General features: G+C 45.9%; 2 protein-coding genes across 3 annotated transcripts; both read right to left on the bottom strand.

The window, feature by feature from the left end:
- Positions 1-22,617: 22,617 nt before the first annotated feature.
- LOC141161249 (uncharacterized) lies at positions 22,618-25,108 on the bottom strand. The gene is made up of 2 exons (XM_073646033.1): positions 24,941-25,108; positions 22,618-24,181 (listed from the first exon to the last, which is right to left on the bottom strand). Exon 2 carries the CDS (start codon positions 24,135-24,137, stop codon positions 23,208-23,210), a length of 930 nt encoding a protein of 309 aa, XP_073502134.1. The 5' UTR covers positions 24,138-24,181; positions 24,941-25,108; the 3' UTR covers positions 22,618-23,207.
- A 9,909-nt stretch (positions 25,109-35,017) lies between these two features.
- LOC141162571 (serine/threonine-protein kinase NLK2) lies at positions 35,018-70,114 on the bottom strand. Of its 2 annotated transcripts, none has more exons than XR_012250788.1 (11): positions 69,725-70,114; positions 55,111-55,240; positions 54,638-54,693; positions 48,550-48,656; positions 48,383-48,468; positions 47,837-48,046; positions 39,067-39,168; positions 38,847-38,933; positions 38,538-38,736; positions 38,287-38,464; positions 35,018-36,310 (listed from the first exon to the last, which is right to left on the bottom strand). XR_012250788.1 is itself a non-coding variant. In XM_073648803.1 (11 exons), the coding sequence occupies exons 1-11, from the start codon at positions 69,946-69,948 to the stop codon at positions 36,262-36,264; spliced, it is 1,344 nt and encodes a 447-aa protein (XP_073504904.1). In that variant the 5' UTR covers positions 69,949-70,114; the 3' UTR covers positions 35,020-36,261. The 2 variants fall into 2 exon arrangements, 1 of the variants encoding a protein (XP_073504904.1); XM_073648803.1 differs by having other exon boundaries at positions 35,020-36,310; positions 38,371-38,464.
- Positions 70,115-72,089: the final 1,975 nt, after the last annotated feature.

The following is a 72,089-nucleotide window of genomic DNA, read 5'->3' as shown; positions in this document are numbered from 1 at the left end:
TTTCATGACTATGAAAATTGTACATTCACACTGAAGGCATCAAAACTATGAATTAACACATGTGGAATTATATACTTAACAAAAAAGTGTGAAACAACTGAATATATGTCTTATATTCTAGGTTCTTCACAGTAGCCACCTTTTGCTTTGATGACTGCTTTGCACACTCTTGGCATTCTCTTGATATAACGCTCCATACAGAATACTGACCCCCATATAACGCTCCATACAGAATACTGACCCCCATATAACGCTCCATACAGAATACTGACCCCCATATAACGCTCCATACAGAATATTGGCCCCCATGTAACTCTCCATGCAGGCTGTTCCCCCCCTTATAATGCCCCATGCAGGATGACACCTCTCCCCCCCATATAATTCCCCTTGCAGGATGTCACTTCCCCCCTTTTCAATGCCCCATGTAGTATGTCAGACCACCCCCTCCCTTATAATGCCCCATGCAGGAGGTCACACACCCCCCCTCCTTATAATGCCCCATGCAGTATGTCAATTCCCCCCTCCCCCTCTTATAATGCCCCATGCAGGATGTCACACCCCCTCCCTTATAATGCCCCATGCAGGATGTCACACCCCCTCCCTTATAATGCCCCATGCAGGATGTCACACCCCCTCCCTTATAATGCCCCATGCAGGATGTCAGACCCCCCCTCCCTTATAATGCCCCATGCAGGATGTCACTTCCCCCCTTCCCTTCTTATGATGCCCCATGCAGGATGTAATTTCCCCCCTTTCCCTCTTAAAATGCAGGATGTCACACACACACCCCCACCCCCATATAATGCCCCCATGCAGGATGTCAATTCCCCCCTCCCCCTCCCCCATATAATGCCCCATGCAGTATGTCACCCCCCCCATATAATGCCCCATGCAGGATGTTACACCCCCCTCCCTTATAATGCCCCATGCAGGATTTCACCTCTCCCCCTATATAATGCCCCATGCAGGATGTCACCTCGCCCCCCATATAATGCCCCATGCAGGATGTCACCCCCCCATATAATGCCCCATGCAGGATGTCACCCACCCCATATAATGCCCCATGCAGGATGTCACACCCCCCCCCACCATATAATGCCCCATGCAGGATGTCACCCCCCCCCCACACCATATAATGCCCCATGCAGGATGTCACCCCCCCATATAATGCCCCATGCAGGATGTCACACCCCCCCACCATATAATGCCCCATGCAGGATGTCACACCTCCCCACCATATAATGCCCCATGCAGGATGTCACACACACCCCCACCATATAATGCCCCATGCCCCCATACATGAAAAAAATAAAAAAATCCAATACTCACCTCACTTCTAACCTGCTGCTGGCACTGCTCTGGACTCCTCAGTGTCGCTGGCGTCTTCCCGCTCCGCACTGTGACAGGTCAGGAGAGAGCGCGCGCGGTGTAAACATATCACCGCGCCCTCTGACCTGAGACGCTGCGGAGGCATGGGGAGGGGTAAGTATTGTGCCGGCGCAGTCACATGACTGGAGATGTCCTTGCGCTCAGCATAGGGCCAGGGACCCATGCTGAGCGCAGGGACATCTCCGGTCATGTGACGGCGGGGGGTCCTGCGGGGGGGCCCCATGAGGAGACGCACAAGAGGGGGGCCCCGAGGGGGCCCCGACCGGCCGGGTCCATGCTGGAGTCAGGGCAGTCATGCCCTGATGGCGGCCCTGCTGGAGGGTCCCCCTCTCCCTCGGGAGCCCCCGTTCAATGAACCGGCTGCACGGGCGGTAGGCCGCCCCTGTATATTCTTGCACATAGGGGCAGTATTATAGTAGTTATATTCTTGTACATAGGGAGCAGTATTATAGTAGTTATATTCTTATACATAGGAGCAGTATTATAGTAGTTATATTCTTGTACATAGGGGCAGTATTATAGTAGTTATATTCTTGTACATAGGGGACAGTATTATAGTAGTTATATTCTTGTACATAGGGGGCAGTATTATAGTAGCTATATTCTTGTACATAGGGAGCAGTATTATAGTAGTTATATTCTTGTACATAGGGGGCAGTATTATAGTAGCTATATTCTTGTACATAGGGAGCAGTATTATAGTAGTTATATTCTTGTACATAGGGGGCAGTATTATAGTAGTTATATTCTTGTACATAGGGGGCAGTATTATAGTATTTATATTCTTGTACATAGGGAGCAGTATTATAGTAGTTATATTCTTAAACATTGGGGCAGTATTATAGTAGTTATATTCTTGTACATAGGAGCAGTATTATAGTAGTTATATTCTTGTACATAGGGGGCAGTATTATAGTAGTTATATTCTTGTACATAGGGGCAGTATTATAGTAGTTATATTCTTGTACATAGGGAGCAGTATTATAGTAGTTATATTCTTGTACATAGGGGCAGTATTATAGTAGTTATATTCTTGTACATAGGGGCAGTATTATAGTAGTTATATTCTTGTACATAGGGGCAGTATTATAGTAGTTATATTCTTGTACATAGGGAGCAGTATTATAGTAGTTATATTCTTGTACATAGGGGCAGTATTATAGTAGTTATATTCTTGTACATAGGGGGCAGTATTATAGTAGTTATATTCTTGTACATACGAGCAGTATTATAGTAGTTATATTCTTGTACATAGGGGCAGTATTATAGTAGTTATATTCTTGTACATAGGGAGCAGTATTATAGTAGTTATATTCTTGTACATAGGGGCAATATTATAGTAGTTATATTCTTGTACATAGGGGGTAGTATTATAGTAGTTATATTCTTGTACATAGGGGGCAGTATTATAGTAGTTATATTCTTGTACATAGGGGGCAGTATTATAGTAGTTATATTCTTGTACATAGGGGCAGTATTATAGTAGTTATATTCTTGTACATAGGGAGCAGTATTATAGTAGTTATATTCTTGTACATAGGGGCAGTATTATAGTAGTTATATTCTTGTACATAGGGGGTAGTATTATAGTAGTTATATTCTTGTACATAGGGGCAGTATTATAGTAGTTATATTCTTGTACATAGGGAGCAGTATTATAGTAGTTATATTCTTATACATAGGAGCAGTATTATAGTAGTTATATTCTTGTACATAGGGGCAGTATTATAGTAGTTATATTCTTGTACATAGGGGGCAGTATTATAGTAGCTATATTCTTGTACATAGGGAGCAGTATTATAGTAGTTATATTCTTGTACATAGGGGGCAGTATTATAGTAGCTATATTCTTGTACATAGGGAGCAGTATTATAGTAGTTATATTCTTGTACATAGGGGGCAGTATTATAGTAGTTATATTCTTGTACATAGGGGGCAGTATTATAGTATTTATATTCTTGTACATAGGGAGCAGTATTATAGTAGTTATATTCTTAAACATTGGGGCAGTATTATAGTAGTTATATTCTTGTACATAGGAGCAGTATTATAGTAGTTATATTCTTGTACATAGGAGCAGTATTATAGTAGTTATATTCTTGTACATAGGGGGCAGTATTATAGTAGTTATATTCTTGTACATAGGGGCAGTATTATAGTAGTTATATTCTTGTACATAGGGAGCAGTATTATAGTAGTTATATTCTTGTACATAGGGGCAGTATTATAGTAGTTATATTCTTGTACATAGGGGCAGTATTATAGTAGTTATATTCTTGTACATAGGGGCAGTATTATAGTAGTTATATTCTTGTACATAGGGAGCAGTATTATAGTAGTTATATTCTTGTACATAGGGGCAGTATTATAGTAGTTATATTCTTGTACATAGGGGGCAGTATTATAGTAGTTATATTCTTGTACATAGGAGCAGTATTATAGTAGTTATATTCTTGTACATAGGGGCAGTATTATAGTAGTTATATTCTTGTACATAGGGAGCAGTATTATAGTAGTTATATTCTTGTACATAGGGGCAGTATTATAGTAGTTATATTCTTGTACATAGGGGGTAGTATTATAGTAGTTATATTCTTGTACATAGGGGGCAGTATTATAGTAGTTATATTCTTGTACATAGGGGGCAGTATTATAGTAGTTATATTCTTGTACATAGGGGCAGTATTATAGTAGTTATATTCTTGTACATAGGGAGCAGTATTATAGTAGTTATATTCTTGTACATAGGGGCAGTATTATAGTAGTTATATTCTTGTACATAGGGGGTAGTATTATAGTAGTTATATTCTTGTACATAGGGGCAGTATTATAGTAGTTATATTCTTGTACATAGGGAGCAGTATTATAGTAGTTATATTCTTGTACATAGGGGCAGTATTATAGTAGTTATATTCTTGTACATAGGGGTGAGTATTATAGTAGTTATATTCTTGTACATAGGGGCAGTATTATAGTAGTTATATTCTTGTACATAGGGGGCAGTATTATAGTAGTTATATTCTTGTACATAGGGGGCAGTATTATAGTAGTTATATTCTTGTACATAAGGGGCAGTATTATAGTAGTTATATTCTTGTACATAAGGGGCAGTATTATAGTAGTTATATTCTTGTACATAGGGAGCAGTATTATAGTAGTTATATTCTTAAACATAGGGGCAGTATTATAGTACTTATATTCTTGTACATAGGAGCAGTATTATAGTAGTTATATTCTTGTACATAGGAGCGGTATTATAGTAGTTATATTCTTGTACATAGGGGCAGTATTATAGTAGTTATATTCTTGTACATAGAGAGCAGTATTATAGTAGTTATATTCTTGTACATAGGAGCAGTATTATAGTAGTTATATTCTTGTACATAGAGAGCAGTATTATAGTAGTTATATTCTTGTACATAGGAGCAGTATTATAGTAGTTATATTCTTGTACATAGGGGGCAGTATTATAGTAGTTATATTCTTGTACATAGGGGGCAGTATTATAGTAGTTATATTCTTGTACATAGGGGGCAGTATTATAGTAGTTATATTCTTGTACATAGGAGGCAGTATTATAGTAGTTATATTCTTGTACATAGGGGCAGTATTATAGTAGTTATATTCTTGTACATAGGGGGCAGTATTATAGTAGTTATATTCTTGTAAATAGGGAGCAATATTATAGTAGTTATATTCTTGTACATAGGAGCAGTATTATAGTAGTTATATTCTTGTACATAGGGGGCAGTATTATAGTAGTTATATTCTTGTACATAGGAGCAGTATTATAGTAGTTATATTCTTGTACATAGGGGCAGTATTATAGTAGTTATATTCTTGTACATAGGAGCAGTATTATAGTAGTTATATTCTTGTACATAGGAGCAGTATTATAGTAGTTATATTCTTGTACATAGGAGCAGTATTATAGTAGTTATATTCTTGTACATAGGGAGCAGTATTATAGTAGTTATATTCTTGTACATAGGGGCAGTATTATAGTAGTTATATTCTTGTACATAGGGGCAGTATTATTGTAGTTATATTCTTGTATATAGGGGCAGTATTATTGTAGTTATACTGTTGTACATAGGGGGCAGTATTATAGTAGTTACATCCTTGTACATAGGGAGCAGTATTATAGTAGTTATATTCTTGTACATAGGAGCAGTATTATAGTAGTTATATTCTTGTACATAGGAGCAGTATTATAGTAGTTATATTCTTGTACATAGGGGGCAGTATTATAGTAGTTATATTCTTGTACATAGGGGCAGTATTATAGTAGTTATATTCTTGTACATAGGAGCAGTATTATAGTAGTTATATTCTTGTACATAGGGCAGTATTATAGTAGTTATATTCTTGTACATAGGGGGCAGTATTATAGTAGTTTTATTCTTGTACATAGGGGGCAGTATTATAGTAGTTATATTCTTGTACATAGGAGGCAGTATTATAGTAGTTATATTCTTGTACATAGGGGGCAGTATTATAGTAGTTATATTCTTGTACATAGGGGCAGTATTATAGTAGTTATATTCTTGTACATAGGGGGCAGTATTATAGTAGTTATATTCTTGTAAATAGGGAGCAGTATTATAGTAGTTATATTCTTGTACATAGGAGCAGTATTATAGTAGTTATATTCTTGTACATAGGGGGCAGTATTATAGTAGTTATATTCTTGTACATAGGAGCAGTATTATAGTAGTTATATTCTTGTACATAGGGGCAGTATTATAGTAGTTATATTCTTGTACACAGGAGCAGTATTATTGTAGTTATATTCTTGTACATAGGAGCAGTATTATAGTAGTTATACTCTTGTACATAGGAGCAGTATTATAGTAGTTATATTCTTGTACATAGGAGCAGTATTATAGTAGTTATATTCTTGTACATAGGGGCAGTATTATTGTAGTTATATTCTTGTACATAGGGGACAGTATTATAGTAGTAACATCCTTGTACATAGGGAGCAGTATTATAGTAGTTATATTCTTGTACATAGGGGCAGTATTATAGTAGTTATATTCTTGTACATAGGAGCAGTATTATAGTAGTTATATTCTTGTACATAGGAGCAGTATTATAGTAGTTATATTCTTGTACATAGGAGCAGTATTATAGTAGTTATATTCTTGTACATAGGGAGCAGTATTATAGTAGTTATATTCTTGTACATAGGGGCAGTATTATTGTAGTTATATTCTTGTACATAGGGGGAAATATTATAGTAGTTACATCCTTGTACATAGGGGCAGTATTATTGTAGTTATATTCTTGTACATAGGGGCAGTATTATTGTAGTTATATTCTTGTACATAGGGGGAAGTATTATAGTAGTTATATTCTTGTACATAGGGGCAGTATTATAGTAGTTATATTCTTGTACATAGGGGCAGTATTATTGTAGTTATATTCTTGTACATAGGGGGCAGTATTATAGTAGTTATATTCTTGTACATAGGGGCAGTATTATTGTAGTTATATTCTTGTACATAGGGGGAAGTATTATAGTAGTTACATCCTTGTACATAGGGAGCAGTATTATAGTAGTTATATTCTTGTACATAGGAGCAGTATTATAGTAGTTATATTCTTGTACATAGGAGCAGTATTATAGTAGTTATATTCTTGTACATAGGGGGCAGTATTATAGTAGTTATATTCTTGTACATAGGGGCAGTATTATTGTAGTTATACTCTTGTACATAGGAGCAGTATTATAGTAGTTATATTCTTGTACATAGGAGCAGTATTATAGTAGTTATATTCTTGTACATAGGGGCAGTATTATTGTAGTTATATTCTTGTACATAGGGGACAGTATTATAGTAGTAACATCCTTGTACATAGGGAGCAGTATTATAGTAGTTATATTCTTGTACATAGGGGGCAGTATTATAGTAGTTATACTCTTGTACATAGGGGGCAGTATTATAGTAGTTATATTCTTGTACATAGGAGCAGTATTATAGTAGTTATATTCTTGTACATAGGGGGCAGTATTATAGTAGTTATATTCTTGTACATAGGAGCAGTATTATAGTAGTTATATTCTTGTACATAGGGGCAGTATTATAGTAGTTATATTCTTGCACATAGGGGACAGTATTATAGTAGTTATATTCTTGTACATAGGGGCAGCATTATAGTAGTTATATTCTTGTACATAGGGGGCAGTATTATAGTAGTTATACTCTTGTACATAGGGGGCAGTATTATAGTAGTTATATTCTTGTACATAGGGGCAGTATTATAGTAGTTATATTCTTGTACATAGGGGGCAGTATTATAGTAATTATACTCTTGTACATAGGGGGCAGTATTATAGTAGTTATATTCTTGTACATAGGCGGCAGTATTATAGTAGTTATATTCTTGTACATAGGAGGCAGTATTATAGTAGTTATATTCTTGTACATAGGAGGCAGTATTATTGTAGTTATATTCTTGTACATAGGAGCAGTATTATAGTAGTTATATTCTTGTACATAGAAGGCAGTATTATAGTAGTTATATTCTTGTACATAGGAGGCAGTATTATTGTAGTTATATTCTTGTACATAGGAGCAGTATTATAGTAGTTATATTCTTGTACATAGGGGGCAGTATTATAGTAGTTATATTCTTGTACATAGGAGGCAGTATTATAGTAGTTATATTCTTGTACATAGGAGGCAGTATTATAGTAGTTATATTCTTGTACATAGGAGGCAGTATTATTGTAGTTATATTCTTGTACATAGGAGCAGTATTATAGTAGTTATATTCTTGTACATAGAAGGCAGTATTATAGTAGTTATATTCTTGTACATAGGAGGCAGTATTATTGTAGTTATATTCTTGTACATAGGAGCAGTATTATAGTAGTTATATTCTTGTACATAGGGGGCAGTATTATAGTAGTTATATTCTTGTACATAGGAGCAGTATTATAGTAGTTATATTCTTGTACATAGGCGGCAGTATTATAGTAGTTATATTCTTGTACATAGGAGGCAGTATTATAGTAGTTATATTCTTGTACATAGGAGGCAGTATTATTGTAGTTATATTCTTGTACATAGGAGCAGTATTATAGTAGTTATATTCTTGTACATAGAAGGCAGTATTATAGTAGTTATATTCTTGTACATAGGGGGCAGTATTATTGTAGTTATATTCTTGTACATAGGAGCAGTATTATAGTAGTTATATTCTTGTACATAGGGAGCAGTATTATTGTAGTTATATTCTTGTACATATGTGGCAGTATTATAGTAGTTATATTCTTGTACATAGGAGCAGTATTATAGTAGTTATATTCTTGTACATAGGGGCAGTATTATAGTAGTTATATTCTTGTACATAGGAGCAGTATTATAGTAGTTATATTCTTGTACATAGGGGGCAGTATTATAGTAGTTATATTCTTGTACATAGGGAGCAGTATTATAGTAGTTATATTCTTGTACATAGGAGCAGTATTATAGTAGTTATATTCTTGTACATAGGGGGCAGTATTATAGTAGTTATATTCTTGTACATAGGGGGCAGTATTATAGTAGTTATATTCTTGTACATAGGGAGCAGTACTATAGTAGTTATATTCTTGTACATAGGTGCAGTATTATAGTAGTTATATTCTTGTACATAGGGGCAGTATTATAGTAGTTATATTCTTGTACATAGGGGCAGTATTATAGTAGTTATATCCTTGTACATAGGGAGCAATATTATAGTAGTTATATTCTTGTACATAGGAGCAGTATTATAGTAGTTATATTCTTGTACATAGAGGGCAGTATTATAGTAGTTATATTCTTGTACATAGGGGGCAGTATTATAGTAGCTATATTCTTGTACATAGGGAGCATTATTATAGTAGTTATATTCTTGTATGTAGGAGCAGTATTATAGTAGTTATATTCTTGTACATAGGGAGCAGTGTTATAGTAGTTATATTCTTGTTTATAGGGGCAGTATTATAGTAGTTATATTCTTGTACATAGGGGCAGTATTATAGTAGTTATATTCTTGTACATAGAGGGCAGTATTATAGTAGTTATATTCTTGTACATAGGAGCAGTATTATAGTAGTTATATTCTTGTACATAGGGGCAGTATTATAGTAGTTATATTCTTGTACATAGGGGCAGTATTATAGTAGTTATATTCTTGTACATAGGGGGCAGTATTATTGTAGTTATATTCTTGTACATAGGGGACAGTATTATAGTAGTAACATCCTTGTACATAGGGAGCAGTATTATAGTAGTTATATTCTTGTACATAGGGGGCAGTATTATAGTAGTTATACTCTTGTACATAGGGGGCAGTATTATAGTAGTTATATTCTTGTACATAGGAGCAGTATTATAGTAGTTATATTCTTGTACATAGGGGGCAGTATTATAGTAGTTATATTCTTGTACATAGGAGCAGTATTATAGTAGTTATATTCTTGTACATAGGGGCAGTATTATAGTAGTTATATTCTTGCACATAGGGGACAGTATTATAGTAGTTATATTCTTGTACATAGGGGCAGCATTATAGTAGTTATATTCTTGTACATAGGGGGCAGTATTATAGTAGTTATACTCTTGTACATAGGGGGCAGTATTATAGTAGTTATATTCTTGTACATAGGGGCAGTATTATAGTAGTTATATTCTTGTACATAGGGGGCAGTATTATAGTAATTATACTCTTGTACATAGGGGGCAGTATTATAGTAGTTATATTCTTGTACATAGGCGGCAGTATTATAGTAGTTATATTCTTGTACATAGGAGGCAGTATTATAGTAGTTATATTCTTGTACATAGGAGGCAGTATTATTGTAGTTATATTCTTGTTCATAGGAGCAGTATTACAGTAGTTATATTCTTGTACATAGAAGGCAGTATTATAGTAGTTATATTCTTGTACATAGGAGGCAGTATTATTGTAGTTATATTCTTGTACATAGGAGCAGTATTATAGTAGTTATATTCTTGTACATAGGGGGCAGTATTATAGTAGTTATATTCTTGTACATAGGAGGCAGTATTATAGTAGTTATATTCTTGTACATAGGAGGCAGTATTATAGTAGTTATATTCTTGTACATAGGAGGCAGTATTATTGTAGTTATATTCTTGTACATAGGAGCAGTATTATAGTAGTTATATTCTTGTACATAGAAGGCAGTATTATAGTAGTTATATTCTTGTACATAGGAGGCAGTATTATTGTAGTTATATTCTTGTACATAGGAGCAGTATTATAGTAGTTATATTCTTGTACATAGGGGGCAGTATTATAGTAGTTATATTCTTGTACATAGGAGCAGTATTATAGTAGTTATATTCTTGTACATAGGCGGCAGTATTATAGTAGTTATATTCTTGTACATAGGAGGCAGTATTATAGTAGTTATATTCTTGTACATAGGAGGCAGTATTATTGTAGTTATATTCTTGTACATAGGAGCAGTATTATAGTAGTTATATTCTTGTACATAGAAGGCAGTATTATAGTAGTTATATTCTTGTACATAGGGGGCAGTATTATTGTAGTTATATTCTTGTACATAGGAGCAGTATTATAGTAGTTATATTCTTGTACATAGGGGGCAGTATTATAGTAGTTATATTCTTGTACATAGGGAGCAGTATTATTGTAGTTATATTCTTGTACATATGTGGCAGTATTATAGTAGTTATATTCTTGTACATAGGAGCAGTATTATAGTAGTTATATTCTTGTACATAGGGGCAGTATTATAGTAGTTATATTCTTGTACATAGGAGCAGTATTATAGTAGTTATATTCTTGTACATAGGGGGCAGTATTATAGTAGTTATATTCTTGTACATAGGGAGCAGTATTATAGTAGTTATATTCTTGTACATAGGAGCATTATTATAGTAGTTATATTCTTGTACATAGGGGGCAGTATTATAGTAGTTATATTCTTGTACATAGGGGGCAGTATTATAGTAGTTATATTCTTGTACATAGGGAGCAGTACTATAGTAGTTATATTCTTGTACATAGGTGCAGTATTATAGTAGTTATATTCTTGTACATAGGGGCAGTATTATAGTAGTTATATTCTTGTACATAGGGGCAGTATTATAGTAGTTATATCCTTGTACATAGGGAGCAATATTATAGTAGTTATATTCTTGTACATAGGAGCAGTATTATAGTAGTTATATTCTTGTACATAGAGGGCAGTATTATAGTAGTTATATTCTTGTACATAGGGGGCAGTATTATAGTAGCTATATTCTTGTACATAGGGAGCATTATTATAGTAGTTATATTCTTGTATGTAGGAGCAGTATTATAGTAGTTATATTCTTGTACATAGGGAGCAGTGTTATAGTAGTTATATTCTTGTTTATAGGGGCAGTATTATAGTAGTTATATTCTTGTACATAGGGGCAGTATTATAGTAGTTATATTCTTGTACATAGAGGGCAGTATTATAGTAGTTATATTCTTGTACATAGGAGCAGTATTATAGTAGTTATATTCTTGTACATAGGGGCAGTATTATAGTAGTTATATTCTTGTACATAGGGGCAGTATTATAGTAGTTATATTCTTGTACATAGGGGGCAGTATTATAGTAGTTATATTCTTGTACATAGGGGGCAGTATTATAGTAGTTATATTCTTGTACATAGGAGCAGTATTATAGTAGTTATATTCTTGTACATAGGGAGCAGTATTATAGTAGTTATATTCTTGTACATAGGGGCAGTATTATAGTAGTTATATTCTTGTACATAGGGGCAGTATTATAGTAGTTATATTCTTGTACATAGGGGCAGTATTATAGTAGTTATATTCTTGTACATAGGGGCAGTATTATAGTAGTTATATTCTTGTACATAGGAGCAGTATTATAGTAGTTATATTCTTGTACATAGGGGCAGTATTATAGTAGTTATATTCTTGTACATAGGAGCAGTATTATAGTAGTTATATTCTTGTACATAGGGGGCAGTATTATAGTAGTTATATTCTTGTACATAGGGGGCAGTATTATAGTAGTTATATTCTTGTACATAGGGGCAGTATTATAGTAGTTATATTCTTGTACATAGGAGCAGTATTATAGTAGTTATATTCTTGTACATAGGGGGCAGTATTATAGTAGTTATATTCTTGTACATAGGAGCAGTATTATAGTAGTTATATTCTTGTACATAGGGGCAGTATTATAGTAGTTATATTCTTGTACATAGGAGCAGTATTATAGTAGTTATATTCTTGTACATAGGGGGCAGTATTATAGTAGTTATATTCTTGTACATAGGGGGCAGTATTATAGTAGTTATATTCTTGTACATAGGGGCAGTATTATAGTAGTTATATTCTTGTACATAGGAGCAGTATTATAGTAGTTATATTCTTGTACATAGGGGGCAGTATTATAGTAGTTATATTCTTGTACATAGGGGGCAGTATTATAGTAGTTATATTCTTGTACATAGGGGGCAGTATTATAGTAGTTATATTTTTGTACATGAAGGAAGTATTATAGTAGTTATATTCTTGTACATAGGGGGCAGTATTATAGTAGTTATATTCTTGTACATAGGGGCAGTATTATAGTAGTTATATTCTTGTACATAGGAGCAGTATTATAGTAGTTATATTCTTGTACATAGGGGGCAGTATTATAGTAGTTATATTCTTGTACATAGGGAGCAGTATTATAGTAGTTATATTCTTGTACATAGGAGCAGTATTATAGTAGTTATATTCTTGTACATAGGGGGCAGTATTATAGTAGTTATATTCTTGTACATAGGGGGCAGTATTATAGTAGTTATATTCTTGTACATAGGGAGCAGTATTATAGTAGTTATATTCTTGTACATAGGTGCAGTATTATAGTAGTTATATTCTTGTACATAGGGGCAGTATTATAGTAGCTATATTCTTGTACATAGGGGCAGTATTATAGTAGTTATATCCTTGTACATAGGGAGCAATATTATAGTAGTTATATTCTTGTACATAGGAGCAGTATTATAGTAGTTATATTCTTGTACATAGAGGGCAGTATTATAGTAGTTATATTCTTGTACATAGGGGGCAGTATTATAGTAGCTATATTCTTGTACATAGGGAGCAGTATTATAGTAGTTATATTCTTGTATGTAGGAGCAGTATTATAGTAGTTATATTCTTGTACATAGGGAGCAGTGTTATAGTAGTTATATTCTTGTTTATAGGGGCAGTATTATAGTAGTTATATTCTTGTACATAGGGGGCAGTATTATAGTAGTTATATTCTTGTACATAGGGGGCAGTATTATAGTAGTTATATTCTTGTACATGAAGGAAGTATTATAGTAGTTATATTCTTGTACATAGGGGGCAGTATTATAGTAGTTATATTCTTGTACATAGGAGCAGTATTATAGTAGTTATATTCTTGTACATAGGGGGCAGTATTATAGTAGTTATATTCTTGTACATAGGGGGCAGTATTATAGTAGTTATATTCTTGTACATAGGAGCAGTATTATAGTAGTTATATTCTTGTACATAGGGAGCAGTTTTATAGTAGTTATATTCTTGTACATAGGGGGCAGTATTATAGTAGTTATATTCTTATACATAGGGAGCAGTATTATAGTAGTTATATTCTTGTACATAGGAGCAGTATTATAGTAGTTATATTCTTGTACATAGGGGGCAGTATTATAGTAGTTATATTCTTGTACATAGGGAGCAGTATTATAGTAGTTATATTCTTGTACATAGGGGGCAGTATTATAGTAGTTATATTCTTGTACATAGGGGGCAGTATTATAGTAGTTATATTCTTGTACATAGGAGCAGTATTATAGTAGTTATATTCTTGTACATAGGGAGCAGTATTATAGTAGTTATATTCTTGTACATAGGGAGCAGTATTATAGTAGTTATATTCTTGTACATAGGGGGCAGTATTATAGTAGTTATATTCTTGTACATAGGGGGCAGTATTATAGTAGTTATATTCTTGTACATAGGGGCAGTATTATAGTAGTTATATTCTTGTACATAGGGGGCAGTATTATAGTAGTTATATTCTTGTACATAGGGGCAGTATTATAGTAGTTATATTCTTGTACATAGGGGGCAGTATTATAGTAGTTATATTCTTGTACATAGGAGCAGTATTATAGTAGTTATATTCTTGTACATAAGAGCAGTATTATAGTAGTTATATTCTTGCACATAGGGGCAGTATTATAGTAGTTATATTGTACATAGGAGCGGTATTATAGTAGTTATATTCTTGTACATAGGGGGCAGTATTATAGTAGTTATATTCTTGTACATAGGGTGCAGTATTATAGTAGTTATATTCTTGTACATAGGAGCAGTATTATAGTAGTTATATTCTTGTACATAGGGGGCAGTATTATAGTAGTTATATTCTTGTACATAGGGGCAGTATTATAGTAGTTATATTCTTGTACATAGGAGCAGTATTATAGTAGTTATATTCTTGTACATAGGGAGCAGTATTATAGTAGTTATATTCTTGTACATAGGGGCAGTATTATAGTAGTTATATTCTTGTACATAGGGGCAGTATTATAGTAGTTATATTCTTGTACATAGGGGCAGTATTATAGTAGTTATATTCTTGTACATAGGGGCAGTATTATAGTAGTTATATTCTTGTACATAGGAGCAGTATTATAGTAGTTATATTCTTGTACATAGGGACAGTATTATAGTAGTTATATTCTTGTACATAGGAGCAGTATTATAGTAGTTATATTCTTGTACATAGGGGGCAGTATTATAGTAGTTATATTCTTGTACATAGGGGGCAGTATTATAGTAGTTATATTCTTGTACATAGGGGCAGTATTATAGTAGTTATATTCTTGTACATAGGAGCAGTATTATAGTAGTTATATTCTTGTACATAGGGGGCAGTATTATAGTAGTTATATTCTTGTACATAGGAGCAGTATTATAGTAGTTATATTCTTGTACATAGGGGCAGTATTATAGTAGTTATATTCTTGTACATAGGAGCAGTATTATAGTAGTTATATTCTTGTACATAGGGGGCAGTATTATAGTAGTTATATTCTTGTACATAGGGGGCAGTATTATAGTAGTTATATTCTTGTACATAGGGGCAGTATTATAGTAGTTATATTCTTGTACATAGGAGCAGTATTATAGTAGTTATATTCTTGTACATAGGGGGCAGTATTATAGTAGTTATATTCTTGTACATAGGGGGCAGTATTATAGTAGTTATATTCTTGTACATAGGGGGCAGTATTATAGTAGTTATATTTTTGTACATGAAGGAAGTATTATAGTAGTTATATTCTTGTACATAGGGGGCAGTATTATAGTAGTTATATTCTTGTACATAGGGGCAGTATTATAGTAGTTATATTCTTGTACATAGGAGCAGTATTATAGTAGTTATATTCTTGTACATAGGGGGCAGTATTATAGTAGTTATATTCTTGTACATAGGGAGCAGTATTATAGTAGTTATATTCTTGTACATAGGAGCAGTATTATAGTAGTTATATTCTTGTACATAGGGGGCAGTATTATAGTAGTTATATTCTTGTACATAGGGGCAGTATTATAGTAGTTATATTCTTGTACATAGGGAGCAGTATTATAGTAGTTATATTCTTGTACATAGGTGCAGTATTATAGTAGTTATATTCTTGTACATAGGGGCAGTATTATAGTAGTTATATTCTTGTACATAGGGGCAGTATTATAGTAGTTATATCCTTGTACATAGGGAGCAATATTATAGTAGTTATATTCTTGTACATAGGAGCAGTATTATAGTAGTTATATTCTTGTACATAGAGGGCAGTATTATAGTAGTTATATTCTTGTACATAGGGGGCAGTATTATAGTAGCTATATTCTTGTACATAGGGAGCAGTATTATAGTAGTTATATTCTTGTATGTAGGAGCAGTATTATAGTAGTTATATTCTTGTACATAGGGAGCAGTGTTATAGTAGTTATATTCTTGTTTATAGGGGCAGTATTATAGTAGTTATATTCTTGTACATAGGGGGCAGTATTATAGTAGTTATATTCTTGTACATAGGGGGCAGTATTATAGTAGTTATATTCTTGTACATGAAGGAAGTATTATAGTAGTTATATTCTTGTACATAGGGGGCAGTATTATAGTAGTTATATTCTTGTACATAGGAGCAGTATTATAGTAGTTATATTCTTGTACATAGGGGGCAGTATTATAGTAGTTATATTCTTGTACATAGGGGGCAGTATTATAGTAGTTATATTCTTGTACATAGGAGCAGTATTATAGTAGTTATATTCTTGTACATAGGGAGCAGTTTTATAGTAGTTATATTCTTGTACATAGGGGGCAGTATTATAGTAGTTATATTCTTATACATAGGGAGCAGTATTATAGTAGTTATATTCTTGTACATAGGAGCAGTATTATAGTAGTTATATTCTTGTACATAGGGGGCAGTATTATAGTAGTTATATTCTTGTACATAGGGAGCAGTATTATAGTAGTTATATTCTTGTACATAGGGGGCAGTATTATAGTAGTTATATTCTTGTACATGAAGGAAGTATTATAGTAGTTATATTCTTGTACATAGGGGGCAGTATTATAGTAGTTATATTCTTGTACATAGGAGCAGTATTATAGTAGTTATATTCTTGTACATAGGGGGCAGTATTATAGTAGTTATATTCTTGTACATAGGGGGCAGTATTATAGTAGTTATATTCTTGTACATAGGAGCAGTATTATAGTAGTTATATTCTTGTACATAGGGAGCAGTTTTATAGTAGTTATATTCTTGTACATAGGGGGCAGTATTATAGTAGTTATATTCTTATACATAGGGAGCAGTATTATAGTAGTTATATTCTTGTACATAGGAGCAGTATTATAGTAGTTATATTCTTGTACATAGGGGGCAGTATTATAGTAGTTATATTCTTGTACATAGGGAGCAGTATTATAGTAGTTATATTCTTGTACATAGGGGGCAGTATTATAGTAGTTATATTCTTGTACATAGGGGGCAGTATTATAGTAGTTATATTCTTGTACATAGGAGCAGTATTATAGTAGTTATATTCTTGTACATAGGGAGCAGTATTATAGTAGTTATATTCTTGTACATAGGGAGCAGTATTATAGTAGTTATATTCTTGTACATAGGGGGCAGTATTATAGTAGTTATATTCTTGTACATAGGGGGCAGTATTATAGTAGTTATATTCTTGTACATAGGGGCAGTATTATAGTAGTTATATTCTTGTACATAGGGGGCAGTATTATAGTAGTTATATTCTTGTACATAGGGGCAGTATTATAGTAGTTATATTCTTGTACATAGGGGGCAGTATTATAGTAGTTATATTCTTGTACATAGGAGCAGTATTATAGTAGTTATATTCTTGTACATAGGAGCAGTATTATAGTAGTTATATTCTTGTACATAGGGGCAGTATTATAGTAGTTATATTGTACATAGGAGCGGTATTATAGTAGTTATATTCTTGTACATAGGGGGCAGTATTATAGTAGTTATATTCTTGTACATAGGGTGCAGTATTATAGTAGTTATATTCTTGTACATAGGAGCAGTATTATAGTAGTTATATTCTTGTACATAGGGGGCAGTATTATAGTAGTTATATTCTTGTACATAGGAGCAGTATTATAGTAGTTATATTCTTGTACATGGGGCAGTATTATAGTAGTTATATTCTTGTACATAGGGGGCAGTATTATAGTAGTTATATTCTTGTACATAGGGGGCAGTATTATAGTAGTTATATTCTTGTACATAGGAGCAGTATTATAGTAGTTATATTCTTGTACATAGGGGCAGTATTATAGTAGTTATATTCTTGTACATAGGGGCAGTATTATAGTAGTTATATTCTTGTACATAGGGAGCAGTATTATAGTAGTTATATTCTTGTACATAGGGGCAGTATTATAGTAGTTATATTCTTGTACATAGGAGCAGTATTATAGTAGTTATATTCTTGTACATAGGGGCAGTATTATAGTAGTTATATTCTTGTACATAGGGGGCAGTATTATAGTAGTTATATTCTTGTACATAGGGGCAGTATTATAGTAGTTATATTCTTGTACATAGGGGCAGTATTATAGTAGTTATATTCTTGTACATAGGGGCAGTATTATAGTAGTTATATTCTTGTACATAGGGGCAGTATTATAGTAGTTATATTCTTGTACATAGGGGCAGTATTATAGTAGTTATATTCTTGTACATAGGGGCAGTATTATAGTAGTTATATTCTTGTACATAGGAGCAGTATTATAGTAGTTATATTCTTGTACATAGGGGCAGTATTATAGTAGTTATATTCTTGTACATAGGGGCAGTATTATAGTAGTTATATTCTTGTACATAGGGAGCAGTATTATAGTAGTTATATTCTTGTACATAGGGGCAGTATTATAGTAGTTATATTCTTGTACATAAGAGCAGTATTATAGTAGTTATATTCTTGTACATAGGGGGCAGTATTATAGTAGTTATATTCTTGTACATAGGGGGCAGTATTATAGTAGTTATATTCTTATACATAGGGGCAGTATTATAGTAGTTATATTCTTGTACATAGGGGGCAGTATTATAGTAGTTATATTCTTATACATAGGGGCAGTATTATAGTAGTTATATTCTTGTACATAAGAGCAGTATTATAGTAGTTATATCCTTGTACATAGGAGCAGTATTATAGTAGTTATATCCTTGTACATAGGGGGCAGTATTATAGTAGTTATATTCTTGTATATAGGACCAGTATTATAGTAGTTATATTCTTGTATATAGGGGGCAGTATTATAGTTGTTATATTCTTGTACATAGGTGCAGTATTATAGTAGTTATATTCTTGTATATAGGAGCAGTATTATAGTAGTTATATTCTTGTACATAGGGGGGCGGTATTATAGTAGTTATATTCTTGTATATAGGAGCCTCTTGAGAAAGCTAATTGAATTGTAGGCGAAACGCGCGTCGAGGTGCTTCCTTGCAACGGGTTACTTCGTCCAGCACCTGCAGCTCCCTTTTCCACCTCCTGGTAAGGTGTTCTATGTGCATATACTATCCATGGGCACATCTTAATGTGGTGACTGACAGCAGTCTTACAAATATATATTGGCATCTGCCCTTAGGTGATGTTTATTCACATGTTCACTTTTATTTAGGCTCCCCCAACCCACTGTGTATTTATCAGCTGTGCATATGGGGTTGTAAGCTGCTTGGTGCTGGATTCTCCTGATCCTGGGTGTTTCTGTTGTCTGTGCTGTGCCCGAACTATTTATTGTACTAAAAGTATTTAATAAAGACTTATTATTTTTTACCGTATTGCTCCTTAGCTTTTCCTCCTTCTTGACAATGTTTTTGGAGTTGGTATATTCATGCTGATGTTTGGCATTGTCCAATTATTCAGCAATGCCCGTTCTTTTTTGTGGACATAAGGCCGTTCTATGTATACTAAGGAACAGTATTATAGTAGTTATATTCTTGTATATAGGAGCAGTATTATAGTAGTTATATTCTTGTATATAGAGGCAGTATTATAGTAGTTATATTCTTGTACATAGGAGCAGTATTATAGTAGTTATATTCTTGTACATAGGGAGCATTATTATAGTAGTTATATTCTTGTACATAGGGGCAGTATTATAGTAGTTATATTCTTGTACATAGGAGCAGTATTATAGTAGCTATATTCTTGTACATAGGGGGCAGTATTATAGTAGTTATATTCTTGTACATAGGGAGCAGTATTATAGTAGTTATATTCTTGTACATAGGGGCAGTATTATAGTAGTTATATTCTTGTACATAGGAGCAGTATTATAGTAGTTATATTCTTGTACATAGGGGCAGTATTATAGTAGTTATATTCTTGTATATAGAGGCAGTATTATAGTAGTTATATTCTGTACATAGGGGCAGTATTATTGTACATTTCTGTCTTATGTATAGTTATGGTGTCAGGAGCAGGATGTTGTGATCTGCTTATGGGATGATTGTTGCTGTGGTGCCCGCTGTTGTTCTCTGGTATCACTCTATTCCTGTATGTATATGACGTCGGTGCCTTGGGGGCTCAGCAGAGACGTTTGTGGTCCCCCGTTTGCTGGGTGCAGACGTCTTCCTCTCGGGGTGTGATCCGTTCTGTGTGACCGGTCAGGCGCGGTCTCGGGTGTCACTCAATCCTTTGTGTGTGACACTAGATATTGTGATGTCATGGAAATGAGGTCATCAATTTAAAGAGCCAGTCACCCCAACCATTTCCTATGTTTCTCGGTCTGGCGGGTGCTGAGCATTATACATCCACAGACATTGAATATTTTTCTATAATCGCTGTATGTAATTTACATAGCAGATTGTGGTGACAGTGTGAGACCCCCATGTACTGCGTGCCATGTACCCCAGCACTGTGGGGGGCCGTACGCCCCTCTCCACATAGAGACACCCGTCTCCTGGATGGGATGAAGGCAAGTGATGATCAGACCAAAATAATGCAGAACTCAGGTAGCCGCAAAGCATCATGGGTAACAGCAGATCCTGGTCAGTGCCTCACTAAGACCATGGGAGTACATCGCCACCTGCTGGCTGCTGGGAGTACTGCGGGTGGTGCTTATGTCACCCTCATACTGTGTGTTAATACATACTAATACTACCATTATTAGAGCTACTACTACCACCAGCATGGCTGTTACTACTACCATTAGTATTATCACAGCTTGATGCAGGATCTGGCTGGTAACAGAGAGCAATCGCCTGGGAGGCCGGTGTGATGTGGCCGCCCGCAGTTCTGTCACTTGTTCCTTTCGTTACATTTTATTGTGGTTTCTTTGCTCTTTCTCATTTTGCTGCTCCACCCGAGACCTCAGTAACAGCAGCACAGAGGATGTGAGCGGTCCAAGAAGTAGCAACTCAGAGATCAGGAGATAGACACCGAACTATACACCTCTTCCCCTGACATCACCCCTACCCTAATACAGAATACCAGTGATTGTCTGTCCGCTGTCTCTAACATCATGTCCTCCCTCTATCTTAATCTGAATCTCTCCAAAACTGAACTTCTTGTGTTTCCCCCCTCTACCGACCCAACTCTACCTAACATCGAAATTACCTTGGAGGGTTCCACCATAACTCCCAGCAGCACGCCCGCTGCCTTGGGGTCATATTCGACACTAACCTTTCCTTTACTCCCTATATCCGATCACTCACTCGCTCCTGTCACCTGCATCTTAAAAACATCTCCAGAATCCGATCTTTTCTCACCTTGGAAACTGCTAAAACTCTGACTGTCGCTCTTATTCATTCCCATCTGGACTACTACAACTCTCTTCTGATCGGTCTCCCTCTTACCAAAATTTCCCCTCTCCAATCCGTCCTGAATGCGGCAGCCAGTGTCGTATTTCTGTCCAGCCGCTTCACCGATGCTTCCCCCCTGTGCCAGTCATTACACTGGTTACCCATTCGCTACAGAATACAATATAAACTCATTGCTCTCACCCACAAAGCTCTCCACAGTTCTGCACCACCTTATATCTCCTCTCTCATCTCTGCCTATCGTCCTACACGTGCCCTCCGTTCCACAAATGACCTAAGGCTAACATCCCCCATAATCCGAACCTCGCACCTCCGTCTCCAAGACTTCTCTCGTGCTGCGCCAGTTCTCTGGAATGCTCTACCCCAGACGATCCGATTGATGCCTAGCCCCGATGTCTTCAAGCGCGCTTTAAAAACCCATCTCTTTAAACAAGCCTACCACCTCAAATACCCAGTAAACTAACCTTCCCCTGTCCCCTCCTAAATACTATTCAGAATCTGATCCCTACTGTTCATCTGTCTCTACACCCTCCATGCACACGAAAACTGCACTCGGTAATTGAGTATTGCACTTGAACATACGGGCTAATGACCGGATCATACAGCTTTATATGACAATCCCGACTTATTATAATTGCCTGACCTGAAATAACAAGCACTTTCCACCTATTGTGTCCCCCCATTTCCTTGTAGATTGTAAGCAGCGAGCAGCCGGACCCTCGCTCCTGATGTAACTGTTTACAGTGTCTCACCTTGTATTGAATTTATTGTCTGTACATGCACCCGCTTAATTGTAAAGTGCTGCGGAATATGTTGGCGCTATATAAATAAAAAAATATTATTATTATTATAGAAAAAAATATTTAATGAGGAAATAAATTCATCAACTAACTACAGGAGAAATGGCCGAGCGGGAGCAGCCGCACCGCGAGGACGTGAAGGTGACTGACGCCATCACCCCAGAGATGGACCCGGGGCCCAAACATGGCGGCCACCTTTATATATTATATATAGCAACTAATACATGCAGAAAATACAGTATTGTAGAAAGTTCCAAAGCGATGAGATACATGGCCGGACGGATAGATATGAGAGATTGCATATTGGATAGATATTGGATAGATATTGGATAGATATGGTGCCTGGGTGGATACATGGATAGATCTGATATAAAGGGTTAAGCTAGTGGTTCCCAGTCCCCCCTGTACAGGTTCTCGTCTGGGGGTCCATGCTCTGATCTTTACGCTCTGAGTCCACTGTGAGAAAATCCCATTAGCAATGTCCGCTGTACGCCAGGACGCGTTGGATTAACCCTTCAGTGATAAAGCCCTGTACGGTAATATGTGCTGCCGGCTGTACGTAATACACTGTACATTATACTGCTGGACGCTGACCCGGCGTCTGCCCAGGTCGGGGTTTCTGTCCATCTCACACCAGCTCCTGCTCCACATTCAGAGCCGTGGTCGTCTCATCCTTCTCCTGTGGAGCGTCCTCCAGAAGGGGCTTCTGCTCCCCCTGGGCGTCTCCATTATTCGTCTCATTCAACGCCTCCACCGAATCGTTCTTCTTCTCGCTACTGATGAACGTGATCATCTCTCGTTCATTTTCCGGTTTGCTCCCGGCCGCCCCATTTTCCATCCCTACTGGACGCTCCGCCATTCTCCCATCGCCGAGGTCCGGGACCTGTCCCGCCCAGACATTCTCCCGCGTGGAGCTTCTGCGCTGGGTATGGAAGCTTTGAGAGCCGCTCCTTCTCTTGTTCCTCACCAACACGACAATGACAGCGATCAGGATTAAGATTAGGATGACCATGCACACCGCGATCAGGATGACTGGCTTCGTGTCTGGTGGTTTCTTCGTGGGTGGGGGGGAGGGAATTGGGGTTCTTTTTGAATCTACCGGCTTAGAAGTTCCCATCGTCGTATTATTTGGGTGTGAAGTAGTCACCTCATGTCCATCCGTCTTATTGTTTTCATGACTTGTGACTGGGAGATCTGTAGCAGGGCTGACCAGGTCAATGGCGGGTCTAAGTCTGAAGGTGGGAGAGAGCTCGTTGCTGCTGGAGGTGGATGTTTCTTCTACAGATGTCCCACCAGTTGACCTCGTCTCTTTCTCCAGGGTTACTCCCGGATCCTTGGTACTTGCACGGACTGTCGGAAGTTCTGCAGTTGACATTTCGATCTCCTTAGCAACATTTTTGCTGGTTGCATCATCTTTGAAGGCATCAGATACTAGACCAGTGGTGGTGAAATATATTTCACTACTCTTCTCAATGATGTTCATCGTTGAGTCCTGGGATGAAGAACAGGTCACTGAAAGGAGGAGCAACGTGATCTTTACAAGAACACCTTCCATCATGGGATTCCCAATGTGTTCAATTCTCTCCTGCTTCTTTGGGAAACCTAAAAAATAAAAAAACGAAACAAAAATTTCACCAAAAAACATCTGAACAAGGTTGTCCAACCAGCAATGAAAGGTAGAGTGATTGACATGCCATACCCTGCCTAGCCCCATCAGTCTATGCTGGTGAGACCACCACTGTGGCCCCCCAGGGGAAGTTCTATTCTTGTGTTCAGCTTACATCCTCGAGACTTTGTCTCACTTTCCTCTAAAAAAAAACCTGAGTTATGGTACCGGAAGGGTGCTGGCCGCTCCTGTGCCACAAGATTTAGTAATTTCCTGTGGTTGGAGCAGTAAACTAGATGAAATAATTTAGAAACACAGTGGTGGAGGAGATAAGACGTGAGAAGCAAAGTCTTTGAGACATTACAGATCTAAGGACGTTGATTCTTGGACTTGTTTCGTCTACGATCACTAAACCCACTGTTATCAAAAACACCGGCACTAAACATGTCCCGTCTCCCGATACGGTACATCGGTCTTGTTTCCCCTATGGACTCCATAGACTTTATAGTATAGAGGGTCTGCTTGCTCCACAATTATCTTCTTGCCCAAATTTACTGACACAATGGAGTTTTGAAGTTGTTTTTTGAGCCGTTAGGGTCATTTTAGGTCGAGGTTTCTCAAAAAAGATTCCAGCCACACCCCACGGAGTCGTGGTCACATACAAGAGACGGGCACTTTCTGCCTCTATAGGGTTTTTGGGATATGAGAATCCCCAAAATATTCTAGAAGTAAATGGCTGGACGAGGGCTCCTTACCTGCAACTGGTCCCCGAGGATGGTCCGGAGCTTGTGTCCCAGTGCCACTCTCACAATGCGCGCCTCTTCATTTCCTCCAGCCGTGGTATATGCTGGCGTCATGCGGCTTTGCTCATTCTTCTATCTCTGCCTGTGCCGAGCGTAACTTCCTTCTCATACGGTGGGAGGGTCCACAGTAAATCAGAACTGAGCGTGGTCGTCCCCGTCCCGCCTCGCCCGCGCTGCTACACCAACCGTTACTTTGCAAAGTGCAAAAAAGTAAAACTTTTCTTAAAATGGAGGCCCGTGCAATGGTTATGCCTCGGGGTCACCGAAATGTGTCCATCTTCATCCCTACACCACCCTTCACACCTGCAGGAGTAAGCCGAGGACCCTCCCAACTCTGTTCCTGCTGAGATTTTTGGCGCTGATTCCCCACAAAAATCCACATAAAAGTTTTAAATCTGTGAACAACAAACTTCAAAAGTTTCATTAGAAGAAGAAAATGCACCCACGAAGCGCACGGAGCGATTTTTCTATGTGCCAAACAAACAAAACGTCAATTCTTCAACGCATTTTCGAATCATAATTAGCGGCAAAATTCACATTTTTGTCGCAATTTTCATTACGGTTTTTGTAGTGAAAATGCATCAAAATCCACATCAGATTGACGCAATCCTCATTATAATAATATAAAAGCCAAAATCCACCTGTCTTAGAAGCGGTTTTTAGATGTGGATTTTTTCAGGTAAAAAAATTGGTGTGAACGTACCCCAATAGGGTTATCCATAACAAATAAATGCTCACAAATGGGGGTAAAGTTCTTATGGAGAAAGAGGGACAGATGGGTCCCAGGGCGGTCAGATAAAAAATTGTCATGTGGCTCCTGTGTGTGTAAGAAGACAAGACGGATCCTGGGACACACATTATGATCATTTTGTGTCAGTCTATACTGCAGTGCTGGCATTCTATTCATGAACTAGGAGGCTCAGGATGAACCGACAGGGGGAGGCGGGACACTTCTATGAATTTTCTCCAGGACATTATCACATTACTTGGTTTTATTTCACCTTCCTTCCTGTTACTTGCGGTTGATTGCTCCGTTTCCCAGTATGTCGGTCTCGGTGCAGATTACGCAGCACCTGCCGCCCATATAAAGCAGAAGTCAATGTGTCGGCACTTCCCGTCTGCTGCCCAAGGTGATAATCAGCCCTTAAATGATGGACCAGAAGGGGGCAGTAATGGTGGAGGCCAACGACCGACCCGGGACGGATGGCATCAGGGGTATCGATCAAGAAAGCAGACCCCATCACAGACTCTACATGGCCCCCCACATTGCTGCATGCATAGGTGCCCTCTCCTCTGAGATATCCCCGAAAAGTCGTCAGATGCCCCAAATGCACAGAGAAGCTGGGCACAATGGGTGCTATCGGGGCAGCAGAGCTGTCATGGGCGCAAGGTCATCACCCCGGGAGAATATGGGGGCACGGTTGCTGTTATGGGGGCTCTAAACCATCTATGGGGGCGCAGTTGTTAGAAGGGTACCAGGGCATCTATAGGGGCATAGTTGCAGCTATGGGGCTATTATGGTATCTTTGGGGGGCATAGTTGACTTTATAGAGTCACCAGGTCATCTATGGAGCATGGTTGTTGTTATGGGGTCACCGTGGCATTTCTGGGGTATAAGTGGTATCATGGGGTTACACTTGTTGTTGGGGGGATCATCGCGGCATCTTTCATGTGACCCCGGAGTAACGACGCAGAATCCTCCGCTGTTATTTTCATCTTTATTAATGTAAAATTAAACGCAAAATCTACAACTTAAAATGTTCACAAACCCCCCCCCCCCCAAAAAAAATAGACAAAAAGCAGCGCCGTCCGCCAGCCGCGGCGTCACGTGACCGCGCCGCATATAAATCACCACCGTGGTACGTGCTGTACAAGAGACACTTGGAGGGTGTGGAGATTTTTGCAGCTATTCTCGAACGCCCTTTAAATACCCCCCAAAAAATGCAACCTTGATTGTGTATGCATTTCTATGTGTCTCCATGGTTACAGACTACAAACAGACCCTGTGTAGTCAGATCCTAAAACAATAAAGAAAGTGCTTGCAGAAGTGTTCACACCCTTCAAAAGTAAATGTGGTGGGATGAATCACACGGTGATCAGTCTCATACATATCGTCATCTACAGACCGCTCCCTCCCAGTTTAGTGGGGTTCAGTCTCCTCCATATTGGACATCTATGTACAAGACATAAAAACAGAAATAAGATACAATTGTTAGGTAAAATCTGTGGGCTCTCGACACCTATAAGACCCCCCGATAAGGATAGTTAAGAGGGTAAACAATTCCCCTTAATGTGAAAGGAGAGCAAAAAGGAGCCCCTCCCACTAGTCCGCTCAACTGACCAATCCAAAGCCAAGGTGAGGGTCTTGCTCCGCCCCTTGGACTCAAGGAAAAGCAGTATATGAGTCTGAGTGTGTCTCTGAGATTCTGATTGGCTGAGAGGGCTCTTCATTTGCATACAGCTCTTCTATTGGTTCTGCCGGCCGTCCTCCCCAGATCCCTGGATGGCGGCTGTGGGAGGAGGTCACACGTCTCTATAGTTCCTCCACCAGAATTCATCGATGTCCTGAACTGTCACCCGCGGCTGCCGAAACAAGGCATTGGCCCAGTCGCTGCTGGGCGGGGGAGGAGGTGGCGGCACTGGTCCTGTGGGCCACAGGAGGTTGGTCTGGCTCTGTGAGGTTGGCGGAGCTGCCCATAACTCCAGGGGCACAGAGGTGACCACGTCTCTATCCTGGCGAGACTGCCTGGACCTCAGTGACAGCTTAAAGGATAGCGAGAGGCAGACGACCATGAAGAGAGCCGTGAGAGCGCCGAGCGCCAGCATGGCCACCAGACACTGGCCACAGGAAGGAGGCAGGAGAGGGCTGGCTGTGGGGAGGTCGGCAGAGGTCGCTGGAGGTGCCGCCATATCAAAGAAGCCGGACAACCTGTGACAGAAAGGGAGAAGCTGAAATCATGAAGGAGTTAATGTTCTGTAACCGACACCTATGGTTATATCAGGTTCGGTCAGAACAAGCGCAGTGTCTGAACTGTCCCTGCAGTCATGGAGGAGCATTTACATCCGCAACCAAAATTATTCACCCCTTTACAGGTTTAGGAGGCTCGACAACGGCTGCAGTGAAGAGTGGCGGGGTCTCGACGACGTCTGCAGTGAAGCGTGGCGGGGTCTTGACGATATCTACAGCGGAGTGTGGCGTTGTCTACATTAAAGCACGGCGGGGGCTCGACAACGTCTACAGTGAAGAGCTGCGGGGGCTTGACGACGTCTACAGTGAAGAGCGGTGGGGTCTTGACGACATCTGCAGTGAAGAGCGGTGGGGTCTCGACGACGTCTCCAGTGAAGCGTGGCGGGGTCTCGATGATATCTACAGCGGAGTGTGGCGTTGTCTACAGTAAGGCACGGCAGGGGCTTGACAACGTCTACAGTGAAGAGCAGCAGGGGCTCAACAACGTCTACAGTGAAGAGCTGCGGGGGCTCGACGACGTCTACAGTAAAACATGGCGGGGGCTCAGCGTCGTTTGCAGTAAAGCACGGCGGGGGCTTGACGACATCTACAGTGAAGAGCTGCGGGGGCTCAACGACATCTGCAGTTAAGCATGGCGGGGTCTCGATGATATCTACAGTGGAGTGTGGCGTTGTCTACAGTAAAGCACGGCGGGGGCTTGACGACATCTACAGTGAAGAGAGGCGGGGGCTCGACGACGTCTACAGTGAAGAGCTGCGGGGGCTCGACGACGTCTACAGTGAAGAGCTGCGGGGGCTCGACGACGTCTACAGTGAAGAGCTGCGGGGGCTCGACGACGTCTACAGTGAAGAGCTGCGGGGGCTCGACGACGTCTACAGTGAAGAGCTGCGGGGGCTCGACGAAGTCTACAATGAAGAGCTGCGCGGGAGCTCGACGAAGTCTACAATGAAGAGCTGCGCGGGGGCTCGACGAAGTCTACAATGAAGAGCTGCGGGGGCGCTCGGCGACGTCTACAGTGAAGAGCTGCGGGTGCGCTCGGCGACGTCTACAGTGAAGAGCTGCGGGGGCTCGGCGACGTCTACAGTGAAGAGCTGCGGGGGCTCGGCGAAGTGTACAGTGAAGAGCTGCGGGGGCTCGACGTCTAAAGTGAAGAGCTGCGGGGGCTCGACGACGTCTACAGTGAAGAGCTGCGGGGGCGCTCGGCGACGTCTACAGTGAAGAGCTGCGGGGGTTCTGCGACGTCTACAGTGAAGAGCTGCGGGGGCTCGACGACGTCTACAGTGAAGAGCTGCGGGGGCTCGGTGAAGTGTACAGTGAAGAGCTGCGGGGGCTCGACGACGTCTACAGTGAAGAGCTGCGGGGGCTTGACGACATCTACAGTGAAGAGCGGCGGGGCGCTTGGTGGCGTCTACAGTGAAGAGCGGCGGGGGCTCTGCGAAGTGTACAGTGAAGAGCTGCGGGTGCTCGGCGACATCTACAGTGAAGAGCTGCGGGGGCTCGACGACGTCTACAGTGAAGAGCTGCGGGGGCTCGACGACGTCTACAGTGAAGAGCTGCGGGGGCTCGACGACGTCTACAGTGAAGAGCTGCGGGGGCTCGACGACGTCTACAGTGAAGAGCTGCGGGGGCTCGGCGAAGTGTACAGTGAAGAGCTGCGGGGGCTTGACGTCTACAGTGAAGAGCTGCGGGGGCTCGACGACGTCTACAGTGAAGAGCTGCGGGGGCGCTCGGCGACGTCTACAGTGAAGAGCTGCGGGGGCGCTCGGTGACGTCTACAGTGAAGAGTGGCGGGGGTTCTGCGACGTCTACAGTAAAACACGGCGGGGGCTCGACGACGTCTACAGTGAAGAGCTGCGGGGGCTCGACGACGTCTACAATGAAGAGCTGCGGCGGCTCGACGACGTCTACAGTGAAGAGCTGCAGGGGCTTGACGACATCTACAGTGAAGAGCTGCGGGGGCTCGACGACGTCTACAATGAAGAGCTGCGGGGGCTCGACGACGTCTACAGTGAAGAGCGGCGGGGGCTCAGCAACGTTTACAGTAAAACACGGCGGGGGCTCGACGACGTCTACAGTGAAGAGCTGCGGGGGCTCGACGACGTCTACAATGAAGAGCTGCGGGGGCTCAACGACGTCTACAGTGAAGAGCTGCGGGTGCTCGACGTCTACAGTGAAGAGCTGAGGGGGCTCGACGAAGTCTACAATGAACAGCTGCGCGGGGGCTCGACGAAGTCTACACTGAAGAGCTGCGCGGGGGCTCGACGAAGTCTACAATGAAGAGCTGCGCGGGGGCTCGACGAAGTCTACAATGAAGAGCGGCGGGGGCTCAACGACGTCTCCAGTGAAGCGTGGCGGGGTTTCGATGATATCTACAGCGGAGTGTGGCGTTGTCTACAGTAAGGCACGGCAGGGGCTTGACAACGTCTACAGTGAAGAGCAGCAGGGGCTCAACAACGTCTACAGTGAAGAGCTGCGGGGGCTCGACGACGTCTACAGTAAAGCATGGCGGGGGCTCAGCGTCGTTTGCAGTAAAGCACGGCGGGGGCTTGACGACATCTACAGTGAAGAGCTGCGGGGGCTCAACGACATCTGCAGTTAAGCATGGCGGGGTCTCGATGATATCTACAGTGGAGTGTGGCGTTGTCTACAGTAAAGCACAGCGGGGGCTTGACGACATCTACAGTGAAGAGAGGCGGGGGCTCGACGACGTCTACAGTGAAGAGCTGCGGGGGCTCGACGACGTCTACAGTGAAGAGCTGCGGGGGCTCGACGACGTCTACAGTGAAGAGCTGCGGGGGCTCGACGACGTCTACAGTGAAGAGCTGCGGGGGCTCGACGACGTCTACAGTGAAGAGCTGCGGGGGCTCGACGAAGTCTACAATGAAGAGCTGCGCGGGGGCTCGACGAAGTCTACAATGAAGAGCTGCGCGGGGGCTCGACGAAGTCTACAATGAAGAGCTGCGGGGGCGCTCGGCGACGTCTACAGTGAAGAGCTGCGGGTGCGCTCGGCGACGTCTACAGTGAAGAGCTGCGGGGGCTCGGCGACGTCTACAGTGAAGAGCTGCGGGGGCTCGGCGAAGTGTACAGTGAAGAGCTGCGGGGGCTCGACGTCTAAAGTGAAGAGCTGCGGGGGCTCGACGACGTCTACAGTGAAGAGCTGCGGGGGCGCTCGGCGACGTCTACAGTGAAGAGCTGCGGGGGTTCTGCGACGTCTACAGTGAAGAGCTGCGGGGGCTCGACGACGTCTACAGTGAAGAGCTGCGGGGGCTCGGTGAAGTGTACAGTGAAGAGCTGCGGGGGCTCGACGACGTCTACAGTGAAGAGCTGCGGGGGCTTGACGACATCTACAGTGAAGAGCGGCGGGGCGCTTGGTGGCGTCTACAGTGAAGAGCGGCGGGGGCTCTGCGAAGTGTACAGTGAAGAGCTGCGGGTGCTCGGCGACATCTACAGTGAAGAGCTGCGGGGGCTCGACGACGTCTACAGTGAAGAGCTGCGGGGGCTCGACGACGTCTACAGTGAAGAGCTGCGGGGGCTCGACGACGTCTACAGTGAAGAGCTGCGGGGGCTCGACGACGTCTACAGTGAAGAGCTGCGGGGGCTCGGCGAAGTGTACAGTGAAGAGCTGCGGGGGCTTGACGTCTACAGTGAAGAGCTGCGGGGGCTCGACGACGTCTACAGTGAAGAGCTGCGGGGGCGCTCGGCGACGTCTACAGTGAAGAGCTGCGGGGGCGCTCGGTGACGTCTACAGTGAAGAGTGGCGGGGGTTCTGCGACGTCTACAGTAAAACACGGCGGGGGCTCGACGACGTCTACAGTGAAGAGCTGCGGGGGCTCGACGACGTCTACAATGAAGAGCTGCGGCGGCTCGACGACGTCTACAGTGAAGAGCTGCAGGGGCTCGACGACATCTACAGTGAAGAGCTGCGGGGGCTCGACGACGTCTACAATGAAGAGCTGCGGGGGCTCGACGACGTCTACAGTGAAGAGCGGCGGGGGCTCAGCAACGTTTACAGTAAAACACGGCGGGGGCTCGACGACGTCTACAGTGAAGAGCTGCGGGGCTCGACGACGTCTACAATGAAGAGCTGCGGGGGCTCAACGACGTCTACAGTGAAGAGCTGAGGGGGCTCGACGAAGTCTACAATGAACAGCTGCGCGGGGGCTCGACGAAGTCTACACTGAAGAGCTGCGCGGGGGCTCGACGAAGTCTACAATGAAGAGCTGCGCGGGGGCTCGACGAAGTCTACAATGAAGAGCGGCGGGGGCTCAACGACGTCTACAGTGAAGAGCGGTGGGGGCTCGACGACGTCTACAGTGAAGAGCTGCGGGGGCTCGGCGACGTCTACAGTGAAGAGCGGTGGGGGCTCGACGACGTCTACAGTGAAGAGCTGCAGGGGCTCGGCGACGTCTACAGGGAAGAGCGGCGGGGGCTAGCTTGAATGGCATTGGACTATTGGACCTCCAACAAGGACTGGGCTAAGACTCCTCAGGAACGCTGCCAGAAGCTAGTGTCTGGCGATGCAGCAAGTTATAACAGCCAGAGGGGCTCTATTAAGTACAAAAGATGCTGGTGATGGGGTGAATAACTCAGATTGCACCTGTACACGTCACGGTGTAGCAGTGTGTATATATACACCTCTCAGATGTGAATACATGATGTAGCAGTGCTCATGCCGTAGTGCCGTGTAGCAGGACTCCCGTCATTTTACCCACCCTTTTATCATACCTTAGATTTTCGCCCCGTCCAGTCTTGGTTCCAGCCTCGTACAGTCGTGTTTTTGGGGGGTAGAAAGGCGGAAATTGCAGCAGTTTATGAAACCACACAACTCTTAACGCATTTCTGCATTCAGCCGTCTGTCACCACGTGAGAGGAAGTGTGACGAGCGCTGCACCCTGTACCACTCAACCTGTGCACAGCGAGATCGCAGAGCCCAATACATTCACATCCTGTGTTACCGAGTCCTACGCCTGTTACCCCAGAGCTGAATTCTCTGCTCTGATGCCAGATCCTCTTATGCTCTAGTCATCACCAAAGCTGCATCTACAATTCTAGTCCTACATGCCGTATACTCCAGTCACCTCCCAGCCTTCACTATTATATTGCTACATCTCTTCTGTATGCCATTTACTCCTACAGATGATTTCACTGTTCTGATATTTCAACCTGTGATATACTCTAGTCACCCCAAGAGCTGCATTAATGGCTCTTTCCTGTATTATGCAGCATTCAGAGCTGCACTCATTGATCTGTTCCCTCTCTTATACTCCTGTTACCCGCCGAGCTGCACTCACTATTCTGCTGCTTCATTTGGATTAATACTCCAGTTTCCCCCAGAACTGCACTCATTATTCTGCTCCTATTTCTGGTATTATACTCTAGGTGCTCCCAGAGCTGCACTCACTATTCTGCTGCTTCATCTTCTTATGCTCCAGTTGCCACCAGAGCTGCACTCACTATTCTGCCACTTCTGATATTATACTCCAGTTGCTCCAAGAGCTGCACTCACTATTCTGCTGCTTCATTCTATTTCATACGCCAGTTGCTCACACAGCTGCACTCACTATTCTGCTGCTTCATCCTCTTATGCTCCAGTTGCCACCAGAGTTGCACTTGCTATTCTGCTACTTCTAGTATTATACTCCAGTTACTTCCAGAGCTGCACTCATTATTCTACTGCTTCATTCTGTTTCACACTCCAGTTGCTCCCAGAGCTGCACTCACTATTCTGCTGCTTTATTCTGTTTCACACTCCAGTTACTCCCAGAGCTGCACTCACTATTCTGCTGCTTTATTGTTTCACGCTCCAGTTGCTCCCAGAGCTGCACTCACTATTCTGCTACTTCTGGTATTATACTCCAGTTGCTCCCAGAGCTGCACTCACTATTCTGCTACTTCTGGTATTATACTCCAGTTACTTCCGGAGCTGCACTCACTATTCTGCTACTTCTGGTATTATACTCGGTTACTTCCGGAGCTGCACTCACTATTCTGCTGCTTTATTCTGTTTCACGCTCCAGTTGCTCCCAGAGCTGCACTCACTATTCTGCTACTTCTGGTATTATACTCCAGTTACTTCCGGAGCTGCACTCACTATTCTGCTACTTTTAGTATTATACTCCAGTTCCTTCCGGAGCTGCACTCACTATTCTGCTACTTCTAGTATTATACTCCAGTTACTTCCGGAGCTGCACTCACTATTCTGCTGCTTTATTCTGTTTCACACTCCAGTTACTCCAAGAGCTGCACTCACTATTCTGCTGCTTCATTCTATTTCATACGCCAGTTGCTCACACAGCTGCACTCACTATTCTGCTGCTTCATCCTCTTATGCTCCAGTTGCCACCAGAGTTGCACTTGCTATTCTGCTACTTCTAGTATTATACTCCAGTTACTTCCAGAGCTGCACTCATTATTCTGCTGCTTCATTCTGTTTCACACTCCAGTTGCTCCCAAAGCTGCACTCACTATTCTGCTGCTTTATTCTGTTTCACGCTCCAGTTGCTCCCAGAGCTGCACTCACTATTCTGCTACTTCTCGCATTATACTCCAGTTGCTCCGAGAGCTGCACTCACTATTCTTCTACTTCTGGTATTGTACTCCAGTTACTTCCGGAGCTGCACTCACTATTCTGCTACTTCTGGTATTATACTCAGTTACTTCCGGAGCTACACTCACTATTCTGCCACTTCTGGTATTATACTCCAGTTACTTCCGGAGCTGCACTCACTATTCTGCTACTTCTGGTATTATACTCCAGTTACTTCCGGAGCTGCACTCACTATTCTGCTGCATTCAGTTTCACACTTCAGTGTCCAGTTGCTCCCAGAGCTGCATTCAATGTTCTGTTGCTACTTCTGACTTTGTACGTATGGATCACAGGACTCCGCTGAAACTTAAGACGCCATCAGTACCGGAAGTCGTGACGTGACCGGCCACGGATCTGCCGTGGGGCCCATGCAGAGGACAGTAGTGGGACACAAGGGGTTACAAAGCCCCTCAACCATTAGGAAGGTACAAACCACAATACACGACAGGTGTAAAAGGCAGGACAGAATTTATTTAAGATGTCGGCTCGGACCAACGATCGTTAAATAAAACCTGAAGACGCTAAAATTCAAGTTTTCAGGGATTCCGGGTTTTTTTCACATTTAGGAAATTAAAGAAATGAACAAAACAAAAACGAAAAAAAAAAAAAAACGAAAAACATCACCAACGGAAAAAAAAAAATCATAAAAAATAAACACTTACTGGAAGAGGTAGATTATTGAATGGGTTTCAAACCATAGGTACAGTGACAGCGTCATTCGCCCTAACACAACGTGATACACATCTGTACACAAGTTATAAAACAAAAAAAACAACGGGAAAACAGGAGAGAAAAACAGTCAAATGCACGACGATCCCTTCTAAGGGGCCACCGTGCCCCCTGTAGTGCATTATACTCAGCCGCTGCAGTACCAGACAGCGGCCACAAGATGTCAGCAGAGGGCTGCCTGTGCTGTGTGCAACCTGCAGCGATCAGCGGCGCCCCAAAATTACCAGTTTTGACCCGCAGACCTTTTGCAACGGGCGACAACCGTCGGCGAGATCCAAACGCTACAGCAACAACGCAATGAAATGTATTAACCTGCAGCTCCCGCTTTGGCCTCAAGATGTCCCTGTAGCTCCCTCTATATGAAAGCAGCCAATGACCCGATATTTCCCAGCATGCCGTGCTGCAAAGCTGCCCATCCCCATCCAATGGAAGCGGCCATATTGAAGGCAATACGGAGAAACAGCACGACTTCGAGGAATGATCCAGTGTCGCCTCGCCCATTGGTCACGCCCACAATATGGCCGCCCACAGTACAGCAGGGGGGTTGGGGGGGGCACTTCCTTTTACTACTCTTCTCTCCTTTAAATCAGTAGAATAAATAAAACACATTTTGCGCAGTTTTGCGGGAGAATCGGGGCGGTGACGCTTCACACCAGGGCTGACGATGTCGGAAGCGCAACCCCCCTCCACACAGTTCAGGGGTCTCCCCCAAAGGGCAGTGACGGGGGGAAGGCAGAGGATTCTCCGTATAGAAAATATTTACAGTGTCCTTTATCCGTATAGAGGTCCCTCAGCCAATCACTGCCATCTCCCACAGGATTCTGGGAAAATAGGAACGATTCCTCGGGGGCGGGGTTATAACGAAGCAGGAAATAATAGATAATGGGGGCAAGCGGGAGATCGGAGCAGAGTGTGACGGACAGCAGTGGAAGGACAGGCGGATACTTCATGCTGTGAACGGTGACTACAGGAACTCCGGCGACGAGCAGCTCATCTCTCCTCCTTCTTGGAAACCTTTGAGGAATGCCAGGCTGTGGACCTAAGAAGAGAAGAGGCATTAGGGGGCGGCAGGAAGTGATGGGGAGACCCGGGGTTCACAGGTGGAAGGAGTTATTCATTTATATGGCGGGGGAGGAGAGGAGCGACTCGGCCAGAGAGGTGGGAAGTAGCAGGGTCGGGGAGGCAGAGAGCAGCAGGGTCGGGGAGGCAGAGAGCAGCAGGGTCGGGGAGGCAGAGAGCAGCAGGGTCGGGGAGGCGGAGAGCAGCAGGGTCGGGGAGGCAGAGAGCAGCAGGGTCGGGGAGGCAGAGAGCAGCAGGGTCGGGGAGGCGGAGAGCAGCAGGGTCGGGGAGGCAGAGAGCAGCAGGGTCGGGGAGGCAGAGAGCAGCAGGGTAGGGGAGGCGGGGAGCAGCAGGGTCGGGGAGGCAGAGAGCAGCAGGGTCGGGGAGGCAGAGAGCAGCAGGGTCGGGGAGGCAGAGAGCAGCAGGGTAGGGGAGGCGGGGAGCAGCAGGGTCGGGGAGGCAGAAAGCAGCAGGGTCGGGGAGGCAGAGAGCAGCAGGGTCGGGGAGGCAGAGAGCAGCAGGGTCGGGGAGGCAGAGAGCAGCAGGGTCGGGGAGGCAGAGAGCAGCAGGGTCGGGGAGGCGGGAAGCAGCAGGGTCGGGGAGGCGGGAAGCAGCAGGGTCGGGGAGGCAGATAATCAGATGGTTACTTGTCTAGAAGATATCAGAGACATGTCCAATAAGGCAGTGGAGGCAACAGTTTAGGGGAAGGCGGGGAGCGGTTCTGCCGAAGAGCAGCAGGGTCGTGGAGGTGGGGGAACAGCAGGGTCGGAAAGGCGGGGGAACAGCAGGGTCGGGGAGGCGGGAGCAGCAGGGTCGGGGAGACGGGAGCAGCAGGGTCTGGGAGGCGTGAAGCAGCAAGGTCGGAAAGGCGGGGAGCAAGGTCGGAAAGGCGGGGAGCAGCAAGGTCGGAAAGGCGGGGAGCAGTAGGGTCGGGGAGGCAGAGAGCAGCAGGGGCGGGGAGGCGGGGAGCAGCAGGGGCGGGGAGGCGGGGAGCAGCAGGGTCGGGGAGGCAGAGAGCAGCAGGGGCGGGGAGGCGGGGAGCAGCAGGGTCAGGGAGGCAGAGAGCAGCAGGGTCGGGGAGGAGCAGTGTCAGGGAGGCAGGGAGCAGCAGGGTCGGGGAGGCGGAGAGCAGCAGGGTCGGGGAGGCGGAGAGCAGCAGGGTCGGGAAGGCGGGGAGCAGCAGGGTCGGGGAGGCGGAGAGCAGCAGGGTAGGGAAGGCGGGGAGCAGCAGGGTCGGGGAGGAGGGGAGCAGCAGGGTAGGGAAGGCGGGGAGCAGCAGGGTAGGGAAGGCGGGGAGCAACAGGGTCGGGGAGGCGGAGAGCAGCAGGGTCGGGGAGGCGGAGAGCAGCAGGGTCGGGGAGGCGGAGAGCAGCAGGGTCGGGAAGGCGGGGAGCAGCAGGGTCGGGGAGGCGGAGAGCAGCAGGGTCGGGGAGGCGGAGAGCAGCAGGGTAGGGAAGGCGGGGAGCAGCAGGGTCGGGGAGGAGGGGAGCAGCAGGGTCGGGGAGGAGGGGAGCAGCAGGGTAGGGAAGGCGGGGAGCAGCAGGGTAGGGAAGGCGGGGAGCAACAGGGTTGGGGAGGAGGGGAGCAGCAGGGTCGGGGAGGAGGGGAGCAGCAGGGTCGGGGAGGAGGGGAGCAGCATGGTCGGGGAGGAGGGGAGCAGCAGGGTCGGAAAGGCAGGGAGCAGTAGGAATGGAGAGGCAAAGCTTTACAGACAGAGAATCAGAAGAACACTTTATCAAATAATAAAGGGGACACAACAGTTTGAGGAGATTACAATGCAGAGGTGACTACGTATTAGAGAAAGCAGGAACAACATGGTAAGGGTTCAGGAGGAGGCCGATCTTAAACGTAAGAGACAGGAGATTGTGAGGTTCAGGAGGAGACGACTCCACAAGGCAGAGGCTCAGGGTAGATGGGCCGGGGGTAATGGGACAGGTCCACTCGGGGTGCACTTACACTTCATTACAATAAACTCTGAGGTTCAGAGATTTTTGACTATGGGGTGGAGGCTACGCCTTGTATGTTGCGATGGTTGCCCACCTGATGAAGGTCTTGAACGCGGCCGAGTGTGGGTTTATACACAGAGGAGGCCGCTTGCCCTGTTGTTGGTCTGTGATGAAGCGATGAACCAGCTCTGCGCCAAAACAGAAGCATTAGTCACTGGACCACGAGTGAGGACCCCCCGGTCCCACGCCCGGCTTACTGACCTTTAACCTGCCAGACAGACGTGAGGCTTTTCTCATAAGAGTCATCAAACCGGTCGCCGGCCGTGGGCTCAAAGTCTGCAGTGTAGACGCGTCCGGAGGAGACGGAATAGCAGCAGTGACACATACATGTGTGATAACGCAGGCGCCCCTCCTCCAGGTACGGGTGGGCCAGGGCGTCCTTAGCAGAGATCCTCTTCATCTGAAGATACACGAGTCGTTATTATGACCAGGAGACCTTGACCCGGACATGAAGCCGCCGCCCACAGATGGCAATAAGCCCCTCCCCCGAGGAGCAGGTGCAAGACTCACCGGATCAAACAGCAGCATCCGGCACAGCAGGTGAACGGCCTCGTGGGTGGCTTCACCAGACAGCATGTACAAGACAGAGAGGGATGGCTGCCGACAGAAAAGGCTAGGTCAGGACGGGTATTCAACCGCATTCAATGACAGCAAACAGAGGTATTGGGGAGAAATAATACTGTAGGATTATTACGCTTTATCTACAGGATACCGGCCCTTTAATTATTACCGGCTTGTGAGGGCCACGCAGTATGTGGGCTCTCGCTCCCTCGCAGGCGGAGCGCATGGCGGTCAGAGGAGGGGTCCCCAGGAGATCGGTGATCAGGTCCAGCTGCAAAATACACCGCAAGGTTACTCCATGTACACAGGGCCCCAAGACGAGGACAGAGGAAGACTACATCTCCCACAATGCAGCACGACAGAGCATGTGCAGAACAGACACTGAACAAGTAGGGAGCAGGAAAACAAGGAGCCGTCTCCAGCTCATTACATGGTCATACCTGGTGGTTCAGTGTCTGCACAGAGCAAGGGTCACAGCCCCAAAACAGACCCTGAACAAGATGGGGCAGCAGAGAAATATGAAGTCTGCTCTACCTCGTATCACCTTCTGGTTCAGAGTCTGCACAGGGCACGCTTCATATCGCTACCACAGACATGCGGGTCCATGGTCTGGTTTAGGGTTCCGACGTCTGCAGACACTGAAAAAGCAGGTTGTCATAAGGTATGAGTTATACAGATCAAAGGATGGAGGCATTGGATCACTGCCTGCATTGTGAAGCAGGTTATCTGATGGGGAGCAGACATGGAGTGTGTATACAGAGAAGGTAGAGTAGCTGTCAATGTTGGATGCCCATCTGGGCCAGCACGTGTGTACCTGTATGCCTCCATTAGCACATAGGTATTAAAGGGAATCTGTCAGCAAGTTTTTGCTATTTAATCTGTCTGAAAGCAGCATGATGTAGGGACAGAGAGCCTGATTCCAGTGATGTGTCACTTACTGGGCTGCTTGGTGCAGTTTTGATAGAATCCCTGTTTTCTCTGTTGCAGATGTAGCAGTAGTCATAATGCTGATGTATAACCCCGCCCACAGCACTGATTGGCAGCTTCCTGTGTATACCCCGCCCACAGCACTGATTGGCAGCTTCCTGTGTATAACCCCACCCACAGCACTGATTGGCAGCTTCCTGTGTATAACCCTGCCCACAGCACTGATTGGCAGCTTCCTGTGTATAACCCTGCCCACAGCACTGATTGGCAGCTTCCTGTGTATAACCCCGCCCACAGCACTGATTGGCAGCTTCCTGTGTATAACCCCACCCACAGCACTGATTGGCAGCTTCCTGTGTATAACCCCACCCACAGCACTGATTGGCAGCTTCCTGTGTATAACCCCACCCACAGCACTGATTGGCAGCTTCCTGTGTATAACCCTGCCCACAGCACTGATTGGCAGCTTCCTGTGTATAACCCCACCCACAGCACTGATTGGCAGCTTCCTGTGTATAACCCTGCCCACAGCACTGATTGGCAGCTTCCTGTGTATACCCCGCCCACAGCACTGATTAGCAGCTTCCTGTGTATAACCCCACCCACAGCACTGATTGGCAGCTTCCTGTGTATAACCCTGCCCACAGCACTGATTGGCAGCTTCCTGTGTATAACCCCGCCCACAGCACTGATTGGCAGCTTCCTGTGTATAACCCCGCCCACAGCAGATTGGCAGCTTCCTGTGTATAACCCCACCCACAGCACTGATTGGCAGCTTTCTGTGTATAACCCCGCCCACAGTACTGATTGGCAGCTTCCTGTGTATAACCCCGCCCACACCACTGATTGCTGTGAATGCAGAGTGTACACAGGAAACTGCCAATCAGTGGTGGGGGGCGGGGCTGGACCAGGAGGCACTAGACATGTAATCCAGTAGTGATAACTTCCTGCTGATAAAACACTGATTGTATTGAAACTACAACACGCAGCTTAATAAGTGACACATCCCTGGAATCAGGGTCTCCTCCTCTATATTATGCTGCTCTCAGATTTGATAGCAAAAACCTGCTGGTGGATTCCCTTTAAACGCAGGGGGCGTCAATGCTTTCACCTTGTGCAGCCGATCCGTCTGTACTGCATAGACAGGACCAGGTGAAAGAGTATTTTAACGCTGGAAGGATGTCCGGCGAGGGGTCCGGTGAGACCCTTTATAACATCTCATCTACCGAATATCAGTGTCAGGCCCCAGGAGAAGCACCGAGTATTGCCGATCTCTCCATATTTCCCGCGACGTTCTCCTCCACCAGAAGCTCTCACGGATCCAGCAGCCGTCTCTGTATTCTGTCCCTTTTATGTTATACGGTTTTTCCTGTATTTATGTCTTTATTTTTTCATCCTTTTTATATATTAAATCTAAAATGTAATAAGTTTGTTCCTTGCGGCACTAAACGTAACTGCAATCCTGAGGAGCAGGAGAATAGCTCGGCTGTGTTACCTGTGTATGCCAGAGTGCAAGGAGAGGACCTAGCAGGTGCTCGGGAAAGCTGGGTGGTGAGCGCTAGTGTGTGACCCAGGGCAGGCATCTCGCTGGACTATCAAAACGGCAAGTGGTAGCAGCGAAAAGTGTGCATGTGAGAACGGTCTGTAAGGGGGCGCCTAACTCAGCCTATTGCGATAGGTGAGCAGACGAAGGAGTATGAGAAGTGGAGCCCCCCTTTACTGGAGCATCCGAGGCACGAGTGCGGAGAGCGAGTGGTGTTGGTGGCAGCGGTGGGAGCATCATTAGTGTCTTGGTGGACGACAATGCCAAGCACCAACATAATGTGGCCCAGGACCAGGGGAGCACCAGGATACCCAGTCCTGGATCTGGTACCAGAACTCTCCGACCCAGGAGGTCAGAAGCAACCGCCGCTCCCAGGGGGGAATGGACCATTGCTTACCACATTCTGCAGCAAATGGGAGATTGTGACCCTCAAATGAGAACGCCAAGCAGAGAGAGAGGCCACAGAGCGAGAGGCCGAGGGAGAGAAAGAGAGGCCACAGAGCGAGAGGCCGAGGGAGAGAAAGAGAGGCCGCAGAGCGAGAGGCCGAGGGAGAGAAAGAGAGGCCGAGGGAGAGAAAGAGGCCGCAGAGCAAGAGGCCGCAGAGCAAGAGGCCGCAGAGCAAGAGGCCGAGGGAGAGAAAGAGAGGCCGCAGAGCGAGAGGCCGAGGGAGAGAAAGAGAGGCCGAGGGAGAGAAAGAGAGGCCGAGGGAGAGAAAGAGGCCGCAGAGCGAGAGGCCCAGGGAGAGAAAGAGAGGCCGCAGAGCGAGAGGCCGAGGGAGAGAAAGAGAGGCCGCAGAGCGAGAGGCCGCAGAGCGAGAGGCCGAGGGAGAGAAAGAGAGGCCGCAGAGCGAGAGGCCGAGGGAGAGAAAGAGAGGCCGCAGAGCGAGAGGCCGAGGGAGAGAAAGAGAGGCCGCAGAGCGAGAGGCCGAGGGAGAGAAAGAGAGGCCGCAGAGCGAGAGGCCGAGGGAGAGAAAGAGAGGCCGCAGAGCCAGAGGCCGAGGGAGAGAAAGAGAGGCCGCAGAGCCAGAGGCCGAGGGAGAGAAAGAGAGGCCGCAGAGCGAGAGGCCGAGGGAGAGAAAGAGAGGCCGCAGAGCGAGAGGCCGAGGTAGAGAAAGAGAGGCCGCAGAGCGAGAGGCCGAGGGAGAGAAAGAGAGGCCGCAGAGCCAGAGGCCGAGGGAGAGAAAGAGAGGCCGCAGAGCGAGAGGCCGAGGGAGAGAAAGAGAGGCCGCAGAGCGAGAGGCCGAGGTAGAGAAAGAGAGGCCGCAGAGCGAGAGGCCGAGGGAGAGAAAGAGAGGCCGCAGAGCGAGAGGCCGAGGGAGAGAAAGAGAGGCCACAGAGCCAGAGGCCGAGGGAGAGAGAGGCCGCAGAGCCAGAGGCCGAGGGAGAGAAAGAGAGGCCGCAGAGCGAGAGGCCGAGGGAGAGAAAGAGAGGCCGCAGAGCGAGAGGCCGAGGGAGAGAAAGAGAGGCCGCAGAGCGAGAGGCCGAGGGAGAGAAAGAGAGGCCGCAGAGCGAGAGAGAGGCAGGCCGAGAGAGAGGGTGAAAGAGAGAGGGTGAGAGGTCGTAGAGAGCGAGAGAGGCCCAGAGAAAGGCCACAGAGTGAGGCCGAGAGAGAGAGGGTGAGAGAGAGAGAGGCCGAGACAGAGAGGGTGAGAGAGAGAGGGTGAGAGAGAGAGAGAGGCCGAGAGAGAGAGGGTGAGAGAGAGAGGCCGAGAGAGAGAGGGTGAGAGAGGCCGAGAGAGAGAGAGGGTGAAAGAGAGAGGGTGAGAGAGAGGCCATAGAGAGCGAGAGAGGCCGAGAGAAAGGCCACAGAGCGAGAGGCCGAGAGAGAGCGAGAGAGGCCACAGAGCGAGAGGCCGAGAGAGAGCGAGAGAGGCCACAGAGCGAGAGGCCGAGAGAGGCCACAGAGCGAGAGGCCGAGAGAGAGCGAGAGAGGCCACAGAGCGAAAGGCCGAGAGAGAGCGAGAGAGGCCACAGAGCGAGAGGCCGAGAGAGAGCGAGAGAAGCCGCAGAGCGAGAGGCCGAGAGAGAGCGAGAGAGGCCGCAGAGCGAGAGGCCGAGAGAGAGCGAGAGAGGCCGCAGAGCGAGAGGCCGAGAGAGAGCGAGAGAGGCCGCAGAGCGAGAGGCCGAGAGAGAGCGAGAGAGGCCGCAGAGCGAGAGGCCGAGGGAGAGAGAGAGAGGCCGCAGAGCGAGAGGCCGAGGGAGAGAAAGAGAGGCCGCAGAGCGAGAGGCCGAGGGAGAGAAAGAGAGGCCGCAGAGCGAGAGGCCGAGGGAGAGAAAGACAGGCCGCAGAGCGAGAGGCCGAGGGAGAGAAAGAGAGTCCGCAGAGCGAGAGGCCGAGGGAGAGAAAGAGAGGCCGCAGAGCGAGAGGCCGAGGGAGAGAAAGAGAGGCCGCAGAGCGAGAGGCCGAGGGAGAGAAAGAGAGGCCGCAGAGCGAGAGGCCGAGGGAGAGAAAGAGAGGCCGCAGAGCGAGAGGCCGAGGGAGAGAAAGAGAGGCCGCAGAGCGAGAGGCCGAGGGAGAGAAAGAGAGGCCGCAGAGCGAGAGGCCGAGGGAGAGAAAGAGAGGCCGCAGAGCGAGAGGCCGAGGGAGAGAAAGAGAGGCCGCAGAGCGAGAGGCCGAGGGAGAGAAAGAGAGGCCGCAGAGCGAGAGGCCGAGGGAGAGAAAGAGAGGCCGCAGAGCGAGAGGCCGAGGGAGAGAAAGAGAGGCCGCAGAGCGAGAGGCCGAGGGAGAGAAAGAGAGGCCGCAGAGCGAGAGGCCGAGGGAGAGAAAGAGAGGCCGCAGAGCGAGAGGCCGAGGGAGAGAAAGAGAGGCCGCAGAGCGAGAGGCCGAGGGAGAGAAAGAGAGGCCGCAGAGCGAGAGGCCGAGGGAGAGAAAGAGAGGCCGCAGAGCGAGAGGCCGAGGGAGAGAAAGAGAGGCCGCAGAGCGAGAGGCCGAGGGAGAGAAAGAGAGGCCGCAGAGCGAGAGGCCGAGGGAGAGAAAGAGAGGCCACAGAGCGAGAGAGAGGCAGGCCGAGAGAGAGGGTGAAAGAGAGAGGGTGAGAGGCCGTAGAGAGCGAGAGAGGCCCAGAGAAAGGCCACAGAGTGAGGCCGAGAGAGAGAGGGTGAGAGAGAGAGAGGCCGAGAGAGAGAGGGTGAGAGAGAGAGAGAGGCAGAGAGAGAGAGAGGGTGAAAGAGAGAGGGTGAGAGAGAGGCCATAGAGAGCGAGAGAGGCCGAGAGAAAGGCCACAGAGCGAGAGGCCGAGAGAGAGCGAGAGAGGCCACAGAGCGAGAGGCCGAGAGAGAGCGAGAGAGGCCACAGAGCGAGAGGCCGAGAGAGCGAGAGAGGCCACAGAGCGAAAGGCCGAGAGAGAGCGAGAGAGGCCACAGAGCGAGAGGCCGAGAGAGAGCGAGAGAAGCCACAGAGCGAGAGGCCGAGAGAGAGCGAGAGAAGCCACAGAGCGAGAGGCCGAGAGAGAGCGAGAGAAGCCACAGAGCGAGAGGCCGAGAGAGAGCGAGAGAGGCCGCAGAGCGAGAGGCCGAGAGAGAGCGAGAGAGGCCGCAGAGCGAGAGGCCGAGGGAGAGAAAGAGAGGCCGCAGAGCGAGAGGCCGAGGGAGAGAAAGAGAGGCCGCAGAGCGAGAGGCTGAGGGAGAGAAAGAGAGGCCGCAGAGCGAGAGGCCGAGGGAGAGAAAGAGAGGCCGCAGAGAAAGAGGCCGAGGGAGAGAAAGAGAGGCCGCAGAGCGAGAGGCCGAGGGAGAGAAAAAGAGGTCGCAGAGCGAGAGGCCGTGGGAGATGCAGAGAGAGAGAGGCCGAGAGAGAGAGAGGGTGAAAGAGAGAGGGTGAGAGAGAGAGGCCGAGAGAAAGGCCACAGAGTGAGAGGCCGAGAGAGAGAGGGTGAGAGAGGGAGAGGCCGCAGAGCGACAGGCCGAGGGAGAGAGAGGCCGCAGAGCGACAGTCCGAGGGAGACAGAGGCCGCAGAGCGACAGGCCGAGGGAGACAGAGGCCGCAGAGCGACAGGCCGAGGGAGACAGAGGCCGCAGAGCGACAGGCCGAGGGAGACAGAGGCCGCAGAGCGACAGGCCGAGGGAGACAGAGGCAGCAGAGCGACAGGCCGAGGGAGAGAGAGGCTGCAGAGCGACAGGCCGAGGGAGAGAGAGGCTGCAGAGCGACAGGCTGAGAATACCAGATGGAGGTAGCCCAACTCCACGGGGTACGCCGATCACCACCCCCTTGGCCCCTGCCAGTCCATCATCGGGGGTCTTGCCCCATCTCCCAGCACCCGCTCTCCATCGGATTCCCGCAGGGGTTGGTGTGGGACAGGTTAGCTCTATCTGCCCCCTCTGCTGAGCCGTCTCCTCTCCATCAGTTTTGTTTGCGGGTGGGTTACAGAGGACACCCAGTGACAATTTGCAGTCTGTTACTCTTGGCGATAGTCACTTTGGGACTGTGAAACCCCGGGGTGGATATGACTCTGGTCTGTCCGGAACGTATTTCCTCCAAAGATATTATTCCAGGAAAACCAGTCACCTGAATTGGATGCATGAACCCTGTATTGCCGATGGCTCGGGTTTACCTTCACTGGGGTGCAGGGAGGGGATTAAAGGAAGCGGGGTACAGAACATTCCTACAAATGTCCTATTGGGTACTGATCTGGGACCAATAAGGTAGAATGTAATAGTTTGGGAACAAATAATACCATAGAGTCGTGTCCTGGTGAGGCTACCCTCGTGTACCATTGTGGTAACCCACCTCACGTAGCCAACCGGAGGCCCCCTTAAATATCAGCTGGGACCGGAGGCTGAGGGCCCGGAGCATAGACAGCAGTCTGTTATCCAAACCTTCACCTCCTTCTCCGGGGGAGAGAAGCGAGTCCTGCGTGTCCCTTCCCCTCAAGTCCATCATCGCCAGGAGTTCTTACCCCTTTCACACTCTGATGTCAGTTTCGAGGTCTTTGCTACTAAGGAAAGGGCATTCTGGGATCCAGGTAAGTGATACCGGGAGATGGGCTTGAGAGACGACCTGTGAACTGGTCTCCCATGCCATTTCTTAAAAAAGGGAGGTGTCATAAATGAGTTATAGTTATACAGATCAAAGGCTGGGGGCAATGGATCACAGGCTGCAACCCTTGCCGTGAACAGGTAATTGAAGCAGGTTATCTAATGGAGAGCAGACATGGAGGATGTGTATAGAGTGATTAACAAATAGCTAAAGAACCATTTGGGCCAGCAGCTGTGTCCTTGCCTGCCTCCACGGGCACATAGGTGGTAAACGCAGAGGCATAAACACCTTCACCTTATTTACCTGCTCTGTCTGTACTCCACAGATAGAACAAGGTAAAATATGTCCTCCCTTCTTACCTCAGCTGAGGGAGCAGTGAGGGGGTCCGGTGAGACCCTTTATAACATCTCATCTACTGAATATCAGTGTCAGGGCCCAGAAGAAGCAACGAGTATTGCCGATCTCTCCATATTTGACGCAGCGTTCTCCTCCACCAGAAGCGCTCAGGGATCCGATTCAGCAGCCGTATCTGTATTATATCCTTTTTATTTTATATTGTTTTTCCGTCTTTATTATTTCTTCCTTTTTAAGCTCTGAACTTATTTTTCTATGATAAATCTAAAATGTAATAAGTTTGTTCCTTGCTGCTCTAAACTTCCCCCAAAAAACGGAGGAGGGCGAGAATAGCTCTGCTGTGTTACCTTGCGTATGCCAGAGTGCAAGGAGAGGACCTATCAGGTGCTCGGGAAAGCTGGGTGACGTGTGTGACCCAGCACAAGTGTAGATGTGAGATGTGCGGGGTGCGCGGAGCTCATTGTCAGCCTATTGTGATAGGTGAGCGGAGGAGCGAGTGTGGGAAGTGTTATCCCCCTTTACAGTAGCACGCGCGTCGAGAGGTGTTCGTGACAAATTGGTGGCAGAGATAGTGCTGTTCATGTCACAGGTACAGCCGGAGAGATAAGGTAGAGCACACGTGACATTTTCTTGCTGCCCCCTGCTTGTTCATGGTCTTTTCTAGGGCTGTGACTCATGCTCTGCGCAGGCCTTGAATCAGGAGGCACAGCCGGATAAGTTGAAGTAGAGGAGAGCTCACCTTTCCCTGCCGCCCCTACTTGTTCAGGGTCTGTTCGAAAGCTATGAATCGTGCCGTGTGTAGGAAATGTGACGTCTGCTCCATCTCACATTGCTTGGCTATACCCGCATGTTCAGTGTCTTCACAGATCTAGAACAGACTCTGAACAAGTAGGAGGCAGCAAGAAAATGTGAGGTAACTCTGCCTCTTATGACCTTGTTGTACCTGCTGGTTCAGTGTCTGCACAGAGCATGGCTCACAGCCCTAAACAAGACACTAAATAAGCAAGAAAAATAAAAGCTTTTAGGCCAGCGCGGTTCCTGCTGGTTCAGTGTCTGCACAGGCCTTCTGTTCATCGGCCTAGTGATGCAGCAGAATGGGAGGAGAAGGGTTGTGCTTTGCACGCCAGGGGGCGCTATACATACCTGCTGGATCGGACTCTGCGCCTGGAATAGGATTCGCCTCCCCAGTAGCTCTGCAAAGATGCAGCCCACAGACCAGATGTCGATGGCGTTCTGGTAGTGGCGGCTGCCCATGAGGATCTCCGGAGCGCGGTAATACTGAGTCACCACCTCCTGGGTCATGTGCTGCGACTCATCCAGCTCCTCCACCCGCGCCAAACCAAAGTCGCAGATCTGAGGAGAGGAGAGACAGCATGACCAAAGCTGCAACCGTTCCCGCTACTTCACTGTGGCTTCTACTCCAGTTCCATCCAGAGCTGCACCAATTTCCCGTTAGCTCTGCAGGATCTCCCACCTGTGGGATATGTAATTGCGGCACGCTCCAGTAATCCAACCCGTCTGTCGGCGCAGGGCTAATTCAAGGGGGGAAGGAATCGAGAATGCAGCTTTGGATGTGACTGGAGGATAGAACATAATATAATCAGACAGTAAAGTTGTATAGTATACCGGAAATAGAAATAATAGGGGCAAAACGCAATAATTAAGAAACAGCCGGGAACGGGACGCGACCTTCAGCACGCAGTTACTGTTCACCAGCAGGTTCCCCGGTTTGATGTCTCTGTGCAGGATCCCAGCCGAATGCAGATACTTCAGTCCTGCAAGGAACACAAGGGTTAATACCAGCAGATGCCCCCCAGATCCTCCAGGGCGGGGGCACCGATCACCATCTCACCCACCCCGCAATATCTGGTAGAGGAAGACCTTGATGTGGTCTGCGCTGAGCGGCTGCGGAGACACGATGACTTTGTGGAGGTCGGTCTGCATGAGCTCGGTGATGACGTATCTGCCAGAGGTCACAGTCAAGGTCATAGTATATATATGTATACCTCTATGTAAGGCTCAAGATTACTTCATTAGATTTCATTGTCAAGATCTCTGCTTGATGTCAAGAATGGATTTAAAATGGCCCCGTCACCTCTCCGGACCTGTCCGGTTCAGTAAATATTCTGGACCATCATTGCTCAGAACTCTGTAGTACCGTTCCTCTGTTACTCCTGTTGGAATTTTTTTTTTTGTCAAAGGTGACTGGACAGTATAGGAATGGACGCACCCGACCTTGTCACCCCGCTGTTAATCTAACTATACATTTCCAACAACTGAGGACGTATTATCAAACAAATGCTGAAGATTAGATATATTATGAGGATTGCAGATGTCAGGGTTTGTTACAATGTATCCAGTGCATGAGGGTCCGGAACGTCTCTGCTTCTGATGGTTACAATGTATCCAGTGCATGAGGGGCCAGAACGTCTCTGCTTCTGATGGTTATAATGTATCCAGTGCATGAGGGGCCGGAACATCTCTGCTTCTGATGGTTACAATGTATCCAGTGCATGAGGGGCCGGAACATCTCTGCTTCTGATGGTTACAATGTATCCAGTGCATGAGGGGCCGGAACGTCTCTGCTTCTGATGGTTATAATGTATCCAGTGCATCATGGGCCGGAACGTCTCTGCGTCCGATGGTTACAATGTATCCAGTGCATGAGGGGCCGGAACGTCTCTGCTTCTGATGGTTATAATGTATCCAGTGCATCATGGGCCAGAACGTCTCTTAATTAATCCACCTGACCTACTTATCTGATTCCCCCGTCCATACTTGATACTTAACTGATCCCCCGCCGATATCTAATTGATACACTTGCACATCCCTAATTGATCCCCGTCCATACACCTATATATAAATAATTGTGTTTTGTACTTGTATATATATATACTGACTGTATCCCCATATTTAGAATGACGTCCATGTTGGCCGGAGCCGTGCAGTGTACATCTTGCGCAATGTATGCATTCCGTGAGCAACCGCTCGAGGATCCATACTGCTGCGAGAGATGTGAGCATATCGTGCACTTGGAAGCCCAAATTCTGGATCTAGGTGCTCAGATAGCGGTACTGAGGAGCATCGACAACATGGAACGGAGTTTGCTGCTCACCGAGCAGACACTCAATGGGTCAATACTGGGGGTGGAGCATAGAGGGGAAGTGCAGGCTGAACAGGCAGGGAGCTGGATAACAGTTAGGAGGGATAGAGGGAAGAAGTATAGGAAGGCTGGTTCAGAACCGGCATTATTGGAGCACGACAGATCCTCTGACCGCCGGGGGAGTGTATGCTCCAGTAATGAGGGGGAGGGGGGAAGTGTAGGGCAGGCAAGACAGGTTCTGGTAGTGGGTGACTCTATTATTAGGGGGACAGACAGGGCAATCTGTCACAAAGACCGGGATCGCCGAACAGTGTGCTGCCTCCCTGGCGCTCGAGTCCGGCACATCGCGGATCGGGTTGACAGGTTACTGGGTGGGGCTGGCGAAGACCCAGCGGTCATGGTCCACATCGGCACCAATGACAAAGTGAGTGGTAGATGGAGGGTCCTTAAAAATGATTTCAGGGACCTAGGTAGGAAGCTTAGGGCAAGGACCTCCAAGGTAGTTTTCTCAGAAATACTACCAATCCCGCGAGCCACACAGGAGCGCCAACGGGAAGTTAGGGAGGTGAATAAGTGGCTAAAGAGTTGGTGCAAGGCAGAAGGGTTTGGGTTCATGGAAAACTGGGCCGACTTCGCGGTCGGCTACAGGCTCTACCGTAGGGACGGGCTGCACCTCAATGGGGAGGGTGCAGCGGTGCTGGGGAAGAAGATGGCTAATAGGTTGGAGGAGTTTTTAAACTAGAGACGGGGGGGGGGGGGAACCAAGGAAATAGGTGGGATGTGAGGCAAGCAAGGGGGAAGGGGAGAAGTGAATATAATGAGGGTGGAGGGGGGTGGGGATAGTACAGTTAGATCATTAGAGAAGAATAGGATGCTAAATAACCCCAAAGTTTTATCTTGCATGCTGACCAACGCAAGAAGCCTGACCAATAAGGCGGATGAGCTGCAGGCGCTTATATCGGAGGAGAGGTATGACATCGTAGGTATAACAGAGACTTGGCTAGACGATAGCTACGACTGGGCGGTAAATTTATTAGATTATAGTTTATTTAGAAGGGACCGGAAACAGGGGAAGGGCGGAGGAGTCTGCTTATATGTAAAGTCATGTCTAAAACCCAGACTAAGGGAAGATATAGGAGAGGGAGAAGAGGGGGTCGAGTCCATGTGGGTAGAGATAGAGGGAACTAAAAATAATAAAATATTACTGGGGGTCTGCTATAAGCCACCAAATATAACAGAGGAGAATGAGAATCTGCTATTAGGACAAATAGACAAAGTAGCAAAACATAATGAAGTGATTGTAATGGGGGATTTCAACTACCCGGATATTGACTGGGAAACAGAAACCTGTAGATCTCAGAAAGGAAAAAGGTTCTTGACAAATATTAAGGATAATTATCTCTCCCAACTAGTGCAGGAACCAACGAGAGGGAAGGCCGTGTTGGACTTAATATTGACTAATAGGCCTGATAGAATAACTGAGGTACAGATAGGGGGGCACCTAGGTAATAGCGACCATAATATTATCGACTTCAAAATGCCCTTCAGTAGGGTTATCAATAAGGGAACAACAAAAACATTAAAACTTTAGGAGGGCGAAGTTTGATCAGCTGAAAGAAAGCCTTCAACTTATTGACTGGGACAAAGTTCTTAATCAATGGAATACGAATAGTATATGGGAAACCTTCAAAAGAATTCTAAATACTCAGTGCGAGAGATATATACCGTATGGGAATAAAAGGGCCAGAAATAAGAGGAAACCAATATGGTTGAATAAGAACGTAAAAGGGGCGTTAAATAGCAAAAAAGAGGCATTCAAGAGATTAAAACAGGAAAACAGTAAGGAGGCACTAATGTGTTACAAGGAAAAAACGAGAACCTGTAAAAAACAAATAAAAATAGCAAAGGAGGAAACAGAGAGACGTATTGCTAGGGAAAGTAGATCAAATCCCAAACTGTTCTTTACGTATATAAATAGTAAAAGGATTAAATCGGATAATATTGGACCGATAAAAAGTGAGGAAGGCAAAATCATAGAGAAAGATGAGGATAAAGCTAATCTATTAAATAATTTTTTTTCGACAACTTTCACAAAGGAAATCGAACTAACAGGAGAAATGAGAAGTGACAAGCTTAATCCTCCACTAAGTATGACAAATCTAACCCAAGCTGGGGTACAGAAACGCCTCAGTAACATTAAAATAAACAAATCACCAGGACCTGATGGCATACACCCACGGGTACTAAGGGAACTAAGTAACGTGATAGACAGACCGTTATATCTTATATTTAAGGACTCTGTTGAGACTGGGTCTGTGCCACTTGATTGGCGACAGGCGAATGTAGTGCCAATATTCAAAAAGGGAGCGAAAAGTGACGCCGGAAACTATCGGCCGGTGAGTCTGACGTCCGTTGTGGGCAAAATTTTTGAAAGCTTCATTAAAGAGGCAATTACGGAGCATCTTGATGCTAATAATCTTTTAATCCCGAACCAACATGGATTCATGAGGAATCGCTCCTGCCAAACAAACCTGATTGACTTCTACGAGGAGGTTAGCTCTCGAGTAGATCAGGGGGAACCAGTGGATGTCGTGTATCTCGACTTCTCAAAAGCGTTCGATAGCGTGCCACATAATAGGTTGGTATACAAAATGAGAATGATGGGGCTGGGGGAAAATGTCTGCAAGTGGGTAGCTAACTGGCTAAAGGATAGAAGGCAGAGGGTGGTTATAAATGGAATATACTCAGATTGGGTAAGCGTCACTAGTGGAGTACCACAGGGGTCTGTACTAGGCCCAATGTTATTTAATATCTTTATTAACGACATAGTCAACGGGATAAATAGTAAAATATCAATATTTGCAGATGACACAAAGTTATGTAAAACAATTAATACAAAAGAGGACAGTGCAGACCTACAGAGGGATTTGGATAAGCTGGGTAGGTGGAGCATTAAATGGCAAATGAGGTTTAACGAGGAGAAATGTAAGGTCATACATATGGGAAGGAAAAATGGAAGTCACCAGTACTCACTGAATGGGAAATCATTGGGGAATTCAGAGATGGAGAAGGACTTGGGCATCTTGATTGATAGCAAACTAAATTGGAGTGCCCAAAGTCAGGCGGCTGCTGTAAGGGCAAACAGGGTAATGGGATGTATCAGAAGAGGTATAGCTGCAAAGGATGAGAACATTGTTCTTCCACTGTACAAAGCACTGGTCAGACCACACTTGGAATACTGTGCTCAGTTATGGGCCCCAATATATAGAAAGGATATAAATGAGCTTGAAAAGGTACAAAGGAGGGCAACAAAATTAATAAAGGGAATGGAGGGACTGCAATACCCAGAGAGGTTGGCAAAACTAGGACTATTCAGCCTGGAAAAGAGAAGGTTGAGGGGGGACATAATAAATGTGTACAAATATGTTAGGGGACAGTATAGAGACCTTGCCCGGGATTTGTTCAAAAGGAGGGATATTACGGTAACAAGAGGGCACTCACTAAGACTGGAAGAGAAAAGGTTTCAGCACCAGCATAGGAAGGGGTTCTTTACGGTAAGAGCAGTGAGAATATGGAATTCACTGAGTGAGGAGACGGCAATGTCGGATTCACTAAACCAGTTCAAGCGGGGACTGGATGCATTTCTAGATACCAGGCAGATTTCAGCATATACTTAAAAATAAAATAAAATAGTAGGTTGATACAGGGATTTATTCTGACTGCTGGTTTCAGAGTCGGGAGGGAATTTTTCCTCAGGTGAAGATTGGCCAAATCATTTGGGGTTTTTGCCCTCCTCTGGATCAACTTTAGCAATTACAGAACTAACAGGTCGAACTTGATGGACGCAAGTCTTTATTCGGCTTTACAAACTATGTTACTATGTTACTATGTCTCTGCGTCCGATGGTTACAATGTATCCAGTGCATGAGGGGCCGGAACGTCTCCGCTTCTGATGGTTACAATGTATCCAGTGCATGAGGGGCCGGAAAGTCTCTGCGTCTGATGGTTACAATGTATCCAGTGCATGAGGGGCCAGAACGTCTCTGCGTCTGATCGTTACAATGTATCCAGTGCATGAGGGGCCGGAACGTCTCTGCTTCTGATGGTAACAATGTATCCAGTGCATGAGGGGCCGGAACGTCTCTGCTTCTGATGGTTACAATGTATCCAGTGCATGAGGGGCCGGAACGTCTCTGCTTCTGATGGTTACAATGTATCCAGTGCATGAGGGGCCGGAACGTCTCTGCTTCTGATGGTTACAATGTATCCAGTGCATGAGGGGCCGGAACGTCTCTGCTTCTGATGGTTACAATGTATCCAGTGCATGAGGGACCGGAACGTCTCTGCTTCTGATGGTTACAATGTATCCAGTGCATGAGGGGCCGGAACGTCTCTGCTTCTGATGGTTACAATGTATCCAGTGCATGAGGGGCCGGAACGTCTCTCTATCTGATGGTTACAATGTATCCAGTGCATGAGGGGCCGGAAGGTCTCTGCTTCTGATGGTTACAATGTATCCAGTGCATGAGGGGCCGGAAGGTCTCTGCTTCTGATGGTTACAATGTATCCAGTGCATGATGGGCCGGAACGTCTCTGCTTCTGATGGTTACAATGTATCCAGTGCATGAGGGGCCGGAACGTCTCTCTATCTGATGGTTACAATGTATCAGTCTGGAGTCCTGGATGTTGGACACATTGTGACTGACCCGACAGGCAGAGAAGCACAGTGCCCCCATCTATCCAGCTACCACAGTGCCACCTAATGGGCAGCTTCACCCACCCCCCCAGCCAATGCCAATCACCCTGTACCCAACACACACACCCCAGCTGATTCAGGATACATCTCTTCAAAGCAGTCGATCTGCGGGGGCTGCAGGATATCGAGGGCGGACAGGACCTGCGACAAAACAGCAGATTAAAAGAGTGGTCAGACATACGACTACCGCTCATCTTCCTCCAGACAGTGCCACGTGACGGTGACCACTGCCAAAGCCCAGCACAAAAACCTGCTAAGATCTGTGCACCCGGGCACAGCGGTCCTGACACCCCCCAGCACGGATGCTGGATCCCAGTGGATTGGGAGCAGAGCCGGTCACTTATTTCTCACCACGCCACTTTTATAAGATCAGGACTAGTCTGCCACCTGCCCAGCGCCAGTGATACAGGCACGCAATACGTAAGCACAATATGTTCCATCAATCTCAGGCAGATGGTACAAACCAATGCCGGCAGACTATATAACTGCACTACACTCGTCCGCCCTATTCCACGTGTGCCCACCCGCGATGCCCCTCGCCCGTCACCAGCGGCTTACGTTGTCATGCTTGAAGAAGCAGAGCATTTTCAGCTCCCTGAACACTCGCTTGCAGGACACTAGGTTCTGGAAGACATTTGGCATCTTCTTAAGTGCGACACGTTTGCCATCTCGGGGGTCGGTCACCGACCTGCGGGAAAAGAATGGACTTCAGTATCTAGAACACAGAGGTGCCGCCCTGACGCTACAGGTGCCTAGCGTCTCATTAGTACATATACTAATGGGGTGTGGTGCCCGCATTAATAGGCCTCTGCCCCTGTTCATAACTGTGGCATAATAGATAAGAATGGCGAGACTGGCACAGAGGGCAAAAAGCAAGGACACTGCCGGCACCAGGAGTCTGGGGAATCGTCCTTGGAAGTAGTAGATTGTAACGAAGGAAAAGGTGGAAAATACAAAACTGGGAAAGAGTCGCAGCAGAGCGACACGTAGGACTGATCCCGAGATCCTGCGTCCTCCCCAACCCCCGCGTTTGCCCCCTTATACAATCATGGCCGAAAGTGTTCGCACCCTTGAAATTGTTCCAGAAAATGAAGCATTTGCCCCCCAGAAATTTATTGCAATTACACATGTTTTGTTATACACATGTTTATTTCCTCTGTGTGTATTGGAGCAACACAATAAAAAAGAAAAAAAGGCAAATTGGACAATTTCACACAAAACCCTAAAAATGGGATCAGGAGATCAATGGGATTTAGATCCGGACTCATTGCTGCCACTTCAGAACTCTCCAGGGCTTTGCTTCCATCCATTTCTGGGGGCTTCTTGAAGTATGTTTTGGGGTCATAGTCCTGCTGGAAGACCCATGACCTAGGACGCAAACCCAGCTTTCTGACACTGGGCACGATATTGAGACCCAAAGTCCTTTGGTAATCTTCAGATTTCAGGATAACTGGCACACAGTCAAGACACCCTGTGCCAGAGGCAGCAAAACAACCCCAAAACATCTTTGACCCTCCACCATATCTGACTGTAGGTACTGTGTTCTTTTCTTTGAAGGCCTCATTCTGTTTTTGGTAAACAGTAGAAGGATGTGCTTTACCAAAAAGCTCTATCTTGGTCTGATCTGTCCACAAGACACTTTCCCAGAAGTATTTTGGCTTACTCACGTACATTTTGGCAAACTGCAGTCTAGCTTTATGTCGTTGTGTTAGCAGTGGGGTCCTCCTGGGTCTCCTGCCATAGCGTTTCATTTCATTCAAATGTGGTTTCATTCAAATGATAGTTCGCGCTGACACTGATGCACCCTGAGCCTGCAGGACAGCTTGGATTTCTTTGGACCTTGATTGGAGCTGCTTATCCACCATCCGGACTATCCTGCGTTGCAACCTTTCATCAATTTTTCTCTGTAGTCCACGTCCAGGTAGATTACCGTATTTTTCAGACTACATGACGCACTGGATCTTATGATGCACCCCAGGTTTAGAGAAGGAAAACAGTTTAAAAATTTATTTTTTTCCTATCATCAGGCATGTCAGGGGTCACAAGTGCGTCTTACAGTCCGAATGTAGCCTACCGGAGAGGGCACTGGTGGTGGAGCAGGGTCACATTTCCGTCATTTCACAGCAGGAGTGGGGCGATGCTGCAGGTGCTGAGCTAGGAGGAGGGAGCGTCCCGGCGGCGTGAGGCAGGAGCGGAGTCCCCGCTGCACACACTGATCTCCCGGTGGTCTGCAATAAAAAGACGCCGGAGACGGCGCATGCGCAGAGTGAAATCTCAGCACGGCATTGAGCTGAAATCTAAATCTGTGCCGAAAACCAGCGCCATTTTCCTGAAGCCCATCGCGAGGTCAATGTGTGTAGTGGGGACTCGGCTCTTGCTTCACACCACCAAGACACCCCGTCCTCCTAGTCCAGAGCTCGCAGCATCACCCCACTAATTCCGCTGCCAGCTTCCTACAGCGACGACCCTGCTCCACCGTCACCACGCCCTCCCCGGTGAGTTACATTCGGACTATAAGACGTACCCCCATTTTCCTCCCAAGTACGGTAGCTACAGTGCTAGGGATTGTAAACTTGATTATGTTGCGTAACGTGGACAAGGGAACATCAAGATCTCTGGAGATGGACTTGTAACCTTGAGATTGGTGATATTGTTCAACAATTTTGGTTTTCAAGTCCTCAGACAGTTCTCTTCTCTTTCTGTTCTCCATGCTTAGTGTGACACACAGATACACAATGGAAAGAGTCAATGTCTCCCTTTTTATCTGGTTTCTGGTGTGATTTTCATATTGCCCACACCTGTTACTTGCCACAGGTGAGTCTAAACGAGCATCACATGCTTGAAACAAAGTTGTTTACCCACAATTTTGGAAAGGTGCCAACAATTTTGTCCGGCCCATTTTGGAGGTTTTGTGTGAAATTCTGTCCAATTTGCCTTTTTTCTGTTTTTTTTTTTTGTGTTGTTCCAATGCACACAAAGGAAATAAACCTGCATATAACAAAAAACATGTGTAATTGTAATAATTTTCTGTGAGAAATACTTCATTTTCTGGAACAATTTCAAGGGTGCCAAGACTGCATACTCTGCATCCTATATAACCGCAACATCTTCTTACCTCAAGGCCCGGAATCCCTGCAAGTAATGATTATATATATATATATACACACACACACACACATATACACATACATACATATTACACAGCCTCCTAAATACACATATATACCCCCCTGTATACACAGCCCAATATATACACATATATACCCCCTCCTGTATACACAGCCCAATATATACACATATATACCCCCTCCTGTATACACTGCCCCTATATACATATATACCCCCTCCTGTATACACTGCCCCTATATACATATATACCCCCTCCTGTATACACTGCCCCTATATACATATATACCCCCTCCTGCATACACTGCCCCTATATACATATATACCCCCTCCTGCATACACTGCCCCATATATTCATATATACCCCTCCTGTATACACATACAGTGGTGGCCAAAAGTATTGGCACCCCTGCAATTCTGTCAGATAATACTCAGTTTCTTCCTGAAAATGATTGCAATCACAAATTCTTTGGTATTATTATCTTCATTTAATTTGTCTTCAATGAAAAAAACACAAAAAGAATTGTCCTAAAGCCAAATTGGATATAATTCCACACCAAACCTAAAAAAGGGGGTGGACAAAAGTATTGGCACCCTTTGAAAAATCATGTGATGCTTCTCTAATTGGTGTAATTAACAGCACCTGTAACTTACCTGTGGCACCTAACAGGTGTTGGCAATAACTAAATCACACTTGCAGCCAGTTAACATGGATTAAAGTTGACTCAACCTCTGTCCTGTGTCCTTGTGTGTACCACATTGAGCATGGAGAAAAGAAAGAAGACCAAAGAACTGTCTGAGGACTTGAGAAACCAAATTGTGAGGAAGCATGAGCAATCTCAAGGCTACAAGTCCATCTCCAAAGACCTGAATGTTCCTGTGTCTTCCGTGCGCAGTGTCATCAAGAAGTGTAAAGCCCATGGCACTGTGGCTAACCTCCCTAGATGTGGACGGAAAAGAAAAATTGACGAGAGATTTCAAAGCAAGATTGTGCGGATGGTGGATAAAGAACCTCAACTAACATCCAAACAAGTTCAAGCTGCCCTGCAGTCCGAGGGTACAACAGTGTCAACCCGTACTATCCGTCAGCGTCTGAATGAAAAGGGACTGTATGGTAGGATACCCAGAAAGACCCCACTTCTTACCACGAGACATAAAAAAGCCAGGCTGGAGTTTGCCAAAACTTACCTGAGAAAGCCTAAAACTTTTTGGAAGAATGTTCTCTGGTCACATGAGACAAAAGTAGAGCTTTTTGGGAAAAAGCATCAACATAGAGTGTACAGGAAAAAAAAAAAGAGGCATTCAAAGAAAAGAACACGGTCCCTACAGTCAAACATGGTGGAGGTTCCCTGATGTTTTGGGGTTGCTTTGCTGCCTCTGGCACTGGACTGCTTCACCGTGTGCATGGCATTATGAAGTCTGAAAACTACCAACAAATTTTGCAGCATAATGTAGGGCCCAGTGTGAGAAAGCTGAGACTCCCTCAGAGGTCATGGGTCTTCCAGCAGGACAATGACCCAAAACACACTTCCAAAAGCACTATAAAATGTTTTTAGAGAAAGCACTGGAGACTTCTAAGGTGGCCAGCAATGAGTCCAGACCTGAATCCCATAGAACACCTGTGGAGAGATCTCAAAATGGCAGTTTGGAGAAGGCACCCTTCAAATATCAGGGACCTGGAGCAGTTTGCCAAAGAAGAATGGTCTACAATTCCAGCAGAGCATTGTAAGAAACTCATTGATGGTTACCGGAAGCGGTTGTTCGCAGATAGTTTGGCTAAAGGTTGTGCAACCAAGTATTAGGCTGAGGGTGCCAATACTTTTGTCCGGCCCATTTTTGGAGTTTTGTGTGAAATGATCAATGATTTGATTTTTGCTTCATTCTCTTTTGTGTTTTTTCCTTGCAAGCAAATTAAATGAAGATAATAAGACCAAAGAATTTGTGATTGCAATCATTTTCAGGAAGAAACTGAGTATTATCTGACAGAATACTTTTGGCCACCACTGTATATACCCCCTCCTGTATACACAGCCCCCTATATACATATATACCCCCTCCTGTATACACTGTCCCTATATACATATATACCCCTCCTGTATACACAGCCCCCTATATTCACATATATACTCCTCCTGTATACACAGCCCCCTATATACACAGCCCCTATATACTCCTCCTGTATACACAGCCCCCTATATACTCCTCCTGTATACACAGCCCCCTATATACACATATATACCCCCTGTATAGACAGCCCCCTATATACATATATATACCCCCCTATATACACCCCTCCTGTATACACAGCCCCCTATACACACATATATACCCCTCTCCTGTATACACACATATATACCCCTTCCTGTATACACAGCCCCCTATATACACCCCTCCTGTATACACAGCCCCCTATATACACATATATACCCCCTCCTGTATACACAGCCCCCTATATACACCCCTCCTGTATACACAGCCCCCTATATACACATATATACCCCCTCCTGTATACACAGCCCCCTTTATACACATATATACCAGTCCTGTATACACAGCCCCCTATATACACATATATAGCCCCCCTTATACACTGGCCCCTATACACACACATATATACCCCTCCTGTATACACAGCCCCCTATATACACATATATACCCCTCCTGTATACACAGCCCCCTATATACACATATATACCCCCTCCTGTAAACATTGCCCCTATACACACCCTCCTGTATACACATATATACCCCCTGATGCACACGCCATCCCCTATATACCCCCTCCTGTATACACTGCCCCATATATTCATATATACCCCTCCTGTATACACAGCCCCCTATATTCACACATATACCCCTCCTGTATACACAACCCCCTATATACCCCTCCTGTATACACAGCCCCTATATATCTCTCCTGTATACACAGCCCCCTATATACACATATATACCCCTGTATACACAGCCCCCTATATACACAGATATACCTGCCTGTATACACAGCCCCCTATATACACATATATACCCCTCCTGTATACAGAGCCCCCTATATACACATATATACCCCCTCCTGTATAGACAGCCCCCTATATACACATATATACCCCCTCCTGTATACACAGCCCCCTATATGCACATATATACCCCCTCCTGTATACACAGCCCCCTATATACACACACATACCCTCCTGTATACACAGCCCCCTATACACACATATATACCCCCCTATATACACATATATACCCTCCTGTATACACAGCCCCTATATACACATATATAGCCCCTCCTGTATACGCAGCCCCCTATATACACATATATAGCCCCCCTTATACACATATATAGCCCCCCTTATACACTGGCCCCTATACAAACATATATACCCCCCTCCTGTAAACATTGCCCCTATATACACCCTCCTGTATACACATACAGTACAGACCAAAAGTTTGGACACACCTTCTCATTTAAAGATTTTTCTGCATTTCCATGACTATGAAAATTGTACATTCACACTGAAGGCATCAAAACTATGAATTAACACATGTGGAATTATATACTTAACAAAAAAGTGTGAAACAACTGAAAATATGTCATATTCTAGGTTCTTCAAAGTAGCCACCTTTTGCTTTGATGACTGCTTTGCACACTCTTGGCATTCTCTTGATGAGGTTCAAGAGGTAGTCACCGGAAATGGTCTTCACTTCACAGGTGTGCCCTGTCAGGTTTAATAAGTGGGATTTCTTGCCTTATAAATGGGGTTGGGACCATCAGTTGTGTTGTGCAGAAGTCTGGTGGATACACAGCTGATAGTCCTACTGAATAGACTGTTAGAATTTGTATTATAGCAAGAAAAAAGCAGCTAAGTAAAGAAAAACGAGTGGCCATCATTACTTTAAGAAATGAAGGTCAGTCAGTCCGAAAAATTGGGCAAACTTTGAAAGTGTCCCCAAGTGCAGTTGCAAAAACCATCAAGCGCTACAAAGAAACTGGTTCACATAAGGACCGCCCCAGGAAAGGAAGACCAAGAGTCACCTCTGCTTCTGAGGATAAGTTTATCCGAGTCACCAGCCTCAGAAATCGCAGGTTAACAGCAGCTCAGATTAGAGACCAGGTCAATGCAACACAGAGTTCTAGCAGCAGACACATCTCTACAACAACTGTTAAGAGGAGACTTTGTGCAGCAAGCCTTCATGGTAAAATAGCTGCTAGGAAACCACTGCTAAGGACAGGCAAGAAGCAGAAGAGACTTGTTTGGGCTAAAGAACACAAGGAATGGACATTAGACCACTGGAAATCTGTGCTTTGGTCTGATGAGTCCAAATTTGAGATCTTTGGTTCCAACCACCGTGTCTTTGTGCGACGCAGAAAAGGTGAACGGATGGACTCTACATGCCTGGTTCCCACCGTGAAGCATGGAGGAGGAGGTGTGATGGTGTAGGGGTGCTTTGCTGGTGCCACTGTTGGGGATTTTTTTCAAAATTGAAGGCATACTGAACCAGCATGGCTACCACAGCATCTTGCAGCGGCATGCTATTCCATCCGGTTTGCGTTTAGTTGGACCATCATTTATTTTTCAACAGGACAATGACCTCCAGGCTGTGTAAGGGCTATTTGACCAAGAAGGAGAGTGATGGGGTGCTACGCCAGATGACCTGGCCTCCACAGGCACCAGACCTGAACCCAATCAAGATGGTTTGGGGTGAGCTGGACCGCAGAGTGAAGGCAAAAGGGCCATCAAGTGCTAAGCATCTCTGGGAATTCCTTCAAGATTGTTGGAAGACCATTTCCGGTGACTAACTCTTGAAGCTCATCAAGAGAATGCCAAGAGTGTGCAAAGCAGTCATCAAAGCAAAAGGTGGCTACTTTGAAGAACCTAGAATATAAGACATATTTTCAGTTGTTTCACACTTTTTTGTTAAGTATATAATTCCACCTGTGTTAATTCATAGTTTTGATGCCTTCAGTGTGAATGTACAATTTTCATAGTCATGAAAATACAGAAAAATCTTTAAATGAGAAGGTGTGTCCAAACTTTTGGTCTGTACTGTATATACCCCTGATGCATACGCCATCCCCTATATACACACATATATACCCCTACCTGTATACACACCCCCTATATACCTCTTCCTGCATATACCATCCCCTATATACACTGCGTGCAGAATTATTAGGCAAATGAGTATTTTGATCACATGATACTTTTTATACATGTCGCCCTACTCCAAGCTGCAGAGGCTTGAGAGCCAACTACCAATTAAGTAAATCTGGTGATTGCATCTCTGTAATGAGGAGGGGTGTTGTCTAATGACATCAACACCCTATATATAAGGTGTGCTTAATTATTAGGCAACTTCCTTTCCTTTTTCAAAATGCGTCAGAAGAGAGATTTGACGGGCTCTGAAAAGTCCAAAATTGTGAGATGTCTTGCAGAGGGAGGCAGCAGTCTTGAAATTTCCAAACTTTTGAAGTGTGATCACCGAACAATCAAGCGTTTCATGGCAAATAGCCAACAGGGTCGCAAGAAGCGTGTTGGCCAAAAAAGGCGCAAAATAACTGCCCATGAATTGAGGAAAATCAAGCGTGAAGCTGCCAAGATGCCAATCGCCACCAGTTTTGCCATATTTCAGAGCTGCAACGTTACTGGAGTATCAAAAAGCACAAGGTGTGCGATACTCCGGGACATGGCCAAGGTATGGAAGGCTGAAAAACGACCACCTCTGACCAAGAAACATAAGATAAAAAGTCAAGAATGGGCCAAGAAATATCTTAAGACTGATTTTTCAAAGGTTTTATGGACTGATGAAATGAGCGTGACTCTTGATGGGCCAGATGGATGGACCAGAGGCTGGATCAGTAAAAGGCAGAGAGCTCCACTCCGACTCAGATACCAGCAAGGTGGAGGTGGGGTACTGGTATGGGCTGGTATCATCAAAGATGAACTTGTGGGACCTTTTCGGGTTGAGGATGGAGTGAAGCTCAACTCCCAGACCTACTGCCACTTTCTGGAAGACAACTTCTTCAAGCAGTGGTACAGGACGAAGTCGGTATCGTTCAAGAAGAACATGATTTTCATGCAGGACAATGCTCCATCACATGCATCCAACTACTCCACAGCGTGGCTGGCCAGTAAAGGTCTAAAAGAAGAAAAAATAATGACATGGCCTCCTTGTTCACCTGATCTGAACCCCATAGAGAACCTGTGGTCCATCATAAAATGTGAGATCTACAGGGAGAGAAAACAGTACACCTCTCGGAACAGTGTCTGGGAGGCTGCGGTGGCTGCTGCACGCAATGTTGATGGAAAACAGATCAAGCAACGGACAGAATCTATGGATGGAGGCTGCTGAGTGTCATCATAAAGAAAGGTGGCTATATTCATCACTCATTTTTTTTGGTTTTGGTTTTTGCATGTCAGAAATGTTTATTTCTACATTTTGTGCACGGATATTGCTTTACCTGATGAAAATAAACATGTGAGATGGGATTATATTTGGTTTTTATTAAGTTGCCTAATAATTCTGCACAGTAATAGTTACCTGCACAGATATCCTCCTAAGATAGCCAAATCTAAAAAAAAACACTCCAACTTCCAAAACTATTAAGCTTGGATATTTATGAGTCTTTTGGGTTGATTGAGAACATAGTTGTTGATAAATAATAAAAATAATCCTCTAAAATACAACTTGCCTAATAATTCTGCACACCGTGTATACCCCTTCTGTATACACCGTCCCCTATATACAGCCCTTACTGTATACACACATAAATACCCCTTCCTGTATACACAGCCCCCTATATACACACATATATACCCCTCCTGTATAAACAGCCCCCTATATACACACATATATACCCCCTATATACACACACACATATATACCCCTCCTGTATACACAGCCCCTATATACACACATATATACCCCTCCTGTATACACAGCCCCCTATATACACCTTCCTGTATACACAGCCCTCTATATACACCTTCCTGTATACACAGCCCTCTATATACACCTTCCTGTATACACAGCCCTTTATATACACCTTCCTGTATACACAGCCCTCTATATACACATATATACCCCTTCCTGTATACGCCGTCCCCTATATACACACAAATATACCCCTTACTATATACACAGCCCCTATATACACACATATATACCCCTCCTGTATACACAGCCCTATATACACACATATATACCCCTCCTGTATACCCCTCCTGTATACAGCCCCCTATATACCCCTCCTGTATACACAGCCCCCTATATACACCCTCCTGTATACACAGCCCCTTAAATACACATATATACCCCTCTCCTGTATACACAGCCCCCCTATATACCCCTTCCTGTATACACAGCCCCCTATATATACCTCCTGTATACACAACCCCTATATATACCTCCTGTATACACAGCCCCTATATATACATATATACCCCTCCTGTATACACAGCCCCCTATATACACACATATACCCCTCCGGTATACACAGCCCCCTATATACACATATATACCCCTCCTGTATACACAGCCCCCTATATACCCCTCCTGTATACACAGCCCCCTATAAACACATATCTATCCCTCCTGTATATACAACCCCCTATATAACCCTCCTGTATACACAGCCCCCTATATACACACATATACCCCTCCTGTATACACAGCCCCCTATATACACACATATACCCCTCCTGTATACACAGCCCCCTATATACACATATATACCCCTCCTGTATACACAGCCCCCTATATACACATATATACCCCTCCTGTATACACAGCCCCCTATATACACATATATACCCCTCCTGTATACACAGCCCCCTATAAACACATATATATATCCCTCCTGTATATACAGCCCCCTATATACACATATATACCCCTCCTGTATACACAGCCCCCTATAAACACATATATATATCCCTCCTGTATATACAACCCCCTATATAACCCTCCTGTATACACAGCCCCTATATACACATATATACACCTCTCCTGTATACACACATACAGTGGTGGCCAAAAGTATTGGCACCCCTGCAATTCTGTCAGATAATACTCAGTTTCTTCCTGAAAATGATTGCAATCACAAATTCTTTGGTCTTATTATCTTCATTTAATTTGCTTGCAAGGAAAAAACACAAAAGAGAATGAAGCAAATATCAAATCATTGATCATTTCACACAAAACTCCAAAAATGGGCCAGACAAAAGTATTGGCACCCTCAGCCTAATACTTGGTTGCACAACCTTTAGCCAAAATAACTGCGAACAACCGCTTCCGGTAACCATCAATGAGTTTCTTACAATGCTCTGCTGGAATTGTAGACCATTCTTCTTTGGCAAACTGCTCCAGGTCCCTGATATTTGAAGGGTGCCGTCTCCAAACTGCCATTTTGAGATCTCTCCACAGGTGTTCTATGGGATCCAGGTCTGGACTCATTGCTGGTCACCTTAGAAGTCTCCAGTGCTTTCTCTCAAACCATTTTATAGTGCTTTTGGAAGTGTGTTTTGGGTCATTGTCCTGCTGGAAGACCCATGACCTCTGAGGGAGACCCAGCTTTCTCACACTGGGCCCTACATTATGCTGCAAAATTTGTTGGTAGTCTTCAGACTTCATAATGCCATGCACACGGTCAAGCAGTCCAGTGCCAGAGGCAGCAAAGCAACCCCAAAACATCAGGGAACCTCCGCCATGTTTGACTGTAGGGACCGTGTTCTATTCTTTGAATGCCTCTTTTTTTTTCCTGTACACTCTATGTTGATGCTTTTTCCCAAAAAGCTCTACTTTTGTCTCATGTGACCAGAGAACATTCTTCCAAAACGTTTTAGGCTTTCTCAGGTAAGTTTTGGCAAACTCCAGCCTGGCTTTTTTATGTCTCGGGGTAAGAAGTGGGGTCTTCCTGGGTATCCTACCATACAGTCCCTTTTCATTCAGACGCTGACGGATAGTACGGGTTGACACTGTTGTACCCTCGGACTGCAGGGCAGCTTGAACTTGTTTGGATGTTAGTCGAGGTTCTTTATCCACCATCCGCACAATCTTGCTTTGAAATCTCTCGTCAATTTTTCTTTTCCGTCCACATCTAGGGAGGTTAGCCACAGTGCCATGGGCTTTACACTTCTTGATGACACTGCGCACGGAAGACACAGGAACATTCAGGTCTTTGGAGATGGACTTGTAGCCTTGAGATTGCTCATGCTTCCTCACAATTTGGTTTCTCAAGTCCTCAGACAGTTCTTTGGTCTTCTTTCTTTTCTCCATGCTCAATGTGGTACACACAAGTACACAGGACAGAGGTTGAGTCAACTTTAATCCATGTTAACTGGCTGCAAGTGTGATTTAGTTATTGCCAACACCTGTTAGGTGCCACAGGTAAGTTACAGGTGCTGTTAATTACACCAATTAGAGAAGCATCACATGATTTTTCAAAGGGTGCCAATACTTTTGTCCACCCCCTTTTTTAGGTTTGGTGTGGAATTATATCCAATTTGGCTTTAGGACAATTCTTTTTGTGTTTTTTCATTGAAGACAAATTAAATGAAGATAATAAGACCAAAGAATTTGTGATTGCAATCATTTTCAGGAAGAAACTGAGTATTATCCGACAGAATTGTAGGGGTGCCAATACTTTTGGCCACCACTGTATATACCCCCCTCCTGTATACACAGCCCCTATATACACATATATAGCCCCTCCTGTATACACAGCCCCCTATATACACATATATATACCCCCTCCTGTATACACAGCCCCCTATATACACACATATATATCCCCTCCTGTATACACAGCCCCCTATATACACATATACACCCCTCCTGTATACACAGCCCCCTATATACACAGCCCCCTATATACACAGCCCCCTATATACACATATATACCCCTCCAGTATACACAGCCCCTATATACACATATATACCCCTCCTGTATACACAGCCCCCTATATACACATATATACCCCTCCAGTATACACAGCCCCCTATAAACACACATATATATATCCCTCCTGTATATACAACCCCCTATATAACCCTCCTGTATACACAGCCCCTATATACACATATATACACCTCTCCTGTATACACACATATATACCCCCTCCTGTATACACCTCTCCTGTATACACACATATATACCCCTCCTTTATACACAGCCCCCTATATACACATATATACCCCCTCCTTTATACACAGCCCCTATATACACATATATACCCCCTCCTTTATACACAGCCCCTATATACACATATATACCCCCTCCTGTATACACAGCCCCCTATATACACATATATACCCCCTCCTGTATACACAGCCCCCTATATACACATATATACCCCCTCCTGTATACACAGCCCCCTATATACACACATATATACCCCTCCTTTATACACAGCCCCCTATATACACATATATACCCCCTCCTTTATACACAGCCCCCTATATACACATATATACCCCCTCCTGTATACACAGCCCCCTATATACACATATATACCCCTCCTTTATACACAGCCCCCTATATACCCCCTCCTGTATACACAGCCCCTATATACACATATATACCCCCTCCTGTATACACAGCCCCCTATATACACACATATACCCCCTCCTGTATACACAGCCCCCTATATACACAGCCCCCTATATACACATATATACCCCCTCCTGTATACACAGCCCCCTATATACACATATATACCCCTCCTTTATACACAGCCCCCTATATACCCCCTCCTGTATACACAGCCCCCTATATACACATATATACCCCCTCCTGTATACACATATATACCCCTCCTATATACACAGCCTCCTATATACCCCTCTGTATACACAGCCCCCTATATACACATATATACCCCTCCTATATACACAGCCCCCTATATACACATATATACCCCTCCTGTATACAAAGCCCCCTATATACACATATATACCCCTCCTGTATACACTGCCCCCTATATACACATATATACCCCTTCTGAATACACTGCCCCCTATATACACATATATACCCCTCCTGTATACACTGCCCCCTATATACACATATATACCCCTCCTGTATACACTGCCCCCTATATACACATATATACCCCTCCTGTATACACTGCCCCCTATATACACATATATACCCCTCCTGTATACACTGCCCCCTATATACACATATATACCCCTTCTGAATACACTGCCCCCTATATACACATATATACCCCTTCTGAATACACTGCCCCCTATATACACATATATACCCCTCCTGTATACACTGCCCCCTATATACACATATATACCCCTCCTGTATACACTGCCCCCTATATACACATATATACCCCTTCTGAATACACTGCCCCCTATATACACATATATACCCCTCCTGTATACACTGCCCCCTATATACACATATATACCCCTCCTGTATACACTGCCCCCTATATACACATATATACCCCTTCTGAATACACTGCCCCCTATATACACATATACCCCTCCTGTATACACTGCCCCCTATATACACATATATACCCCTCCTGTATACACTGCCCCCTATATACACATATATACCCCTCCTGTATACACTGCCCCCTATATACACATATATACCCCTCCTGTATACACTGCCCCCTATATACACATATATACCCCTCCTGTATACACTGCCCCCTATATACACATATATACCCCTTCTGAATACACTGCCCCCTATATACACATATATACCCCTTCTGAATACACTGCCCCCTATATACACATATATACCCCTCCTGTATACACTGCCCCCTATATACACATATATACCCCTCCTGTATACACTGCCCCCTATATACACATATATACCCCTTCTGAATACACTGCCCCCTATATACACATATACCCCTCCTGTATACACTGCCCCCTATATACACATATATACCCCTCCTGTATACACTGCCCCCTATATACACATATACCCCTCCTGTATACACTGCCCCCTATATACACATATACCCCCTCCTGTATACACAGCCCCCTGTATACACAGCCCCCCACTCACCACACGACCCCGAACGCTCCGTATCCGATGGGCCGGTCAGGCTCGGGCTCCCCGGCGCAGTGTGTGGCCCCCGGGTGTTGGGCCCCGGCTGACACTGCTCCTCCCCCGCTGGCGGCGCCGTTGTGACAGTAGAACTTGTGGCCGAGGGGCGGCGGCAGGATCCCCCCGAACACCCCGGAGCACAGCGGAGCCGGCACCGGCCGCCCGGGCCCCGGGAATGACATATCCGCAGCCGCCTTCACAGCAGCATCTCCCCCCCGGACACACGGCGGCGCCGGTCCCTGCGCCTGCTGCTCCGGAGACCCCGTGCGGCATCAGCTGGAACAATGCGGCCTCCCGGCGTGCACCGCGGCTGAAGGGAGCAGAGCGACCGCCCCTCAGCTCAGTCAGTGCGGCCGGAGCCGGGGAGGGGACAGGACGGAGACGGTGACTGTGTGCCCCCAATGTGAGGAGAGGACGGGGGACCGTGTGCCCCCAATGTGAGGAGAGGACGGGGGACCGTGTGCCCCCAATGTAAGGAGAGGACGTGGTCTGTGTGCCCCCAATGTGAGGAGAGGACGGGGACTTTGTGCCCCCAATGTGAGGAGAGGACGGGGGACTGTGTGCCCCCAATGTAAGGAGAGGACGGGGTCTGTGTGCCCCCAATGTGAGGAGAGGACGGGGACTTTGTGCCCCCAATGTGAGGAGAGGACGGGGGACCGTGTGCCCCCAATGTAAGGAGAGGACGGGGTCTGTGTGCCCCCAATGTGAGGAGAGGACGGGGACTTTGTGCCCCCAATGTGAGGAGAGGCCGGGGGACCGTGTGCCCCCAATGTGAGGAGAGGACGGGGGAACGTGTGCCCCCAATGTGAGGAGAGGACGTGGTCTGTGTGCCCCCAATGTGAGGAGAGGACGGGGGACCGTGTGCCCCCAATGTAAGGAGAGGACGGGGGACTGTGTGCCCCCAATGTGAGGAGAGGACGGGGGACCGTGTGCCCCCAATGTAAGGAGAGGACGGGGTCTGTGTGCCCCCAATGTGAGGAGAGGACGGGGACTTTGTGCCCCCAATGTGAGGAGAGGACGGGGGTCTGTGTGCCCCCAATGTGAGGAGAGGACGGGGGACCGTGTGCCCCCAATGTGAGGAGAGGACGGGGGACCGTGTGCCCCCAATGTAAGGAGAGGACGGGGTCTGTGTGCCCCCAATGTGAGGAGAGGACGGGGACTTTGTGCCCCCAATGTGAGGAGAGGACGGGGGTCTGTGTGCCCCCAATGTGAGGAGAGGACGGGGGACCGTGTGCCCCCAATGTGAGGAGAGGACGTGGTCTGTGTGCCCCCAATGTGAGGACGGGGACTGTATGCCCCCAGTGTGCAGAGAGAACTGGGGTCTGTGTGCACCCAATGTGAGGAGAGGACGGGGGACCGTGTGCCCCCCAATGTGAGGAGAGGACGGGGGACCGTGTGCCCCCCAATGTGAGGAGAGGACGGGGGACCGTGTGCCCCCAATGTGAGGAGAGGACGGGGGACCGTGTGCCCCCAATGTGAGGAGAGGACGGGGTCCGTGTGCCCCCAATGTGAGGAGAGGACGGGGGACCGTGTGCCCCCAATGTGAGGAGAGGACGGGGGACCGTGTGCCCCCAATGTGAGGAGAGGACGGGGTCTGTGTGCCCCCAATGTGAGGAGAGGATGGGGACTTTGTGCCCCCAATGTGAGGAGAGGACGGGGGTCTGTGTGCCCCCAATGTGAGGAGAGGACGGGGGACCGTGTGCCCCCAATGTGAGGAGAGGACGTGGTCTGTGTGCCCCCAATGTGAGGAGAGGACGGGGAGTGTATGCCCCCAGTGTGCAGAGAGAACTGGGGTCTGTGTGCACCCAATGTGAGGAGAGGACGGGGGACCGTGTGCCCCCCAATGTGAGGAGAGGACGGGGGACCGTGTGCCCCCCAATGTGAGGAGAGGACGGGGGACCGTGTGCCCCCAATGTGAGGAGAGGACGGGGGACCGTGTGCCCCCAATGTGAGGAGAGGACGGGGTCCGTGTGCCCCCAATGTGAGGAGAGGACGGGGGACCGTGTGCCCCCAATGTGAGGAGAGGACGGGGTCCGTGTGCCCCCAATGTGAGGAGAGGACGGGGGACCGTGTGCCCCCAATGTGAGGAGAGGACGGGGTCTGTGTGCCTCCAATGTGAGGAGAGGACGGGGGACTGTGTGCCCTCAATGTGAGGAGAGGATGGGGACTGTGTGCCCCCAATGTGAGGAGAGGACGGGGGACTGTGTGCCCCCAATGTGAGGAGAGGACGGGGGACTGTGTGCCCCCAATGTGAGGAGAGGACGGGGACTGTGTGCCCCCAATGTGAGGAGAGGACGGGGGACCGTGTGCCCCCAATGTGAGG

This window comes from Phyllobates terribilis, unplaced genomic scaffold (assembly GCF_046119375.1).
Source record: "Phyllobates terribilis strain yellow unplaced genomic scaffold, ASM4611937v1 Scaffold_9__5_contigs__length_417890890, whole genome shotgun sequence".
Classification (NCBI taxonomy): domain Eukaryota; kingdom Metazoa; phylum Chordata; class Amphibia; order Anura; family Dendrobatidae; genus Phyllobates; species Phyllobates terribilis.
Note: the sequence above shows the minus strand (reverse complement) of the source record. Positions and strands in the feature narration are given on the sequence as shown.

Excerpts from the sequence above, each read along its gene's own strand:
- LOC141161249 (XM_073646033.1), bottom strand. The coding sequence starts at position 24,137 with ATGATGGAAGGTGTTCTTGTAAAGATCACGTTGCTCCTCCTTTCAGTG.
- LOC141162571 (XM_073648803.1), bottom strand. The coding sequence starts at position 69,948 with ATGTCATTCCCGGGGCCCGGGCGGCCGGTGCCGGCTCCGCTGTGCTCC. Across the intron at positions 48,469-48,549 it reads CCTCTACCAGATATTGCGGG|GACTGAAGTATCTGCATTCG; the intron begins GTGGGTGAGATG and ends TGTTCCTTGCAG. Across the intron at positions 39,169-47,836 it reads CGCAGAGTCCGATCCAGCAG|CTGGACCTGATCACCGATCT; the intron begins GTATGTATAGCG and ends TGTATTTTGCAG.